We start from the raw sequence: 72089 nt of genomic DNA, 5'->3' as shown, positions 1-72089 counted from the left end.
TTGGCGAAATTCACTGGGCCAATTCGCTTAAAACTGAGTTGTAATCAGTTTTCTCATAAGCGACTGTGTTAAAATGACTGAGCTTTGAAATTGAATATCTCGAAAACAAAACAGACGAATCTTTTAAAATTTGGACTGGTTTATTGCAACAACAACAAGAACGTCTGATCAAAATTTCAGAAAAATTCACTGGAAAATTCTATCTCTACCGAACGTCCTTAAGTATTTGAAATATATTGCAGAAGGCAGATCTGCAATATCTTGTCTGAACAAGAAAAAATACATAACAACTTTATTGAGTTGAAATAACAGACAAATCTGTGGAATGATCCCTCATTGCGAGGGGTGCTGGAACAGTAACATTGTTCCGAGTATAGCGGGGGGCTACGAGGAGTGGTAAAGTGGTGGCAAGGGGCACTGAAAAATGACCTAGGGCGACGGGGGAGGGGGGGTCACAAAAAAATAACTGAGATTTCTAATGAGTTAAAATAAAGGTAAAGTTAACGTAATTTTTCCTTAGATTGTGGGGGCTTTGAAAAATGTGCGGGGCTAGGGTAGCTCTGATTATTTTATTGAGTTAAAGTAACATTGATAGCAATCGAATTTTCCTTTATTTTGTGGAGGGCGTTAGGAGGGTGGCGCAGAAAATGGTGGGGGGAACTAGTTTTAAAAGCCCCACCCTGAAACTATGTAATATGGGGGGATATATATATATATATATATATATATATATATATATATATATATATATATATATATATACATCCCTATATTATATAGTTGTATTGACGAAAGTGAGTCTCAGCCCCCCGCTCCCCCTCAGCTCCCCCTCAATTTACGTAGTTATTCGCTTGTTTTTACATCATTTTTGATCAAATTATATTTGAGTAAATTCACCTCCTCCTCACTCTTCCTTACTCCTCCACGCTTATTTTCCGCATCCTTCTCAGTTCCTCCTCAAAGAACATGCATTGTTATTCTGTAGTTTTTATGAGATCTTTAACCAACTAAAATTGGTTCATTTGCACTCCTCCTTAGCTTCTACCATCATCCTATAATTTTATATTTTACAGTTGGTTTGGTGAAAACGGTTATTCACTATGCGCCTATGTCAGGTGGCGCCGTCGTGTGAGAGAAATTGGCCCTCGCTAAGATCGCCAGAATACACGGAGCCTTATAGGGAAATTTTTTAATAAATTAAAAAAAAAAGGTTATTAAGAGTAAATTGACCAAATGAATCAGTGATTTGAGTGTGTATTATGTTAGTGTACAGTAATAAATTTTGTTTGGTGTTGTCATGTGTACTACAAGATTAGAAAAAATAAAAACATACATTGTGACTATGATAACATAGCATATAATATATACAAGTGCATTATACATGCTAACACTTGTGTAAAGCTCAAAGGATACAGGATACAGGGTATCCTTCAAGCTTTATACAAGTGTAAGCATGTATAATGCACTTATATATATATAAATATTATATGCTATGTTATCATAGTCGCAATGTATGTTTTTATTTTTTCCAATCTTGTAGTACACATGACAACACCAAACAAAATTTATTACTGTACACTAACATAATACACACTCAAATCACTGATTCATTTGGTCAATTTACTCTTAATAACCTTTTTTTTTTTAATTTATTAAAAAATTTCCCTATAAGGCTCCGTGTATTCTGGCGATCTTAGCGAGGGCCGATTTCTCTCACTCGACGGCGCCACCTGACATAGGCGCATAGCGAATACTCGCCCTTGAAAATTTTTTTTTTGTCCCAATTACTTCTACCCTAAAAATAAGGGAAAATTTTTGTGTTTTCTTCGTTATTTTTAAATATATAAGATATATTTCAACGAGCCTTACACTTCAAATATACAATATTTATTTTCCTTGTTCTATAAAAGAATTTGTAGAACTATAAAAGTTAGTTAAGAGGGTTTTGCCTCCTCATAAGTACCATGTCTTAGCTCCTAAAGGTAGATGACTTAATTAATATTTAACATATATACGCAAAGAAATACAGATGTAAGTATTTATAAAGTTTTTTATTTAGATTACAACGTTTAACGTGCTTAGCCAGGTTGTCAATTCGCAGGAAACCTTTACAACATGTACTGAAAATTTTCTTATCTTGATTAATTATGTGTTTTAACATGTATCTCGTTAAACTTTTAGATCTTTCAAACTGCTTATTACATGTGATACATTTAAAATGCTTAATGATTTTTTTTTTTTTTTTTTTTATTGTCAAATATAAAATTTTTGTTCCGAAATAATAACTTTACAGTTATGAAATGTATACAATAACTTTTCGTATATTTTTTCGTATGAATGGAGACTTTCAAAAATTGCAAATCTTAATTTACAACTCTTGCATGTATAAATTTTAATTGTGCAGAAAAAAAGTTTTCTAAGTAAATTATAATTTTTTTCAAGCAATTTTGTAAAGATAAATAAACGTACCCTGAGTCTATTTCATAATTATTTATAAAAATAAGATTAAAAATTAAAAATTATAATGGTAATAAACAGGGTTGTGCTATTTAATTTATTCTGTTTGTTCTGGTTGAATTATGTAATTAAAGTTATTATACTATTTGTTTATCCTTAATTTGATAATTCTAATGATAACTTTAAGTTTCATCATCTAATTTTTCAAAAAAAAAAAAGGCGAAGCCCAGGGTGGCAAATACGCGGAGGGTGATGTGCTATTTTCTTGCCGAGTGACGTATACGATTTTTCTTCACACCAGGCGGGAAGTTCGCGACCCAAAGAAAATTATTTGTTGCTCAATTTTATATAAAATCAAAACGCAGTAGATCCGTCGTTCATTGTGAGCGCTCATGCGTTTGTTGATTAAAGTAGGGACTCTAGGGAAATAAAAAGCAAGGGAATTAGATTATAGATTAGATAAAAAACAATATATAGCGACTCCGGTACTGTATGCAGCGCAGCCACGCTCCTAGAAGTCCTTCAATTATATATAAAACTCAATTACACACAAAATTTATGTTAAAATCTTTTATATTGGCACTATCAGAGAATATAGAATATATTAATATAGAATATATCTCTTTAAGTATAGAAGGCCAGGGCAGGCCTTTTTTTGTTTCCAACTTTTGAGGCACATAAATTTAGTTAGGTACCCCATAAGGCAGGTGGCGTTAGCGTTGGAGGTAGTGTACCGAAGCAGAAACTGTCGTTACCATGTGGGTCAGTGCTGTAGGAAACAGTTACCATGTGTTACAGATCAGCTGAATCTATTACCATATGCATCGACGTAGTAGGTAAACCAACTAAAATGTCAAAAAAAGCTCCTTTTGAACGTCTTCAATTTTTTATTACCACACTTGATTTGCCTAAATAATAATTATGATTATTCTACGTATGGATGCAAAATGTTACGTATTATATTTATGTGCATGTAAATTATAGTATGATATATAATTTATAGCGTTGCAGATCAAAACTGGTGTAAATTCGATCCCCATAAAAAAACTAACTTTGTTTTAAAGTAAAATGTTAGGCGAGTTTGATGTATTTTGTACATATAGAAAAAAGAATCATGACTCCAACAATAACGTGATATAGTGGTATGTAATACAGTATTTATTTTAATAGCAAACTATAATAATACCAAGTGCCTCTTTCAATACAAAACGAAAGATTGGAAAAGTAACGAGATCAACAAAAAATAGTTACATTGTTTGATACGTCAAAAAGTTATTAAAAAGAAATATTTTGATAATAAATAAATATCTTAATTAAATATCTGAGTAAATAAAGAATTTACAAAATGAAATTAAAGATTTACAAAGTAATAAGATCAAAATAAAATAGTCAAGTTATAAAACATCATTCTAAACCTATATACTTTTAATAACAGAAACTATGATAATACTAAGTACCTTGTTAAACATGTATAATATTTGTTATGTTACTTATACAAAAGTACTAAATGAAATGAAAGATTTTAAAAGTAATGAGATCATCAAAAAATAGTCCAATTTGTTGCTACATGAAAGATTTATTATTTACAAAAAATAATGGAATGATAACATATCTTAAAGCGTAAATAAAAGATTTTGCCAAACGAAAATAAAGATTTACAAAGTAATGAGTTCAACAAAAAATAGTCAATTTTTTAAAGATCATCCTGAATCTATATTACAATTGTTTACAATTGTTGAAATACTTAAATAAGGTAAATATTTTATTACAGAGCAAAACGTGTCAATATTTTGCAAAATTCTTAAACCTGTATAACTTGCCGGGCTGGCTTTATACTGTTTTTTGGCGAACAATTGCAAGTAAATTTGGAAAAAGAATATATATTATAATTGTTTACGTGAAATTAATCAGAAACCGATTTGCGTGCTTATTCATTCCCTTAGCTTTTTTAGTACACATAATTTCTACAGCCTTCAAATATTTTTTATGTCTGTCCGAAGACTTTATGCTTCAGGCAATGTACAGTAAATATTTTTTTATTCTAATGAAACAAGGTCATGATGTCATACGATTAGCACCACAAATTAAGAACCAGTTATTTTCAACTTTAACTCTTATAGTTCACATAGAATATTAAAATTTTTACATATGTTGTAGCTGATTTAATTTTTTTTTTCCGCAATGATTATTTCAAATATTGCAGCTTGCACAATTCAACAACGTATGAATTTTTTTCAGAAAGTATGTTATAACTGTTTAGGTGAAATTAATTAGAAACTGATTTGTTTGCTATTTTTATTCATTTACTTAGCTTTTTTGGTACGATGAATAATTTCTACAGCTTTTAATTATTTATTTTTTATGTCTGTCCAAAGCGTTTATGCATTAGGCAATGTACAGTAAATATTGTTTTAGTCTAACGGAACAAGTTGATAAACTTATACAATTAGCATCACAAGTTATGATCAAGTTATCTTAAACTTTTAGTCTTATAATTGACATAAAATATTGAAACTTATATTGTAGCCGATGTAACTATTACTTATATATTAACATATTATATTGTAGCCGATGTAACTATTATTTATTTTTTTCCGCAACAAATATTTCAAGTATTACAGCTTCCACAATTCACCAATTTATGAACTTCTTCAGAAAGTAAACGGGAATTTTTACAATTTGTATTGTAGCCCGGCAAGTTATACAGGTTTAAGAATTTTGAAAAATATTGCCATGTTTTTCTCTGTAATAAAATATTTACCTTATTTAAGTATTTCAACAATTGTAAACAACTGTAATATAGATTGAGGATGATCTTTAAAAAATTGACTATTTTTTGTTGATCACATTACTTTGTAAATCTTTATTTTCGTTTGGCGAAATTTTTTATTTACTTAGATATTTTACAAAGATATGTTATCATTCCATTATTTTTTGTAAATAATAAATCTTTTATGTAGCAACAAATTGGACTATTTTTTGATGATCTCATTACTTTTAAAATCTTTCATTTCGTTTAATACTTTTGTATAAGTAACATAACAAATATTATACATGTTTAACAAGGTACTTGGTATTATCATAGTTTCTGTTATTAAGAGACATATTCTATATTCTCTGGCACTATAGAAATTATATTAGTATATAAATATACAGGTATGCCACAAAATACATAGGCTTCTGAGCTTCATTCATTTAGTCACAGAATCGCTTTCAGTACTCAGACGTACAGAGACTGAGTACTTAATTATTTTCAATTGTTGAGTATAACACTACTCATTGGCTAAAATCAATTATTTTACACTCTGCAATCTACATATTCGCACGGCATAAGTATTGAGGTTATGATCCGAGTGTTTTGGTTTTTGTCAGCTGAGTATAGTACATTGTGACTATAGCTATATACTTTTTTTTTTATTCATCATCGCCCGTAGGCTCAGACATGGCATTCTTTTACACAAGCATAGTGTTAATTAGCCATCGGTGCACCTGAATTATGAGCAGATGTTTGTATATATATATATTAACATCTGGACCAACTCAGTCACACCTATGATCACGTAGACGAAGCGTCAGAGAAACAGTTAATCGACCTTCGAGAACAAAGAGCAGAGGCGAAAGGGTGAGACTTGAACCGTTGCGCCACCGCGACCGTTATATATAGCTATATACACATGAGTAGCTGATGACTGACATGAGAAAGTAACTAGGAGAGAGCTGCGCAGTAAGTAAGGTTTGTAACCTGTGAAATTTTGCATCCAGCGTTTTTAAACGAATAAACTATGGGCCAGAAATCATAGTTAAATTGTAAAATATCTTTTTCATACAGAGAAACGCAGTCGATCGTTATAAGTTTATTCCATTGATTTTCAAGATTTCCGAGATTTTTCTCATTAATGAAAGTTTCAAGAAGTGGCAGTTAAGAAATTGTAACTTTTGATAAAAGTGTATATTGTCAGGTAGTCTTTGAGAAGTCTTGATTAAGAGACTTAATAAAAAGTAATGGTCTGTTCTTTATGTCCATAGTTTATTAGCGGTGGTATTATTAAAAGTGTTTAATAATTTCGTATACTCAATACGAAAATAATATTGAGATACGGTAAAGTATGCTAAATCATTGCCAAAGTTTATGAAAACCTTCTTCAGTCTATTTATTATTATTAATAAAACTTTGTTTTATACATTTTTTTGAAAAAAATATAACTAACGACTTGACATTATCATAAGCTGATCCTAATTAACGTTGGTAAAAAAAATCAACTGATTTGTAAGCTAATAAATAAGCCAATTTCTGAGACCAAATCATCAGTGAATAATTTTTTGCACTAAGAAATTTTTTCTTCTTTTTTATAAAAATTTTGAACACGCATCAAGTTACTCTTGCGAAAAAATAACTCACTGGTGTTACTGCGTAACATGAAATAATAATGAAATTAAATAAAATTTGAACAAATAAAATAATAAATTAAAAAATAATGAAATGAAATATGAAAAAAAAATGAAATAAAGGAAATACAAAAGAATGAATATAAATAGAAAAATATAAAAAAAAGAAATAAAGGAAATACAAAAGAATGAAAAAAAAAGTAATGAAATTAAATATGAAAAAAAAGAATGATATGTGAAAAAAAAGGGAATGAAAAAAAAAGATTAAATATGAAAATAAGAAAGAAATTAAATAAAGGAAATACAAAAAAATGAAAAAAATGTAATAAAATGAAATATGAAAAAAAATAAAACAAGAAATGAGAAAAAAATTAATAAAACAAGAAATAAAGAAAAAAAAAAAAAAACAACAAACCAGGGGGGATGAATGGGTCATGGGACCCACGGTAAGAACGAAGTTCTTTAAACATGACATGAGTGTAAAGCACAATTTCTCAGGTAACAAGGGGGTCGCCAGACCCGTAGAAAGAACGAAGCTCTATAAACGTTAGTACTGCATTCATGTAGTTCACTGAACAAAAACTTGAAAAACGGATAAAAAATAAAAAATAAAAAAATAGTTCAGTACTCACGATGGTTGAACTTCGTGAGAACGTCGTGCATAAATACAGTACTCACGAAGTTCAACCATCGTGAGTACTGAACTATTTTTTTTATTTTTTTTTTATTCGTTTTTCAAGTTTTTGTTTAGTGAACTACATGAATGCAGTACTAACGTTTATAGAGCTTCGTTCTTTCTACGGGTCTGGCGACCCCCTTGTTACCTGGGAAATTGTGCTTTACACTCATGTCATGTTTAAAGAACTTCGTTCTTACCGTGGGTCCCATGACCCATTCATCCCCCCTGGTTTGTTGTTTTTTTTTTTTTTTTTCTTTATTTCTTGTTTTATCTATTTTTTTTCATTTCTTGTTTTATTTTTTTTCATATTTCATTTTGTTACATTGTTTTCATTTTTTTGTATTTCCTCAATTTAATTTCTTTCTTATTTTCATATTTAATCTTTTTTTTTCATTTCCTTTTCTTTCATATATCATTCTTTTTTTTCAGATTTAATTTCATTACTTTTTTTTTCATTATTTTGTATTTCCTTTATTTCTTTTTTTTATATTTTTCTATTTATATTCATTCTTTTGTATTTCCTTTATTTCATTTCTTTTTTCATATTTCATTTCATTATTTTTTAATATATCATTTTATTTGTTCAAATTTCATTTAATTTTATTATTATTATTTTTCATATTTCATTTTTTCATATTTCGTTTCTTTTTTTTTCATATTTAATTTCATTACTTTTTTTTATTTATAACAGTAATTATTAGCATTACTGTAATTCCAAAAAAACCTCAGGTTTAATGAAAATCGGTCGGTATTTATATACAAATATTTAATGCGTAATAACGCGCCTTATTATATTTAATCTACATAACCATATTTATGCTAATTAATTTTTTTTTTTTTTTTTTTTTTTTTTTTTTTTTTTTCTTCAGATGTATCATTTAGAAAACAAATACATAATTTATCGTGAATTAAATGTAGTATTAGTGAATGCATATAAAAATGGAATATTATAGTTACGAACCACAAGATAAGTATAAAAAACCGGGTTACTATAGCCGGCAGCGCTCGTAGCAGAGTGGGTAAGGTAAAGGACTCACATGCAGGAGGTCGAGGGATCAAATCTCTATAATGGAAAATGTTTTTTTTTTTTTTTTTTTTTTTTTTTCAGAATTGTAAAAAAAAAAATTGAAAGTGAAAGAAACATTACTGTGGGAAAATAAAATTAAAATTTGTTAAAAAATTAATTGCTTGGGAGTGTGATGGGGAATGGTGGGTAAAGGTGTGCAGAAGAGTAACACGGCACGGTTGACAGATATACATATATAGTGAGGAGAAGGGAAGTGTGTAGAGAACAGTTGGTGAGGGGGACGGGGTAAGGGGGGAAACTGGAGAGGAAGAGATTTCTGATTCAAAAAAAAAAATCTGTCGGTTTTAAAATTCCAGCCCCCCGGAGTAACGGGACATAAAGAACTTCGTTCTAAAAAACTTAAGCTACTCAATAAACTAAGTTGTGTAAGCCTAAACAAAATATAAGTTTAAAAGTGTTAAAAATTATAATTTTTATAATAAAAAATATGTGTATTAAGACATTTACAGTTAGACAAAATAACAGAAAAACATGATTACATAAGTACATAAAATAATAACTTCCGTAAGTTCCGTTTTTGTGGTACAGTAAAACTTATGAGTTTTTGCGGTGACGAATACAACGACGGTTGGGTAAAAGACAGAGCCAACTCAGATAATTGGTGAAAAAGGAGCCAACTCGAAATTTGGGTTGAAAAAGCAGTCAACTCAGATTTGGCTTGAAAAAGGAGCCAACTCAGGTTCGGGTTGAAGAAGAAGTCAACTCGGGAGTAATTTTTTTTCATCAAGTTTTGTCGTGGTAGCACTGACATTCACAATATAGGTACACCTAGATGAACAAAACAAAGATCTTTGAATAAATAATCCAATGTTTCAGAAAAATAATGAATGATATTGTAGTAGAGTGTACTGTACTTATTAAATTATGTACTTTACAAGTCTGCTGCGATCAGACGTAATTTTTTGATCAGACTGTGGACGTAATTCATTTTGAATGTTGTTTAAAACATTTTAAGCTAATTTTTTTTGTTTTGAAACATCGTCTTGAAAAAACAACTTATTTCAACTACAAATGTTTTTTTTTTTTTTAACTTTAGTACCCTACTGATTGATATTTTGTAATCACATATGTAATTCCATCTGTATTTACACTTGTAAAGTCACTTGGAATTCTACTTGGAATTCCACATGGGATTTTGGATTGGAAATTCCAAGTGTCATTCCAAGTGGCATTCCAAGTGGAATTACAAATGACCACTAAAGGTACATTTTTTCCTTTTTTAAAATAATTAAAATTGAAATTTCAAGCGGTTTAATAGCCTTGTTAGATGTCATCATCCACATAGTAACACCAAAGCAGAGGGGTTCAAGTCATTTCAAGAAAATTTGAACAAAAAATAAAAAAATCTATTTTTTTCGAAATCTGAGAACAAATACTTGAACCCCTCTGATTTGGTGTTACTATATGAATGATAACATCTACCAGGACCATGGTACTGCTTGTAATTTCAATTTTAACTATTTTAAAAAAGGAAAAAATGTATCTTTAGTGGTCATTTGTAATTCCACTTGGAATGCCACTTGGAATGACTCTTGGAGTTTCCAATCCAAAATCCCATGTGAAATTCCAAGTGGAATTCCAAGTAGAATTCCAAGTGACTTTACAAGTGTAAATACAGATGAAACTACATAATATGTGATTACAAAATATCAATCAGTAGGGACAGTTGTTATGTTTTTTAATTTCTTCCTAATTATAAAATTCATGAATTCTATGTCAACGTGGCGTACTATTTCATAATGTTTTTATAAAAACTGTGATTTTCATATACAAAAGTGATAACGTATCATACATAACAATTCCGTGGTTTTTTAAAGTATATTTATGTACATGTACGTTCCCACACAACATTATAGTCATATTTATTTAACATTTTTTCTCCCTCCTATGATCACAGCGGAATAGTAAACAACAGAATTAAATAAATATAGTACGCTCTACTACAATAACATAAATTATTTTTATGAAACACTGGATTATTGAAAAATCTTTGTTCGTTTATATAGGTGTACCTTTATTGTGACTGTCAGTGCTGACACGACAAAACTTGATGAAAATAAATTACTCTCAAATTGACTTCATCTTCAACCCGAACCTGAGTTGGCTCCTTTTTCAAGCCAAATCTGAGTTGACTGCTTTTTCAACCCAAATTTCAAGTTCGCTCCTTTTTTACCAATTAATATCTGAGTTGGCTGTGTCTTTTACCCAACCGTTGATATGCAGGTCTCATAAGCACATAAAAGTAGAAGTCTCGATAAAAAAAAGTTCAAATTTTTTTTATGAACCACTTGAGTCTTAGGCCATTGCAAATCGATTATCTCTACTAAAAAAATTAATTTTATGGGATTTCGTAACTGTTGAATTTTCAAGTTCCGATTTTGTAAAAAAATACAAGTTTTCCCAATCTGGAATTATTTCAACGAATAAAAAATAATAACTAATAATGAGAGAACTATTTAAATCCAAGTTTGAGACAAGTAATACAATTCATTAGGAAATACTATTTTTTATAATCAGTTATTATTTTTTTCCGTTAATAATGTCATTCTAGAAAATAGAAAAAAAGTGAATAGAAAGAACTTTTATTGTTTATTATTACTATCCGATACTTGAATTTTGAAATTCATAAAAAAACGAATAGTTGTTAATAATTATTATCAACAGATTATTTTTATTGCACTATATTGTTACGTACGATACCATATGTAGTTATGCATCCGTGCTTCCTTCCTAATTTGGGCTCAACAGGATAGAAGAGCAGGGAAGACAAGAGGATTTGGTTGAGAGAGTTAAAAGACGAGTCGGTCGATAATACACTCTTCCCTTACCGATACAAGTATAACAAAGGATTGTCGAATATAAAACATTCTCACTATCTTGCGTGCACCCGAAGCCACCATTTTCCCACGTAACAATGCCAAAATTATTTTTTTTTTAAGTTTTTATCGTAATCTAATTTATTTTTAAGATACTCGTCATTCAAGATTTATAATTTGTTAAAATGATTATTTTATTTACTGCAATACTTATCATTTTAATTTATTTTTATCAAACTTATACAATAATCAAAAATTTTCTGTTAAAATGAGTTTTTAATATGGTTTGCTTTTTGAGATTAAACAATTTTTAAGCTTCTAAGGTATTGATCAAAACATACTTCATTTAGTTTTAATTTAGTTACGAAACATCATTATTCATGTTCAAAAAATCAAATTTTTATCGAGTTTACTTCAAGAATTTTCAATAATAAAATTATTCTATAATTATGTTACTAAGTAGAAATTTGATCCTTTACTTTTTATAATCAATTCCTTGTTGAATACTAAAAACTTAAGAAGAAAAAAAACTCAACGTGCCACAACAGTGCCTCATAGGTGGTGTGGAAATCAGCAAAAATATATTTTTCGCCTTCTAACCTCAAAATAGCACCTTCGCCGCTTGATTTTGGGTTCTCAGGCGGAAAAATAGTATACGAAACTCGTTCGAAAAGGCTTCTTTACGAACCTCGTTACGGTCCTCGCCTTCGGCTCGTAAAACCTCTCAGTTCGTAAATCGAAGCCTTTGCAAACTCGTACGTAATATACTATTTCATCATACTCTGACGGGAAGTTCGCATTCTCGTTCTGATTTCAGGCTGGGAAGTTATGCATTCCTGACCAGGATGGGAATTTTTTTTGTTGCACACTAACGTACTTAAGGTAGTTTATCCCACCAGTGGAGCTCATCCATAACTACTTTTGCTATACGAATGAGTACACATAGATAGTAAAGAAAAAGTTGGTCACCACTGGCATACACACATTGAATTCTACATATCTATGTACACTCACACACTCATACACTCATGGTTAGAAAAATCTGGCTACGTCGCAGCAATACTTTACGTAAACTTTAAGTGAAATTTTTGCTAGTCTACAAGTTTTAATCTATAAAAATGTTGTTTGATTTTTGTTTAGTTTATTAAAAAAAAAAAAAAAGAAAAAAAAAATTTCATTAACCTAACCCCTTTTCCTCACACTCGGTGTAACAACTAATTACAAAACACAATTTCACAAAAAACAACTTCTAAAAGTACACATAAATCAATCACGTGTATAAATTTCTAAAAATTATTTCGTTAATTCAATTAATATTTTGTTAATTTGCATCAATTCAAACAGCTGTTCTGCTAAATCGATAGAGTACGTATATCTATATATATTGCCAGCGACTCATCTCCATGCGACTGCAATACGCTTTGTTGCCACATATGAGCCTAGGACAATGAGCCGAATCGGACGATGAGCCGAATCGGACGTTCAGCCGAAAACTCGGACATTGAGCCGAACAAACAAAAGCATACGCAATGCAGCCAACTGAAGCGGGCCAAACTCAAATCGTATTAAAAATAGGTAATGTCAGCCTGCGCGCACAAACTGCAGATGGCGCGGCTGCATCTAAAAAGCTTGCCCGACAAAGTTAGCGTTTTTTTCACATCGGGGCTATCGAGTGCGACGTCTAGGTATGTGGACTCGCCGCAGACGGTGTCTAGGAGGTGCTCCCCAGGAAGTGAAGCTTTTTTCACGTCTGGGCTATCTAGTGCGACGTCTAGGTATGTGGACTCGCCGTAGACGGTGTCTAGGTGGTGCTCCCCAGAAAGTGAAGCTTTTTTCACGTCTGAGCTATCGAGTGGGACGTCCAGGTATGTGGACCCACCGCAGACGTTGTCTAGGAGGTGCTCCCCAGGAAGTGAAGCTTTTTTCACGTCTGGGCTATCGAGTGGGACGTCTAGGTATGTGGACTCTCCGCAGACCGTGTCTAGCCGGTGCTCCCCAGGAAGTGAAGCTTTTTTCACGTCTGGGCTATCGAGTGGGACGTCTGGGTATGTGGACCCGCCGCAGACGTTGTCTAGGTGGTGCTTCCCAGGAAGTGAAGCTTTTGTCACGTCTGGGCTATCTAGTGCGACGTCTAGGTATGTGGACTCGTCGTAGACGGTGTCTAGGTGGTGCTTCCCAGGAAGTGAAGCTTTTTTCACGTCTGGGCTATCGACTGGGACGTCTAGGTATGTGGACCCGCCGCAGACGTTGTCTAGGAGGTGCTGCCCAGGAAGTGAAGCTTTTTTTACGTCTGGGCTATCGAGTGGGACGTCTAGGTATGTGGACTCTCCGCAGACGGTGTCTAGGAGGTGCTCCCCAGGAAGTGAAGCTTTTTTCACGTCTGGGCTATCGAGTGGGACGTCTAGGTATGTGGACCTTCCGCGGATGGTGTCTAGGCAGTGCTCCCCAGGAAGTGAAGCTTTTTTCACGTCTGGGCTATCGAATGGGAAGTCTAGGTATGTGGACCCACCGCAGATGTTGTCTAGGAGTTACTCCCCAGGAAGTAGGAAAACTTCTATTGATGCACTGTTTTTAGTGCAGTAAGTTCACTTTTCCGCACTGTATGTGAGAAGTATTTGCTAACAACAGTGTAGGAAATATTTTCCGTACAGAAAACAGTGCAGGAAATATTTTCCACGCACTATTACGCAGAGTCCTTGTCGCAACTTATGTGGGAAGATTCCCACACTCGTGTCGGCAACTCTGGCCACTATTACGAGTTTGTCACTACTTAGATGGGAAAAAGTTTTGTCCGCACTTTTTAGGTAATAGACTATTGTTTGGTATATATATATATATTCACGAGGCAAAATATTGAAAAATGAATGTTTGAAAACATATTTTATACCTCTTGAATCACTATAATGCTCTAACTGTCATTAATGATAAATTCTTAATGAAAATTTTCCTAGAAATTATTGCATCCTGTTATTATTAAAATAAGTATTCCTTTGGGGCTCCTTAAATAATACGATTCTGTGCGCTCTACTTCTTTAAAGTCATTAATTAAGGTAGTAAATATCATTATATATACTACTATTTTTTAATATAATAATTAATTTTAGAAGTTTAAATATAATGATACTACTTAACATTTAATTGCTATTTAATATTGGTGATTATATTCTGTAATGCTATTGTTATTAATAATTATTTTTATTTGTTTTTGGTATAGCCACTGCTCCATTAACTCTGAAAAAAAGAGTAGAAATCTATCATACAAAGTAATTACAGTTGATACTGTGCAACATTTGATTTTGTATGATAGCGATTTTGTTAAGGCTGTACGTGACACAAAAAAATGGTTTATGGATGCCACGTTCAGTATTGTTTCTAGAATTGATAATATATATCAGTTTCTAACAATTATGGTGGAAAAGTATGGTAATGTAATGGAAAAATAAAGTACTTATGGTTGTATTAGAAGATTATAAATGCGTCTATCTTTTAATTTTCATGAAAAAAATTCTTTGAGAATGATAAATTATCGATGAAGTTTTGATTAATTCTATTAACAATGAAGTTTAGAGGTGCCAATCGGCAGAAATATATTAAAATATATTGAATGATAATTATTTTTATTATTTTAACCAATAAAAAGTCCTTACTTCTAAAAGATTATTTGAAAATTCATGTACACGACAAATAAAAAATTTCCGTTGTTGGCATGAACAAAGAAAAAAAACTATAAAATAATCTTACATTTTTCAAAACATTTTATTATGTTCAAAATTAAAACCATAAAATAAAGCTTACACGAGCATTTTCATGAATTCAGATAAATGATTATCCTTAATTATCTGTTCCCCTGTTAGAAATCATAACCGGAAAGATTCTCAGGAAAGCATTTTATGAACAGAATTTCTGGCCTGTATGTTTTGGCCAGATTTTAGTCTATGTATGTTCATAATTTCTGGCCAAAATTTATTCCCCTAATTTATGGCCAAAATATGCCCAAATTATGAAAATTAAATCGACTGAATGATTACATTTATGTTCTATATTTGGCCAAAAATTGGCCAAAATTTGATTTGTGCTTACATATGTGTTTTAGTTCTCTCGACTCTTTGGAGGCTCGTCGGTTCGGTATTATACTTTTCAGTATTCAAAAAGATTTAAGTTTAGTAATTTTTACTTCGTTGATATTTGTTAAAAACATAATAAATAGATATATGTTGTGAAGAAAGGAAAAAAAAATTTTTATTTAAAAAATGAATAAAAAATAACCTGTAGAGGTTATGTATGCATGCATGTGTTTGTTTATATCTATAACTTTTTTATTTGTACTTATTAATATTGATTCAAGAAAACGAGTAAAAAAATTTCGTAAAAAAAAAAATTTTCATGAAAAACGTTTAAAATTATTGAATAGTTTCCATATTAGGTTCCTTAATTTATTCATAAATAATGGCCAACGTATGATGATATTATGTACATTTTTTCTGGGCAGAAATAATGTTAGATTAATGCCGGAAAAAATGTTACATTTATATCCAGTTTCTAGCCAAGATTTATGCACACATTTTGGCCATAAATGATGGTTTCTGGCCAATTTTCAGCCAAATTATCGTCATGATTTCCACCAAGGTTATAGCACAATATTAAGAACCAACTAAAAATTTATTTAATATAGAAATTAGAAAATTTACAGATGATCCATAAAAAGTCTTACATAAACTTGTATTGATTCATTTTTAATATAGGGATTACCGGTGTTTTACTCTCTCATGGGACGAAGAAGAACCGTTGACTATGAGGCTGTATTTTTATTTATTAAAAACGAGGTTGGCTATTTAATACCACAGTACGTCATGTCTGATTACGAAAAGGGCATGCGAAAAGCAATGAAAATAGTTTTTCCTCAAATCCGGATGAGTGGATGTCTATTCCACTTATGCCAAGTACGTACACTAACTTAAATAAGAATTAGGATAATTATATGAAAAGTGATTCGTTTAAGTCCATTGCCCGGATACAAAAAAAAGGACGATTTAATCTTATGTTTTCCAGTAGAGAAAAAGTTGGTCAATTCCCTACAGAATTTCCCCAGGTACATGGGATAAACAGTTTTGTCCAAATCAGAAGTTGGCTTCATTAATTTATTTATTTAACAATTGATAAATAAATGCAAATTTTGTATTTAGTTTTTTTCTTATATCTCCGCTTCTATTGCTCTTAGAGAAACTTCACGACTGAAAATCTCTTCATCTTAAAAGTTCCTACGAAATAGACACTTTTGTGAATCCATTAATTATTGTTAATAACACGTTGATGGCAAGAAAGTACGAAAAAAAATTTTTATACCGAAAAACTTTCGACCGACGTAGAAAAAAAATTTTATGTCAATTTAATAAACGCAACAGTGAGAAAATATAGATATGAAGTTGTACAACAAAAAGCTATTTGTAAAATTGCAAAATAATTATTAGTTTTTTGTTAATTAATTTTTCAATGTAAAACTTTGAAATGTTATTACAAACTTCATGGTTGGTTTATCGACATTTCACTTTAGTAAAAATATTGTATTTGATATAAATAATGATAACAAATAAAGAAAATTGATTTTTGTACATTTTGACGTTTTGCCACAAAAAATTTTATTTTGCAACTTGATCAATTGCAAATATCTCAGACAATTTTACATACTTTTTTTCAAGAAATGGTATTATATTGATCATAAGAAAACATGAATATAAAAAAAAATGCTCTAGCGGCTCTAGTTTACTCTGAAGCCGAGGTACAAGAAATAGACGTTTTCTGCAATAACGGGCTAACTAAATTTTTTATTGCAAAAAAAATTGTATATCATCTTCATGTGTTTCTGCATCACACTGCCAGAGCACTTTTTTAATTTCATTGAAAATAAAGCTGTGCGCATGGAGCAACACACGGGCTGTGGCGCCTGTGGCTGGCGTTTGAGTTTAAATAAGTTTTATACGCAATTGTACAGTTACATACATACTATTTTACATTGGACATGCTTAATTACCAAATTAAATACAAAAACTAATAACAAAAAAAATATCGTTATTTAAATTTTCCTGTACTTTAATTTTAGCTTTTTTTTGATACATTAATATTAACCTTTTTTTGATGATCTACTTTTACAATAACTATCGTCTATCTCACTATATGTTGCACCATCTATCATAGCACACATACAGTCGTTATCATCTACAAACTCTTGCGTGAAATCGGTATCAGTTTCGTCGTCTATTCTGGGTGGTATTTTGTCCCAGACTTGAAAAAAGCTTTAATTCCTGGGGAGTAACTCCTAGACACCGTCTGCGGAAGGTCCACATACCTAGACTTCCCACTCGATAGCCCAGACGTGAAAAAAGCTTCACTTCCTGGGGAGCACCTCCTAGACAACGTCTGCGGCGGGTCCACATACCTAGACGTCCCACTCGATAGCCCAGACTTGAAAAAAGCTTCACTTCCTGGGGAGCATCTTCTAGACAACATCTGCGGCGGGTCCACATACCTAGACGTCTCACTCGATAGCCCAGACGTGAAAAAAGCTTCACTTCCTGGGGAGCACCTCCTAGACAACGTCTGCGGCGGGTCCACATACCTAGACGTCCCACTCGATAGCCCAGACTTGAAAAAAGCTTCACTTCCTGGGGAGCATCTCCTAGACAACATCTGCGGCGGGTCCACATACCTAGACGTCCCACTCGATAGCCCAGACGTGAAAAAAGCTTCACTTCCTGGGGAGCACCACCTAGACACCGTCTGTGGCGAGTCCACATACCTAGACGTCGCACTTGATAGCCCTGATGTGAAAAAAGCTTCACTTCCTGGGAAGCACCTCCTAGACACCGTCTGCGGCGAGTCCACATACCTAGACGTCGCACTCGATAGCCCCGATGTGAAAAAAACGCTAACTTTGTCGGGCAAGCTTTTTAGATGCAGCCGCGCCATCTGCAGTTTGTGCGCGCAGGCTGACATTACCTATTTTTAATACGATTTGAGTTTGGCCCGCTTCAGTTGGCTGCATTGCGTATGCTTTTGTTTGTTCGGCTCAATGTCCGAGTTTTCGGCTGAACGTCCGATTCGGCTCATCGTCCGATTCGGCTCATTGTCCTAGGCTCCCACATATCAGATAACCCGCAATTTATTGTCTGCTTCATTTGGAAAATTGCTAACTTTTAATTTGATTTTTTTAAAAACTGTACGGATGGCATCTCTGTGTGAAATATAGTAGATTCGTCATATATTTTACTTCATGCTCATAATTTTTCATAAGAATTGTAAATATACTTTTTGTTTAATTAATCAAAACGTTCGTTTTTCGCGCAGCTCGCCTATGCTTACCGTGTTAAAGAGTCCAACTTTGCAGCTTCATATCTCGAAAACGGTACGGACAGTCATAATAAAATTTTGAACATTTATGCATTACACTCTAATGAAGTGATATGCAAAGTTTGAAGAAGATTGTAAATAAAGTGATTTTGTGGAGGAACTGTTTTTGTCACAAAATAGTGGGGTGGGATTTTCTTCGTCGCAGTACAAAGCACTGGGATTTTCTTCGTCACAACGTTGAGCAGAGGAAGTATGGTGGGATCCTCTTTGTCGTATTACAGAGCACTGGAATTTTCTTCGTCGCAGCATAGCGTAGAGGGATTCTCTTCATAGAGATATAAGGATAGAGTGCGCTAACTATACTAATGTACGTAAGGGGGAGCGATACGGTAAAAGAAAGAGATGGTCGCCGAGTGTCCTCTCCATCTCTTTCTAATGAGCGCTGTGATTGGCTAAATGGCTGCTGCTCAAGGGGGTATTCTGGCCGTCAGCGGCAGTTACTGACATAGGTTATTGCCTCTTGAGCATCAGCCAATCACAGTGCTCGGGTAGAAAGAGACAGAGAGGACACTCGGCAACCATCTCTTTCTTTTACCGTATCGCTGTATTCAGCCTCTAGCGCACTCTATCCTTATATCTCTATGATTCTCTTCGTCGCAACGTAGCGCGGAGGGATTATTTTCGTCGCAGTGTAGTGTGATGGAATTCTATTCATTAAAGCAGTTAAAGTAGTTGGGCTCATTTTGCTTGGAGTAGGTACCGCTTTCTTGAATAGAGTATATAGTACAAGTGTGGCGACTTACATCTCTCGCGCTTCAGGCTCTACTCGCCAGGTGGCCAAGCCCCTAATAGTTACCTCCCGTCAAGCGGCGAAATTCCCGCACGATTACTATGTAAGCGCGATCGAGTCAGTGTAAGCCCACAGTGCCCACACCTCTTCTCTGTCTAAGGCAGGGAGCACATCATCAGCCTTACTGATGAGTCCTGGCGTGCTCTCGGGACGAAACACCTTTTTCTCTCTCCTATAGACGACCTCTCGATCTCTATACATGTCCCTTCAAGACGTTCATCACACATAGGTTTTTTTCAGAAGTACTTAAACATTCAACGTATATTCGAAATAGCATAAAAAACACCCACAAAAAATTAAAGCTCGTTTAACTGTATCTTTTTTTAATGTATGTTTCCTTTTAAAAAATCTCAATTTTAAATGCAGTAGCGTTATAAAAGAATCACGCAAACATTGCATTTATATGATCTGTAGAAATCACCTAATTTTTTGGTATGAAAGATTACTTTTAGATAAACCTGTTTTATTTTCAAATAGATCTATAATTTTTTTTTTTTTTTTTTATTAATAACACATAAAAAAAAGGGTTCAACAAGTATGCATAAAATCGTGTGTAAGTACATCCACATAAGAAAAACTATTGCCAGTTTTGCTGCACATATTTGCACTCTTCTTACTTCTCTGAACTTTTCCCCCGCTATAACAATGTGATGAAGTCGTTAAGTCAAAAAATAAAAGATGAAAAAATTGTATTAATAATTATTTATTGTAAAAGTAACAAATAAATGATAAATAAATATTTATTGATACATAGGAAAGCTGCTCTGCCAAAATATACTAATTTCTAAGTTAAAAAAAATGATTAAACAAAAAAAATTAGATTATTTAATGAATAATTTATTTAATGTAATTTGTCAGGACTTCGGCTAAAGTGCAAGAGATCATGGATTCAAATCTCTTGGAATATTTAATTTCTTTTTCTTTTTTTTTTTTAAGAATTGGAAATAAAATCAACAAAATTCAAAATGTGTGCTGTAGTGGCGTGGCGTCGTATGGGTGTGGTGTGGTGTGGAGGGGAAAAGGCGCGGGACGGTATGGCGAGAGTGATGGAGCGAAAGGGGAGTAGGATGTAACATGCAAAATCTACTTCCGTCACACATTTTCTCAATGTCACAATTCTGAAATTGTTAATTTACTCTCGCGTATAACACGCCTATGGAACTATAACGTCAAAAAACAGATTTTCACGGCTCATTTGTTAATAACGAATGAAACACCATACCTCTAACGACAGGTATCATTGATTCATGAAATTTATAAATTTAGTAATATTCGTTGTTCTCATCCTTGGATACTTGGATATGAAAGATATCAGTACAAGCATGGAATTGGGGAGTATTAATTAGTTATATTAATTAAATACAAAAATTATAGACTATGCACATGATATATTTTTTTTCTCAATTGCAATAATGTACACTCATATTATTCAATCAACACATCTCGTGATTATAGACAATTAATCGTCATAGTTTAATTTTCTGAACAACATTTCAATACAATTTCCATAGGTGCTTAGCGACGATGGTGTACCCTCGAGCTGATTAAATAGAGCTATAGCATGCGGAATGTTGCTCTGTTCGACTAAATTGTTTATCAGCAATTTGACGTTCTCCTCGATTTCGGGTAAGGTTCTGTTTAAAAATACTTCTTCCAGTATTCGGTAGTATAGGTCATGACTTACGTCGAACGATGAGGTGAGGTTGTTGAAAAAAATTTTTTCTAGTATGGCTGAATTCAATTTCAATGTCTGAAATACGCAAGTCAATTACAATAATGAAAGTAGTTAGGTTTAAAAGTACTTAAAATTAAGAAACGAATTACATAACCTTATAATTTTCTTTTATACTATCAACAGCTTTTTGATGAAGCGATAAATTTGTAGAGCACAATTGCAAATATATAAACTGTTCCACTGTAAAAAAATATTTCTTCTCTTGAAGGAATTCCGTTAACACCTGTTGACAGAGCATTAGGCTACGTTTAAATGGAGTCTGGGAGTCTGCCAGAATGGCATTGAAGCTCATTAGAGTGAGAGAGAGATTCATCACGTGACCACATCTAACCTCTCTCTCACTCTTATAAGCTTTAATGTCAGTCTTGTTGTCCAGAGATGATACTCATCTCTGGGCAGACTCCCAAACTCCATCTAAACGCAGCCTTAGTATTAAAAACTTTTGCATTTAAAAATTTAACAACACAAACTAATTTTAATTACGATTTGAGGAACCATGCATCTGTCGAAGAAAGCTGCGATTTCTTCAAAAACTTCATCATTGTAGCTATTATTGTTGGTCGCATTTATACTTGTTATTTTGACAATCATTTCCAGCGCTGGGTTGTTATCATTGAATTTAAGCATTGACCAGTTCGGCTGGTCTAGTAACATTAGTTTTACTTTTTTATAATCATCAAAGGTTTTAATTTTTGAAAATTCAGTTATAATGTTCTCGTAATTTTTCTCGTTCAATAAATCATTTTTTAATTCACGAGAAGAACTAACTGACTGAGGAGTGACAGTGCTTGGAATTTTGTTTGAATTATCACTTATAGAACCTGGCTCATCAGCCCAGTCATTGTTCCAATTACCCCAAGCATCTGTTTCTTTTGAGAATGCAGTGCAATTGGATGATGATTGTATATCAACTTCTAATTTATTATTGCTATAATTTTTTTTGTTTAAGATTTTATTTTTATTTTCATCACTCTTAAAATTAAATTTAACTGTTTCACTCCAATTGTTCCATTCACCTAATTTTTCTAATGATTTGTTACAGTCAGAATAACTTTTTAATTTGAATTTATCACCAAGGCTTTCACATTTTTCCAAAAATACTGCATTAATTTTATTTTCATCGTCAACTTCAATTTCAGAATTTTCTTTATCATTCCAATCATTCCATGCATCTAGTTCTTCTGTTACTGGAGAATAATCGAGCGTACACTTTCGTTTTACTTCTAATTTATTATCACTATTATATTTCTCTTGCAGCATAGGTTCACCACAAGCATTTGTCTTATGAGAATTAGAACCAAACTCAGCGTTTTCCTCATCACCCCAATCACCCCAGTCACCCAATTCTTCTGATAAAGAAACATTACTCGACACATGCTTCTTGTTGACGTTAAACTTATCATCCACACTATGCATATCTGACTGCATATTATCAACCTTGTAATTTTTTATCTCAACTTTAGTTATGGTATTCTTTTTCTCCATGTTACTTTCTTTTCCTTCTTTTTTTTCATCGTTCTGTTGTTGCAAAATAAAATTTATTTTCCTCTTCAATTTAATTTGATAATCATCTTCATTCGAAATTTCAGCATTTGACATGTGTATAATAAGTTTCTTAGGACTGTATAAAAATACTTTATTACTATCTGGATAAAGTTGGGAATACAGTTTCAATGAATAGAAATAAGCATTGAGTTGACAATATAGTTTGGTTCGAGGTAAAATTTCAAAGGTGTCTTCGATGCTCGTTGAATGCTTATCGGATAGATTCAATAAATAACTCATGCCCGCAATGCAATCTTCCGTGACGGTTCGCTCAGCGCACTCAAGTAACACTAGAAAAAGAAAAAAAAAAAAATTAGATACGAGATACGACAATTCATGTTTTTAATAACTAAAATATGTAAAAAAAAATCGTACAAGACTTACAATGATTGATATCACTGACTTCAGCACCGTAAGAGGCAGTTTCGTTCAGCAAATATATTCTCAACAAAGTTTGCACCAATTTCAACTTAACATCGTAATCTTCCATTGAAAATTTCGAGTACTTTGTGTCAATATGACTTATTCCGCAGTCTTCATGCAGAGTTTTATAAAAACAGGCAAACTTAAGCGATTCTTCTGGCTTCTTTAGAGGTAGGATTTCGTCCTCATCAGTCACTTTGAGTTGATTACTATTATCTAAGAAGCTGAAACTCAACTTTGACGCCCAAAAATGTTTGTTCCTTGCATTTCTGATCAAATTCAACGTCGACTTCGTTGCGATTTGAGCCGAGCTCTTAACCAGCTCAGTAGATGTTTGCACGATTTTCGGAACGAATTCTTTATTTTCGACCAAAGGCTGCAATAAGCAAGTAAATATATTAAAGAAAAAAAAACCTAATGAACAAACTAACCTAATGCGACAAGAAAATATTTTTAAAAAACTCCCTCACCATACTTAGTAAATCTGCACTATCACCATCGACGTTCTCTTGATCCTCTCGTTGTTCGCCTTCGACTGACATTATCTTCACCAAGTGAAAATTTAAAATTTGAACCTCAAGTAAATTGGCTCGTTTTATCAAACCCTCGATAACGTCACTCGGACCATAGTGAATGGCAAACCAAATGCAGCTCTTGCGAAACTGTAAGTCATCAAACTCATCACAGCAGGCCAAATCCTTGGCAATGCCCCAGGCTATCTGGTAATTATTCTTGATCATGTCTTTCAAGACAGATGCGCAAAAGTTATAGTCACTGACTCCATATGCCTTCTTCGCTATTAAGTTCAGTACTTTTCCTTCTCGCGAGCGGTTGTTCTTTTGCTCAATTCTCAAGTACTTGGATAAATTCAGCAGCTTTTGTTTGCTCTTGTACGCGTCTTTATGACTATTTAAGCAGTCCTCGATGAGTTTCAGTCGCTCCTGCAGCATCCTCACTTGAAGCGGCAGAATGTTTATGTGAAACTCGTTTAATAATTGTAACGACTCAATTAGATCATACTCCTCTCTTACCCTGTCATTATTCTCATTTATTAAATGAAGGCACTCTCTGAAAACAAGAAATTCCATCAGTTGAGGAAGCTATTTGACGTTTATAGTTAAATTTCATTTGATGAGTGTTACTTAGCCAAATCCATGCCTGGATCTATCAGGCTTTTGGAATTATTAAAGTAGTAGTTACTGGCTTCTAAAACGAAATCAATGGCTCGTTCATGAGAAACTTTAAGTCGGGATCGTCCACTTGCTTTTGTTTCCATTAAATTGGTGCAACCTCTGATTGCATTTATAGATTGTGATTTTAATCTTGCTAGCATAGATATTTCAAAACAGATCTCTATGTCTAGACAACTAAATACTTGTTCCTGAATATCTAGCATGTCATTCAACATTTGTAACCAGTTTTTCTCATTGGCATGTGGATATCTAGAAGGTATGAACACAACTTGGAAATTTAGGCAAATGTAAGTTGGATCCAATAAATAAAAAACTTACATTTTTGTTAAATTTTGGCTCATTTGTGTTAAAAGCTCTTTAGCACCTGAAGAATTTTGCTTGCTATCTCTAACTTGATGAAACGGTATCAGAACCTCGTACTTACTCAATAATTGTAAACATTTCAACTCTTTTTCAAGTTCCTTGAACTTGATGCTACTATCTTCCCTTCCTCTGGCTAAGCTCACCATTGCATCATAAATAGCTTTGGCTTTCTCATACATGTCTGTATGGGTGCATACATAAATACAATCTACTGCTAAAGCAGTAACACTTTTTATTGCATCAAAAATTTCGGGATCACAAGATAATTGCAAAGACTTGAAGAATGTCACTGGAAGCTCTAAGTCTGATTTACTTAGCAGTACTAAATAATCATACAATAAATTTCTTTCCAATTTATCATCCTGAATGGAATAAAAATTTTATTAAAAGAAATGTAACAATTTAAAGGCTTGTTAAAAATTTTTGATCACACTGACATTATATCTTTTTTTCCTTCTTGAATAAGGCAACAACAAAGTTTTAATGTTGTTGACAAAATTTTTTTCATTAGATTTCGACATTAACAATTTTATTTTGTTCAAGTCATCTAATTTTTCGATTTCTGTCAAAGATAATTCTTCAAGACCAACTTTGTAAACAAGATCATCCAGAGATTCTAATAGAAACAGTAAATTTTCTAAATTTTTAATATTATGCGATTTTCCAATGTTTATTAGAGCCAAAGCGTTGTCCACTAAACGGCTCTCGCGTTCAATTTCATAAGCTCTGTCACTATACCATTTTTGTAACAAATCCATTGTAAGCTCTTTACTTCTGCCAAAAAAAAAAGTTGATAAGATATTCTTGTTCTCATTGATGTGGTGTAGGTATTCAGATTAACTTTCATTTGATAAAAAATTAGTTACCGGTACACTGAAAGCGATTTTTTAACCTCATAAATAAATTCTAAATCTTCATTTCTATCCAAATTAGGGATATTATCAAACATAGCTCTTTCGACCCAATCTTTTGGTCTCAATTCTTGTTGGTACAATAAAAATAAACGACTTTCTAAATCACATTCTGGCAGAAGTTTTTGATACTTTTCTGGATTCAAGGTTTCAGGAAAGAAGCTAATTATTGTCAGCCAGTGGGGCATTAATTGCAAACTGTAATAGGTGAACATGACTTCCACTCCTCGACAGTTAGAACTTTTAGCAAACCTGAAACAACCATTTATTTACCTGGGATAAATAAATATATGTAATGAATAAAACTTTCTTCAAATACATTAAAATTGCGTAAGTTTACTTGACAGCATTTTCAACTGGTGACAGTTGTCTGAATTCCTCATAGAATTTCTTGTCAAATTTGTTAGGTGACTCCAAAAGTATTTCATATATTTGTAGCTTATCTAAATGACTCAGAAGCTTTTTCCTGTATCTAATCAACTCTTTTTGAGACTCACTTAAGTGATCTCTGTTGATGGTATCCAAGGTCTGATTGGTTTTCTGTATCTGAAACAAATAAATTAATATGATTAAAATGCAATTGAATATAAAAAAAAAAAAAAAAAAAAAAAAAACAGTGGGCAGTGGGTGCTTATAATATATACCCAAGTATGAAGAGTTATACTTCTATGATATTATATAGCAGACAATATAATTATGAATATAAATATACCTTCTATAAAACGAAATTGAGTACATAGGTGGTGCAATTATAGTTGGAATGAGTATACCTACGTTAATTGGATGTGGTTTCAATCAATATTTTGATATTTAAGAAATAAGAGATTATAAACAGTATATTACGGCACAATACAATATAAACGATATATAGGCTGTCCAGTACAAGACTATGAAGTTTCATCGAGTACCGCTTTCTTGAATAGAGTATACAGTATTACATGTCCCTTTAAGACGTTCATCACACATAGGTTTTTTTCAGAAGTACTTAAACATTCAACGTATATTCGAAATAGCATAAAAAATACCTACAAAAAATTAAAGCTCGTTTAACTGTATCTTTTTTTAATGTATGTTTCCTTTTAAAAAATCTCAATTTTAAATGCAGTAGCGTTATAAAAGAATCACGCAAACATTGCATTTATATGATCTGTAGAAATCACCTAATTTTTTGGTATGAAAGATTACTTTTAGATAAACCTGTTTTATTTTCAAATAGATCTATAATTTTTTTTTTTTTTTTCATTAATAACACATAAAAAAAAAGAGTTCAACAAGTATGCATAAAATCGTGTGTAAGTACATCCACGTGAGAAAAACTATTGCCAGTTTTGCTGCACATATTTGCACTCTTCTTACTTCTCTGAACTTTTCCCCCGCTACAACAATGTGATGAAAGTCCTTAAGTCAAAAAATCACCTCAATCACCAATGTCAAGATTATGAAAGAATAAAACGCAATAAAAATCAATTACTATATTTATGGAGTACAAAACATTTTTTATTTTTTAAATTTTTGAAAAATTATGAAAATATTTCATCAACAATAAATATTTATTAATACATAGGAAAGCTGTTCTGCTAAAACATACTAATTTTTAAGTTTTCGAAAAAAGCATTTAATTAAAAAAATTAGTTTATAGTAAATAAAAACTTACATAAAAAATAAGTTACGAATTAACCATAAAGTGCAGTAATCGTACGAATAATACACCAATAACCAATAACCCTAATAAATAATAAAATGTTAATTGAACACAAGCAGCACCCTGGGTTATTGGTTAATAGAGTGGCCAGTAAGCGCCCCGAGTCATCGAGTGATAGGAGCTTGTATTATTGCTTAACATTTTATGATTTAATAGAGAGGCAAGTAAGCGCCCCGGGTCATGGGGTGATAGGCGATTGTGCTATTAATTAATAATATATATCGTTTAATAAAGCGACCAGTAAGCGCCTCGGGTCATTGGGTGATAGGCACTTGTGTTAATAATTAATATTTTATTATTTAATAGAGTGGCCAGTAAGCACCCCGGGTCATTGGGTGATAGGCGCTTGTGTTATTGATGTTACAATTTTTAATTTTCGAACGTTGTGTTGGTAACTTAGAGCATATACATATGGAGGAAGCATGTAATGGGATAACGTGTAGGCAACTCAAGAGAGAGAAAGCAATAGGTTTGGGGTACCCCACTTTTTAACCCTTTTCTCCTTGTTCGCTCGCGATTGGCTATCCGTTGACTCTATGTATAGATATGAGGCTCTTTTACAGTCAAGCTTGAATCAGATGGCGCCAGAGCACGTCGCGGCTGTCATGGCCGTCGCACTTACACACCGTCAAATTTACAGTTGTGTATTGTGTCCGTGAGCCTATCTGTGTGATGAGCAAAGCAGAAGACATAACCTTTGTAAATGATTGCTGTTGTTTGCAGACAATTTTTGTTTGCATTTACGTTTAAAGATAGTAGGAAAAATGAAGTGCAGTGTAATATCCTGCGATAAGAAAGTGAAATTTAAATTTCCTTCTGATAGTGTGATAAAAAAAAAGTGGCTCGAAGCAATTGGGAGACCAATCATTAGTAAACAAATACATAAATAGCCTTGTAAATTTAACCTAAAATGTACACTTACCTGTCCACGAGTTCTGCTTTTCTTCCACTGACTCTTGCTCCTTTCCCTTTTAAAAGCTTTTTCAATTCTGAAACTTTTAAGCTCCCATAATATTCTTTCTTGTCTTCCTTATTCATTTCAAAATTTCAAATATTGCGCTTTACCACTACACTTTAATTTCCTGTATACATACAATACTGAAAAGTAATGTTGTGTGAGTGAGACGGCCATGACAGCCGCGACGTACCCTGGCGCCATCTGATTCAAGCTTGACTGTAAAAGAGCCTCATACTTAGTAGTATCTCACTCTGAGTAAGTGGTGTCTGCTCATAATTTTTACATCAGTCGAGTCAAAATCTTAATTATTGTAAGTATCACAGTGAATAGCTAATATTAGCGTGATTTTTAATGATATTAGTCTAACATTTTTGCGAAGCCCACAAGTATAAAAGCATATTGGTTCAAAATGATGACTGCAAATAAAAGAGTTGTTCGTCATTTTTATTTGACAACGAATAGCTAGACTATTTGCCCACTGTTCTCTTCTTTTTTCATCTTTGCCAGCACTAAAATATTATACATATAATAACATAAATTTCATATGCAACTCTATTTTTCTATAAAGTATAATACTAAAACTTCTGAAGAAAGTGTACATAAGTATTTACCTGTAAAAGGTTATATTTTTAGCTGCTAAGTCGTAACTTTTGAGTTGACACGTTGGCACGCAACACGTTTTCATGTTATTTTTTTTTAACCAAAACTTTTGCAAACTCACGCTTATATTAGCTATTCACTGTGATACTTACTTACACTAATTAAACTTTTGACTCAACTGATGTAAATATTCTGAGCAAACGGCACTTACTCAAAGTGAAATACTACTATACCTATAGGTACATAGAGTCTACGGATAGCCAATTGCGAACGAACAAGAAGAAAAGGGTTAAAAAGTGGGGTACCCCAAACCTACTGCTTTCTCTCTCTTCAGTTGCCTACACGTTATCCCATTTAGTCCGGGTCGTAATCTGGAATTCGTGGGAGAAATTATTTGGATAGGATTTTTTTGCATGATCTTACGCAAAATGATCACCTAAAAACGAATTTGCATGTTGCCAGGCTTCAAAGTTGTAGGAAAAATGTTTAAACAAATTAAAAATATTGTTTACTTTGCCCTGGAAAAATTTTTTTTAGCTTTTTTGGACAATTCTAAAAAAAAAAGATGTCTTGCAAATTTTCTCTAAAATCAATACTTTTCGAGATATTAATTGTACAAAGTTTAAAAAACCGTGAAAATCGTCACTTTCAAGTATGAAAAACAACAATAAAAATTAAAAATTTTGATGTTGCCAAAGTTCTCAAATATTCTTCAAACATCCCTTGACAAAATCCTAAGGCGTTTCCGGATGTTATTTTATTGCAAACCCTTCATTTTTAATTTACAATCAAGCGTGTGCATCGTTACGGTCGGCCGCTGCTGGCCGCGGCTCTCATGCTCCGTCTCTTTCCCACTCACGAGGAGTACACGGAATTTACTGGCGCTCATATTTGATTTTAATGGTAAGTATATTATTCTTCTATACTAATTGTGGGAATAAAAATAATTATACAATCTTTCATATTGATGAAAAATGAGGTTAACCTAACTGTTACTATATAAACATACATGTATTTAAATTAAAAAAAATTATTTTAAGTTAAGCCTGCACACGCTTAATTGTAAATTAAAAATGAAGGGTTTGCAATAAAATAACATCCGGAAACGCCTTAGGATTTTGTGAAAGGATGTTTGAAGAATATTTGAGAACTTTAGCAACATCAAAATTTTTAATTTTTATAGTTGTTTTTCATACTTGAAAGTGGCGATTTTTACGGTTTTTTAAACTTTATACAATTAATATCTCGAAAAGTATTGATTTTAGAGAAAATTTGCAAGACATCTTTTTTTTTAGAACTGTCCAAAAAAGCTAAAAAAAATTTTTCCAGGGCAAAGTAAACAATATTTTTAATTTGTTTAAAAAATTTTGTTTAAACATTTTTCCTACAACTTTGAAGCCTGGCAACATGCAAATTCGTTTTTAGTGATCATTTTGCGTAAGATCATGCAAAAAAATCCTATCCAAATAATTTCTCCCACGAATTCCAGATTACGACCCGGACTAATTACCGTGCTTCCTCCATATGTATATGCTCTAAGGTTGGTAATGCCCCTTCGCTGCTGTCTGCTCGGTGGAACATTCTCCCTAGATCGTATAGCTATACATACGATCTAGGGAAAAAGTTTCGATATTAAATCTGCCTCACCCAACGCTGGATTGGTTCCAAACTCTGCCGCCTGCAGCGCTGCTGCAGAAGAGCCATCTTGGCGCAGCGTTGGGTTAAGAGGATTCCCGCAGTGAAAATTACGGTCAGTAACATAAAAGTTACTGTCACTAACATACCAATCTATAGAGTGTTGGAGAAGCGAATAGGCAGAGAAGGAGGGGGCATTCCAGAGATTCTCACCGGTGCTCCCAAATGTGACTGGCAAATATGTGAGAAATAACACAAGCGCCAATCACCACATAACCCGGAGCGCTTACAGGCCGCTTCAATTATTTATAATAAATATAATAATAAGACAAGCGCCAATCCCCACACAACCCGGAGCGTTTACTGGCCGCTTCAATTATTTATAATAAATATAATAATACGACAAGCGCCAATCCCCACACAACCCGGAGCGTTTACTGGCCGCTTCAAATATTTTACAATAAATAAAATAATAAGATAAGCGCCAATCCCCACACAACCTGGAGCGTTTACTGGCCGCTTCAATTATTTTACAATAAATAAAGTAATAAGACAAGCGCCAATCCCCACACAACCTGGAGCACTTACTGGCCGCTTCAATTATTTATAATAAATATAATAATAAGACAAGCGTCAATCCCCACACAACCCGGAGCGTTTACTGGCCGCTTCAATTATTTTACAATAAATAAAGTAAAAAGACAAGCGCCAATACCCACACAACCTGGAGCACCTGGCCGCTTCAATTGTTTATAATAAATATAATAATAAGACAAGCGCCAATCCCCACACAACTTGGAACGCTTACTGGTCGCTGACAGGGTGTGTGGGGATTGGCGCTTGTCTTATTACTTTATTTATTGTAAAATAATTGAAGTGGCCAGCAAACGCTCCGGGTTGTGTGGGGATTGGCGCTTGTCTTATTATTATATTTAGAATAAATAATTGAAGCGGCCAGTAAGCGCTGCGGGTTATGTAGTGATTGGCGCTAGCGTTATTTCTCACATTTTTGCCAGTCACATTTGGGAGCACCGGTGAGAACCTCTGGAATGCCCCCTCCTTCTCTGCCTATTCGCTTCTCCAACACTCTATAGATTGGTATGTTACTGACCGTAATTTTCACTGCGGGAATCCTCTTAACCAAAGGCTGTCATGGCGTCTCAAATGTGTATATATATGTACACAAATACATATACATATCTACTATGCTTGTATGTATTGAAAATGTATGTGTAAAGATAAAGTCATAAGCCTTATGACTGTGTGCTGAGCAGCATCGACTGAGTCGAGTCGACTTATGTACGTGTAAATAATGACGTGACGGTCAACACAATACCTGGGGTCTGATCGGGGCATTCGATATCTCGCTTAAGTAAGTATTTCTTTCGATAATCCATATTAAATAACCAAAAATAACGGTAATGCGCATGCGTAGTTTAGGGATTTTCAAAAAAACTGCTTACTTAAGCGAGATATTGAATGCCCCGATCAGACCCCTGTACATATTTTCGACGTCATGGTGGCTCTTCTGCAGCAGCACTGCAGGCGGCAGAGCTTGAGGCCAAAAATTCTCATAGAAGTAAGTAAGTATAACTTCAAAAACTAAGTATTAAATCAGAGCTGTATTGGTTCAGTCGTAAGCATGCTTGGTATTGAAACAATACCGTTCAGAAGATGGATGGTTCGACTCCCGGTGAATACAAACTTTTTCAAAAAGCTGTTTTTCACGGGCAAGCGTTCTCTATGAACCTCGGCCGTTTCGGGGTGGCTTTTTCCTTCGGTATGGTTCCAGGTTTTTTCTTTGCCTCACACATCTTTAGGCCTGGGTGAATACGAAACAGTATCAGGGCTTCAGGTAGAGGGATTAAGGGGGCTCCAGCGAGCACTGGTACCAACCCGAAAACTATTCGGTTAGTTGGTATCACTTCTGTGAGTATATATCTATATATACGTGTATATATAAGCGAGCACCATCATCTATATATATGATGTGTCCGTACCTATGGTAAACAAACAGCAGCTTCTGTCACGTACAGAGCGTTTTATTTAGAATTAGTTTTTTTGTGTTATAAAAAATGAAAGAAATCACACATCACTGTAAGAGTCATCAAGACTTGCAGGATGCTGAAATGATTTTGCAACAGCAAAAAAGAAATAAAAAAGTAATTGATGATAACAAACAAAAATTAATTGTATTAAAATGTATTATTAATGATAAGATAATTTATAAAATGGCCAAAGAATCGATATCAATAGAAGTATTAGTAGATGCATATAAAAAAGATCCTACAAATGGCATCACCTCATTATTATCTATGAGTGTAAATAATAAAGTAAGAGTTATTTCAAATAAAAAAATTATTGACGCAATTTTGGATAAAATAAAAAATAATTGCAGTTAAAATTTTTCAATGTTCTATTTTATTTAAAAAAAAAAAATATGTGTAAAAAATCCATAGAAGAACACGATTAAAAAAGAGTTACAAATGACATGAAACTTATGTAAGTACTTGCAGTGTAATTCTGAAATATTCAAAAGCGCGCGCCTTACAAACAACAAGATGGCATCCCGTCATGACCCTGCTAATTCGATGACTTGATCAATACTTTACAAAATATCTCAAGTATTTCCAGGGTTACCTATATTTTTGAAGGTACCATCTGAAAGCTGAGATGTTTTTCTATAAAACAGTTACAGTCCTGACATGTAACTCCTCAATTATTGTTGGAAAATACCGATGTTTTCACGTTGCTCTATGAGAGGCTATGTATAATGTACGAACTTTGAGAGCAAATATCTCAAAATTTTCCAGGGTTAGAGGGGTAAATCAGGACACCGTTGGAATCAGCGTGTTTTTATCTATCAATTAAGCTACCTGTGACCTCCTAACTCCTCCCGCTGGAGCCCCCTTAAGGCAGCAAGCGCCGTACTTGCCAGTGAGGAATAGTCCTTGAAACATGGGATTTCTCTAGGAATGCTAATTAGCCTAGATCAGATGCTTTGACACTAAGAGCGCCGGATTAATTGACAAGGAGTGCCTACACGGTAACACGTCTTACCGGAGAAACTTCCACTGCTCCAAAGGTGTAATAAGTATGGTATCAATTAAGTTGATCGGTAATGGGTGCAGTAATGAAGAATGTACGGTGAAAGCTTAGCTCAGAGATGACTAGAAAGATTGCTAACGCCAATGCTACGACGTGAGACGACTTTTTTGTACTGATCGGGACGACCTGCCGCGGCCAGCCGTCGAACCGGGCGCACATTTTCTGAGAGTGCGAGGGGAGTTCCGCGAGGGCCGGCAAAACGCATGTACGTATTGCCCGTGCACTGTCATTTTTTTTTTGTGCATCGGCTAAAAAAGCATCGTAAATCAAAAAGTGTTATAATAGATAGGCGAATTGTTGCTTTACTAATTTGAGAATTTGCTCGGCTCGCGTAGTGGGTTATTACAGGGCAGTGAGGTGAAACGTAAAGTAACCTCACTTGCAGATAACACGTGTGTGGCACCCCCGCTTAGCGGGAGGTGTAAGGACATGTTGCAGAATCAAGGTGTCGACGAAGGGAAAAATTCCCTTCAGTCTACCAAAGACTAGGAATCTGAAATGGAGATAAGCAACGATGAAGCACTGCAGCACTCGCACGTAGATACGAGGTCCACTGCATCTCCTAACGTCAGGAAAAAGAAAAGAAAAGTTGGTGATTAAATTCCAGTGGATGATTCAAGTAAACAACAAAATGCAGAACACTTCCTGCCCTCAAAAAGTGGCCCGTATAACGTCTCGCTCAAATATGACCAAGGTCACCAACGTAAAAAAGACTTGAACGAGTTCTTAGTTGCAAGCTTATTGGTATCTAACTATAAGTTTAACGACATAGTCAGTGATACCAGGGCACAAGTAATAGTGACTTTTAAAGACAGAAATGAGGCTAACCGCTTTGTCCATGATAATCCACTCTCAGAACGTGGTATTGTTACATTTGTATCCTCTTATACCCAGGGAGGAAGGGGTCTGATAAAAGGCATATCCGTCGATCTCTCCGAGGAAGTAATAGTTGCGAAAATAAAAAGCCAGGTTAAAGTTTTGAAGGTAGAGAGGCAATCAAGAAGAAACAGACAAACAAAAAGTGATAGTGATAAGTGGATCCCCAGTGAATCGATCTTGATTACTTTGAAGGCCAGGATCTGCCAAGTTCCATCTGTATTTTCAATATTTTTGCACGGGTAACTCCATTTGTGAGAAACCCCCAACAATATTTTAAATGTTTGAAATATGATCATATTGGCTCCAAATGCAATGATGAACCCAGATGTCCAGTGTGGCGATCTGAAATATGAGAGTACATGCAAGGGTATCTCTCCCTGGTGTTTCTATTGTCAAGCACCGCACAAAACATCCGATTACAACGTCTGTAAAGAATATAAGGGTCAAAACGCTATCCAGCTCATGGTGGCATATGATAACATATCCTACAACGAAGCTAGAAGGATTGTCAAAAAGAGATTTGAACGCAAGATTGATGATTTCCCAGTATTGAGAGAGAAGGAATTGGCTAGAATCTATGGTTCAGTTGGCTGTCAACCCTCCAGTAAAGCTGTCGAAAAGCCAACAAAAAAAAGATGATCTTAACAAGCCCGACACCTTCAGCAGCCCGATCCTTCCACGAAAGGACGATCATCTGAAATATCATACTCAGGTTCAAACTTACCTTCCAACCCAGTAGAGGCTGATGCCTTTTTCAACAAAAATATGGCCAAAATGCTTACTGGTAAAGAAGTAAAAGACCCCAAAGCTAGTAATCTCACCACTATTGATAAACCCAAGAAGACCAGTGAAATACAATCAATAAAAAAGGACTCGCAGAGGCCACCAGGCAAAAACAAGCGGGAATGAAGAAAATTTAAATAAACTTCCGAAATTAATTCGCTGCTTATTTTATTATTCATTCAAATTTCAAATAATTTAAATTTTCTTAAATTTTAACTACCTTTTCAAATAATTTCTATAATCTTTTAATTTTTACATAACCTATCTCTTTACAAACTGAACTCAAATTTAAAAATCCTGCAATGGAATAGCAGAGCAATCAGAAACAAACTTGAATTCCTTAAGTATGTTAACAATTTTCAAGTGATTGCATTGTCGGAAACCTTTCTGGGACCAGACATCAACTATAAAATCAATGGCTACAACTGCATCAGAAAAGACAGACCTGATGAGGAAGGAGGTGGGGTTGCTCTCTTCATTCAAGAAAATCTTGTATTCGATGATGCCGCATGAAATAGTGTGCCGTCCAACCTGGAATATTGTTGTGTGTCACTGACGACCTCATTGGGTAATATTTACAGACTCCCTCACTACCGCCTTAATTTCAAATCTGAGAAGTGGGAAACGTTCTTAGACGAACTAGGTAATTTACCCTATCACTTACTAGTAGGTGATTTTAATTGGGGCAGTGACCATAGTTGTATTAATGGCAGATTAATTGTTAATAATTTTAACCCAGATATCTTACACCTTTTAAATAATGGACCACTGACTTATTTTACCCTTACTAACGATAAGTTTTCGGAGTCAAGTGTTGATTTATCCTTTGTTTCACCTAATCTAGCCATTATCTCATAAGGTCTGTTGGAAATTATGGTTGGTCTAGCAACCACTACCCATTAACGATTGATATTATTATTAGTCCCCTCTTTATTCCAGGATCAGATTTTAGATACAACCTGAAACAATTAATTTGGCCTTTATTCTACCCAAAATTAGAAAACTTATAAAACTCTTTTGACAACATCGAATTCATCAATTCTTCAGCTTTAGACAGGTGTCACACGTTTGTAGGACTTATTACCACCTGCATTAAAGAATCTTTAGCATCTAAAAGACCTACTTAAAGACCTCATGTCTCTGACTCAATGCTATCTGGTGGAATGAAAAATGTGATAGAGCTGTTGGACTACACAAAGCTAAATTTAAGTCACTTAAATATAGAATCTCGATGGAATCATTCATCGAATATAAAAGGATTTTTGCTATAGCTAGGAAAACTCTAAAGGAAGAAAAACGATCTAATTTTCGACTTTATTGTGAGTCATTAAACAATTTCTCCAGCGTCTCTGATATTTGAAATAAAATTAAGTCTTTTAGAAACGGTTTTGACAGACTTATCTCTTCCACATCCAACGCCAAAACTCTCGACACCTCGCTTAAATGTTTAAACAGTTTATGTTTACCCATTGAAGACAAATTCACGTCTGTCAATTCCAAGGCTTTTGACCTGCTTGACACATACGTCTCAGTTGACTCCTACCTTTTATATCCCTTTTCGTATGATGAACTGCTTTGTGCCCTTAGTACAGTTAAAGTAAAATCATCTCCAGGGATTGACAGGATAAATTATGAAATAATCATTCAACTACCTGAACACTCGTTAAGAGTTTTACTTTACATATATATGACATATATTTCAGTAGCCAATTTCCGCCTGATTGGCATACTTACTTAATCGCTTTTATTCTAAAAGCCAACAAAAAACATTAACAGGTGAGGGACAGATACAGTCGCTATGTAACTTCGATCACCACCCTGCAGCTTCACGCATCGACATGGCTTGCACTCTTTTCTTTTCGGTTTTTCTGGCTGAGGCATTTTGTATGGATTACCAAGAACACAATAGATACAATCAAGTTCTCGTGGATAGCGATAGCACGACAGACTTTTGCAAATAATCTCGGCGGGTCTTGTTTTCACCCAAACGTATTGATGAATTCTCATAGTGCCAGGAAAACACTTAAATTCAGGAATAATGAGTGCTGTGTCAGCCTCATCAATGTTACTCTTAGATATGACTTGAATATAAGTCTTGATATCTTTTTGATGTAAGATTTCAACAAATTCAGTTAAAATCTGAGCATCTGCCCCATAGGCTACTGCGCTGTTTACAATTCGCTTGACAGTGCCCCCGACACCATCATGAATGTCTTTCCCATGACAAGCTTCACTAGAATTTCAAACAATTACCTTTAGTTGAGGAAATCGTCTAGATGTGTACTGGCTAAAAATGTAAAAAACTTTCTTGCTCCAAAATTGAGTTGTTGACCCATCACTTTTAACATGGAGGAACTTCGTCTCTGAAGTGATGTGCCTCTGCAATATTGGCAAAAGATGAGCATGTGTGGCATGCGGGTCATGGCGAGTAACATCTGATACCGTACAAAAAGTCTCCTTCTTCTTAGTAGTTTGCACAAATCCTGTATGCAGAGAAAATTGTTGGCACAACCCTCCAAAGTGCATCGACTGTACCTCAGCAGAACAGTTTGATACCCAATTTTCCGACCAATCGCAAGCGATCAAGAGGTCTTTGTTGCTTATAGAACCTTGAAGAAATTAATACTCTTGATTTTCCCTTCTTCCTTCGCTTTCCTCTTTCTTTCTTTATCCTTGGCTCTAGTTTCCTCAAGTTTACCAGGATCGCTCTTTAGCTTCTCTCTGTATCTTTGTAAGCGCATCCTCGCACTTTCATTTTTCTTAGTGCTGGTACTTTCCTTAAGTTTACTTTGCTGTTTACTCCTTGTAGGTAGGAAGAGAAGATCACCCTGAGATATAGAGGCAATTACGTTTGTTGGAAACTTCAGTCAAGAAAGAGTTTACTTAAGAAGCTCACCCATCTTTTTCAGGGTCATCGGACGTCGAATTACCTTACCAACATGTATATTACAACCTCATAAAGTTGAAAAAAGTAGCCTTGAAGGCTCACAAAAGACGTAACTATGCCAAAAGTTGGAAGAAGTCGAATTGGAAGGAAGACTTTAAATGCATCTAATGAATACAATTTTAGGCGTGAAGAAAATGATGCTGAACATTCATCGAGATTAAAGCAGCATCAAAATTAATAAACAAAGAATTTACTAAGTGAGAGATCAGCTTTTTACTATAACCCTCACAGGAATCTCTTGAATCTTTCAGATTTTTTAATAGGTAGAATATGTATTTGTATTTTTATGGCGATAAAAAATGTAGAGTTCAAGCTCCAGGACTCTGTTGCTGTGGTAATGAAGTTGTGAGATAAGAGAAAAAAAAATTTTTTTTATTATATATTTTTTGGGAGTTTTAAATCTTAACAGCTTTAAAAAATAGTCATGTTCATAGATTATACGGGAGCAACTGCAACTCAAAGGCCTTTTAGGGCCAACGATCATTTTATGACAAGGAATGCACGGTTCTTTTCAGTATAATTATATTTTTTTCACTTTTTACAGCTTTTTACTTGATAAAATAAACTGTATGGATTCCGAACAAATATGTTTTTAATAAGAAGATTTTTGTTCTGAGAAGTATCAGAAATAAATGTAAAATTTTTGACTAAAAACGTTTTACATTTTATGTTAACACACTACGATGTTCTATTTAGTAAGTCTCGGGCGAAGCCGAGACGGGGTAAGATCGCTAGTATATTAATGTAGGAATGTACGAATGTACGTGTATAGGTGTTTACATGTATGCATGCATAAAGAGTGTATGTTTATATGTACATGTCAAAGTTTGTGATATTATCTTAACCATATTGTATACACGTAATTGTATGTATGCAAACTTGTAAAGTCATTGTATTGTAATGACCAAATGTACTCTATATAAAAAGGTCTATAAAATAATATTCAATTCAATTTGAAAGTGCGAGACTCTTATCGAACAGCGTGTGCCTACGAGAAGAGGAGTGGATTCACGTGGAAATGAACATAATATAAGCGCACATTTTGAAGACACGTGGAAGGGGTATACCGAATGTATGCCTACTAGGAGAAGAGGGGAAATGTCGAATATAGCTGAGCACACAGCCAAAGAAAGCGACGACGCGAGTTTTTTTCTTTTGACTGAAACCAAGTACATGCTATATATATTTAACTGACTCTTGCTCTCGCTCTTACTTGAATGTTATCTATCAATCTTATTTAACTAAATCTTGGAACTAAATGCTCATAATTATATGCACAGGCATTTGATTTCAAAACTTTTTTTTCCCATACGTTAATACTTATTTTGAAATCCAGTATTGCTTTGAAAAAATATTTAGCTATTTTTTTTAAGAATGGCAGTTCAGCTATAACCACTAATTTATCATTTTTCCTCATCCTAATTGTTAAGAACTGTAGGACAAGCTCCGGAGGTTATCAATAAACATACGCAACTTCAAGATGTATCTCACTCGAACTTCCGATAGCTAAGATAGTTAAGGTTTATGTCACTGCACGTATTGTTTTGATATGCAAGGACTGATTTCAAGTGTCAGATTTTTGTTTTGTTTAATGCAATTCGTCATTCTGGTTTAATTTCTTTTTACTTACGTTTCATTTAAATTTATAAATTATGTTACAAACACTTTTTCCTACACGTCAAAAATATAAATGTATTTTCAACATCAGTTACATTAAATAATTTGGTAAGTTGATACTTCTCGCTGGCAAGGCCATTTCATAATTTCATCATAATAAAAAAAATTTCTTAGGATACGAGTGATTCTTACATTTAAAACTCCCAAAAATTATAAACAACCAACGTAAGAGAGAGAAAATCCGAAGGCCCAAGAAAACTTATCTGCATTACAATAACATCAAATATGATTACTACCAGCAAAGTAGATCATACATCCAATTATACAAGAATATTTGTCTGCATACTTATATTATATTTTCTGGCTTGTAGTTACGTTCCTTATAATTTATACCTTGTGGTTAGAACCACTTGTAACTCCCAGTATGCGCTATGTGAACCCACCTGTAGCGCCGCCCTCTTGACAATCAATGAAACTGACGAGAGACAGGCAAACAAACCGAAATAACATGTCTGAGATAGGAGCCGTTGGAGAAAAAGTTGAATCTCTAATGAAAAAACAGCCTACGCATTGGTGCAGTGTTCCCCAGTGTAAATTACAGGTGGGTTAACATCGCAGATGAATTTCAAAAATATAAAAGTTTTGGGTTTATACATAATTTTTATCAATTTATATTTTTTTTTCTAAGAAATGATGAAGCTGTTCTGATCAATATTTTTATTCATCCATACAATATACATAATCTTTGGATTGTAAACTCACCCTTGAGTTATCCATTAAAATCATTTAAAATACGAATTAACAAAAAACCTTGCTCACAACGCTTTAATTTCAAAAATAAAATCTTCATTATTCTGCATCACCCTCATAAGTTATAGTTTAATTTTTTTTTTTTTTTTTTTTTTAACAAACTAATAAGATATTTTGAAAAAATCCTTATGCCTTAGAAACTTGCCAAATTATTTCATTTAATTATTGATCGAAATGCTGTTTTATTATTCTTTTTGCAGTCTGAAATTAGAACTAAGTTACATACCTGATTAGGGATTTGAAACAATTTTAAAATTTTACAAAAAGGTTTTCTATTGTTTATTAAATTTTTTTAATAATAATAATTTGAACATGCAGTAATTCGAGATAGATGAACGCTGATGATTTGCCTTGATAATTTAGACCAATAATTAAGTTTAGCTGATTAGCTCTTATTCATTATAGTACGCAAGAAAAAAGCTTCAACTGCTTAACGAAGAATCAATCTCGATCTATAAGATATGTTTGTCATTACTGTTCAGACTTTTGTTGCAAAATTTTCAAAGGTATTAAGTTTTGATATCTACATACGCTAATTAAAACTTTGGTCTAGAACCAATATTTTATAATTAAAATTAAAATTATGTATTTAATCAATACAACAATAGTCTTACTCGTCTTCTATACATCCTATATGTATCCTTCAAAGCATAAATTGTTGGTTTTTGTGTGCTTTATCTGTGGTTAAATAAACAAATTATGAACACTTTTTGAGAAAATCGATAAAGTAAAACAGGTGCTTGGGAAAAATGCTTGCCAATCGGCGAAAACCGGCCGTACGATAAATATACGGGTACGTATGTGTTAAGGAAGACTTACTCTACAAATTTATTGCTAAATCGTTTGAAAAATCATCCAATAAAGTCCTTAACAAAGCGGGTGAAATATTGTTAATTTGGCATCCGCGGCAGTTCGACGAGCAAGCGTCGGGAAAGGGCGATGTGGTGGGGGATAGCACAAGACTGCTGTGCTCTCTCGTCACTGCTCTCTGCTCCTCTCTTGTCTGTGCTCTGTGCTCTCGCTCGTTAAGCTGCCGCAGACGCCAAGTTTATGATATTTCAGATGCTTTGTTAAGGAGTTTATTGGATGATTTTGCAAACGATTTAGCAATAAATTTGTTGAGTAAGTCTTCCTTGACACATACAAACCCGTATATTTATCGTACGGCCGGTTTTCGCCGATTGGCAAGCATTTTTCCGAAGCACCTGTTTTACTTGATCGATTTTCTCAAAAAGTGTTCATGATTTGTTTATTTAATATAAACCATAGATAAAGGACACAAAAACCAACAATTTATGCTTTGGAGTATACATCTAGGACGTATAGGAGACGAGTAATTAATTATTGAAAAATCGCAATTTTTCGCTGTTTTTAATTTTTTACGTAAAAAGTTGTTTAATTATGATTGATAAAAACTCATTTTTTTTGTCTTTTTAAAATCTACATGACAATATTTTTTGTTTTTGGTTTATATATTTTTTTAAGCCCTTTTAGTGCAAAAAAGTGGTTTTTGGCACCTTTCCCATCGAATTTCAACAAGTTCCTATATTCACCGATTTTCTCCAAATTATGTTTCCCGAAATCCCACTATTTTTTTCCTATTTTTCACGGTGAGAAACCTCTCTGAAACGAGATTTTAAAAAAACTCCTGGCCCTGTACTACAAGTATAGCTGCTATACCTCAAATTTTTAATAACAAAAGACGGAAAATAAATGTTTAGGAGGTTTTATTTAATCGGATTAAGTTTTCTTGTGCCTTCGGATTGTTCTCCCTCTTACATTGGATATTTATAACTTCTTGGGAGTTTTAAAATGTAACAATTATACTCATATCCTAAGAAATTTTTTTATTATAATGAAATTACGAAATGGCCTTGCCAACGAGAAGTATCACCTTGCCAAATTATTTCATAGAATTAGTATTAAAAATATATTTATTTTGACATGTAGGAAAAAATGTTTGTAACATTATTTATAAACTTAAATAAAACATAAATAAAAAGAAATTAAACCAGAATGATGAATCGCATTAAACAAAAAAAAATAAAATAAAATAAAAAAAAAAAACAACAAACCAGGGGAGATAAATGGGTCATGGGACCCACGGTAAGAACGAAGTTCTTTAAACATGACATGAGTGTAAAGCACAATTTCTCAGGTAACAAGGGGGTCGCCGGACCCGTAGAAAGAACGAAGCTATATGAACGTTAGTACTGCATTCATGTAGTTCACTAAACAAAAACTTGAAAAACGAATAAAAAATAAAAATAAAAAAAATAGTTCAGTACTCACGATGGTTGAACTTCGTGAGAACGTCGTGCATAAATACAGTACTCACGAAGTTCAACCATCGTGAGTACTGAACTATTTTTTTTATTTTTTTTTTTTATTCGTTTTTCAAGTTTTTGTTTAGTGAACTACATGAATGCAGTACTAACGTTTATAGAGCTTCGTTCTTTCTACGGGTCCGGCGACCCCCTTGTTACCTGAGAAATTGTGCTTTACACTCATGTCATGTTTAAAGAACTTCGTTCTTACCGTGGGTCCCATGACCCATTTATCTCCCCTGGTTTGTTGTTTTTTTTTTTATTTTATTTTGTTTTTTTTTCTTTATTTATTGTTTTATTTTTTTTCTTTTCATTTCTTGTTTTTTTTTCATATTTTATTTTGTTACATTTTTTTTCATTTTTTTCTTTATTTCTTGTTTTCTTGTTTTATTTTTCTTCATATTTCATTTTATGACATTTTTTTTCATTTTTTTGTATTTCCTTTATTTAATTTCTTTCTTATTTTCAAATTTAATCTTTTTTTTTCATTTCCTTTCTTTTTTTTTTTTTAATTTATATAATTATGTGACATAGTAACATAATTAGTTAGTCGAATTCATAATCTCAAAAACCATTGATACGTTGTGCAACTCTATCGTATATGTTTATTTTAATAATCTATTTATAAAATAATTTAATTATAACAGTAATTATTAGCATTACTGTAATGCCAAAAAAAACCTCAGGTTTAATAAAAATCGGTCGGTATTTTATGCATCAAATGCATAAAATACAAATATTTAATGCGTAATAACGCGTCTTATTATGTTTAATCTAAATTACCATATTTATGCTAATGAAATTTTTTTTTTTTTTTTTTTTTTTTTTTTTTTTTCAACACAAATACACAATTTATCATTAATTAAATGTAGCATTAGTGAATGCATATAAAGATGGAATATTATAGTTACGAACCGCACGATAAGTACAAGAAACCGACTTTCTCTAATCGGCAGCGCTCGTAGCAGAGTGGGTAAGGTGCTGGACTCATGTGCAGGAGGTCATGAATTCAAATCCCTTTAGTGGAAAATGTTTTTTTTTTTTTTTTTTTTTTTTTGAATTGTAAAAGAAAAAAAATTCAAAGTGAAAGAAAAATTACTGTGGGAAAATAAAATTAAATGCTTGGGAGTGTGAGGGGGAATGGTGGGTAGAGGTGTGGAGAAGAGTAACACGGCACGGTTGGCAGATATACATATATAGTGGGGAGAGGGAAAGTGTGTAGAGAACAGTAGATGAGGGGGACGGGGTAAGGGGGGGAAACTTGAAAGGCAGAGACTTTGGGTGAAACCACTTTCGTTTCCAAAAAAAAAAAAATCTGTCGGTTTTAAAATTCCAGCCCCCTGAGTAACGCGACATAAAAAACGATGTTCTAAAAAAAACAAAAACTGCCGACAGTTGGAATCGATCCTTGGACAGCGAAACAATACGTGCTGCGGTATAAACCTTAACTATCTTAGCTATCGGAAGTTTGGGTGAGATACATATTAAAGTCGCATTTGTTCATTGACAACCTTCGAAGCTTGTCCTACAGTTCATAACAATTATGATGAGGAAAAATTATAAATAAGTGGTTATAGCTGAACCGCCATTCTTAAAAAAAATATCTAAATATTTTTTCAAAGTAATACTGGATTTCAAAATAAGTATTAACGTATGGAAAAAAAAAGTTTTGAAATCAAAAGCCTGTGCATATAATTATGAGCAATTATTTCCACGGTTTAGTTAAATAAGATTAGAAGATAACATTCAAATAAGAGAGAGAGCAAAAGTCGGGCATTTGCCCGAAAAAGTCGCACTGGCCGGGAATCGAACCACGATCTCCCGCGTGTCGACCCACGACCTAGCCGACTGGGCCACCGCGCACTCTCAGCTATACAGCTTTAGTCGACATTTCCGCTCCTCTCCTCGTAGGCACACATTCGGTATACCCCTTCCACCAGTCTCCAAAATGTGCGCCTATATGCTTATTTCTACGCGAATCCACTCTTACTCTTGTAGTCGCACTGTTCGATATAAGTCTCACACTCTCGAAAAATGTGCGCCCGGTTCGACAGCTGGCCGCGGCGGGTCGCCCCGATCAGTGTCAAAGTCGTCTTGCGTCGTAGCATCCCGAGTAGAAATTGAAAGTGGGCAGCCCAGCTTAAACGCATGGTCCAAATCAAGCAACCAAGCCTGGCCGCAGATGGGTGCAGGGTGGGCGGCGTGGCAGCCAAGCTTGGGCCCAGTTCTTGCCTACTTTCAATTTCTACTTGGGATTGGCGTTAGCAATCTCTCTACTCATCTCTGCTTAGCTCAGAGGGTGCCAGGGCCACTCGGTCCTGATGTATGGACGTATTGGTGAATCCGTATGAGTATCTCATACTATACATATTGTTCCGGGGCACTTACTGGACACTTTATTAACTAAGAAAATATGAATTATTAACACAAGCAACTACAACCCGATGACCCAGGGCATTTACTGGCCACTTTATTAATAAAATGTTAATTATTAACACAAGCGCCTATCACCAGATGACTCCGGGCTCTGACTGGCCACTTTATTAATTAATATACTATTAATTACTAACACAAGCGACTACAACCTGATGACCCGGGGCGTTTACTAGCCACTTTGTTAATTAATAAATTGTTAGTTATGAACATAAGCGCCTATCACTAGATGACCCGGGGCACTTACTGGCCACTTTCTTACTTAATAAAAAGGTTATTAATAACATAAGTGCCTGTCATTAGATGACTCGGGGCGCTTACAAGCCACTTTATAATTTAATAAAATATTAATTATTAATACAAGCGCCTATCACCAGATGACCTGGGGTGCTTACTGGCGACTTTATTAATTGACAAAATATCAATTATTAACACAAACAACTACAACCCGATGACACGGGGTGCTAAGTGTTAACTTTATTAATTAACAAAGCAATCGTTAATAACACGCATGCCATTTATTACATAACCTGGACCGCTTTAACTGTCCTTAATACTTTTACTGACTTATAAAGTGTCGAGTAAGCGCCCCGAATCATGTGGTGATTGGCGAGTGTTTTTTCATTTAATAATGTATTTATTAATAAAGCGACAAGTCAGTACTCCCCGTTATCTGGTAATAGGCGCTTGTGTCAATAATTATCATTTTATTAATTAATAAAGTGGCCAGTAAGCGCCCCGAGTTATGTGGTTAAAGATGCTTATGTTGTTTATCAAGAAAGAACACAAGAAAAAGTGCAGGGTTATTTGGTTAAAGGCACTTCCATTGCTAGACCCAATTTGAATGGCGCGCGCTATGTTGGTTGCTGCGTTTGAGATCGTTGGACACACAGTAACAACACTCACACGAATACACCAGTAAGGCTACGCTTATGGCACATGGAACCGCGTAAAGCGTAAAGCGTATCGCGTAAAACTAAGGGAGGTTAGGTATACGCCACTTTGTGGTCACATAGAAAAGGCGTACAAGCCTCGCGTATCGCGTAAGTGTAAAGTAGAGGGGAATTGACCAATCTGCTGTCTTGTCAACAAAAAAAGCTTTCGAAGTTCTCAACGCAAGTGAATTCTAACCTGCGTACATATAAAAAAAAAAAATTTTCAAGTACATACTTTTTTTTTTGAGAGCCGTTAATACATTTCATACAGCTTAATCATTACACTTCTCACTTTTTCTTTGCGATATTGGGTCATTGCATAGGTCGTATGGACTTTCCATAATTTGCCCAAAGTTCTTACGATTTATTTTTCATCCATGTCAGGAATTCGATTAATTATACAATTGATACTGTAATTGTTGTTGTTTACATTAGCTGCTGACTGTATTTACAGGTTGCATACTTTATTTACGCTATACGCGAAAAAATTTGTCATCGCGCACATGGGTACAAAAATACGGGCGTAACTTTATTTTTGCCATGAGTGCGAGCGAGACAGCATGTGCAAAGCCAACGAAATACTCGCTGTGATTGGTTTCAAAACACTTACGCGCGTATTTTTTGCTCCCATGTGCGCGATGACAAATTTTTTTGCGTAAAGCGTACTTTACCTAACTTTCCCTGATCCTATAATTTTACGCGATACGCTTTACGCTTTACGCGGTTCCATGTGCCCGAGCCTTATATGCAATCTTATTTACTTAAGATTGGAAGACCCCGGCAAAGTTTAAATTTACTTTGGTTTTAAAAATCTCTAAATAATATGTTAAACTGAGAAAAAAAATTATTCACCGACATTTTAGTAAGAAAACATTGTTACAATATACTGTGTTCTTAATATAATTTGTAAAATAATAATTTACAACTTTTATACATCTAAGACGATGGTCAGTAAGCTGGGTCACTCACATAATCTTACGGATGTTCTTAATATAATTTGTAAAATAATAATTTACAACTTTTATACATCTAAGACGATGGTCAGTAAGCTGGGTCACTCACATAATCTTACGGATGTCAACATTTAATGCCGACAAAAGTTTTATCTTGCCTATTTTTTCTTTAATAATAGCAAATGCAATAATTCTATTACAATAAAATAATTTTTTTCACAGATTACACGATTATCTTGAAAAATTAATATTTTAACATAATTCAAACTTTGTCGGGTCCTTCTAATCTTAAGTAAATAAGATTGCATGTAAGCGCAGCCTAATGGATCTATATCCATAAATCAGGACCAAATGGCCCTGGCGCCCTCTGAGCTAAGCTTTTATCATACATTCATCATTTATTCCCACATAAATGTGGTAAGTGAGGGGCCCTGGCGTTCAGGCCAGTAGACTGCCGAGATTATCCAGGATAGAAAAAAAAGCATCAAATAAAATGTATCTGACAGACGAATTGAGTAAAGTCAGTGTCTTCTGACACTCGCTCCTTTATTATTTTTAATTTTATGATGTTAATGTTATGCTTACCAGTTCAAATTCTTTAACATTATCATCAATGTAATCATAATCATCATCATCGTCTACTTCGACAGAAGTAAATTTACCATTGTCGTGTATACCAATAGCTATGAGTGTTTCTAAATTTGCACTGCGTAGACCAAAATTGATCAATTCTTTTGTAGCTTCTAAAGTTTCAGGTACTCGAGATATGCACTCATTGAGGACCCATGATCTTTTACTGATTTTACTTAAGTGCTCTTGTATTGCATCAATTGAAAATTCAGATTTTCTCCATTCTGTTTGATATACCAAATCATGATCCAAATTGTACTTTTTGGCTAAAGCTAGTGCTTCTTCATATTCCTAAAATACACTTATACAAATTTAATAGAAGGTTCACATTAAAAATAATAAAGTGCCTGGTTGCGCATGTTGACAGTGCAAGCACCGGACCTTTTGTGCTTGCCCTATCCGGACAAAAATATATAGATGTAAATATAGCCATTACAAACAGCTGTTTGACAGCTGTACATACAGCTATGAGGCTCTTTTACAGTCAAGCTTACTGTATATAGGAAATTAAAGTGTAGTGGTAAAGCGCAATATTTGAAATTTTGAAATGAATAAGGAAGACAAGAAAGAATATTATGGGAGCTTAAAAGTTTCAGGATTGAAAAAGCTTTTAAAAGGGAAAGGAGCAAGAGTCAGTGGAAGAAAAGCAGAACTCGTGGAGGCAAAGTGGTCGAGGCATAAGCCATGACTTGGGAGCGGCAAAAATGTTGGTCTCCCAATTGCTTCGAGCCACTTTTTTTTTATCACACTATCAGAAGGAAATTTAAATTTCACTTTCTTATCGCAGGATATTACACTGCACTTCATTTTTCCTACTATCTTTAAACGTAAATGCAAACAAAAATTGTCTGCAAACAACAGCAATCATTCACAAAGGTTGTGTCTTCTGCTTTGCTCATCACACAGATAGGCTCACGGACACAATACATAACTGTAAATTTGACGGTGTGTAAGTGCGACGGCCATGACAGACGCGACGTGCCCTGGCGCCATCTGATTCAAGCTTGACTGTAAAAGAGCCTCATAACTACCTATATTACAGCTATAATCGGGTGTATGAATAAGGTGTACATAAACGTTTATTTACAGGTATAATAATAGATATCAATTATAGCTATAAATTTTGCTCAGATTTTACATAAAAGTAGGTTTAAAATCTAATTTTTTGAAGGTTTACCTGACATTACCGGTGCTATCATCCATATAATAACATAAAAACTGGGGGCCTGAAGTATTTTTGAATCAGTAGAAAAAAAACAAAAATCTTATGCAATATCTTGAGTTTCTTATAGCTATAATTATAGTTGTAATTTGTAGGTGTAATGATATATAGCTACACGTTTTTGACTGAGTATCGTACATCTATTTTATACCTGTAAACAAACGTTTACGTACACCTTGTTCATACACCCGATTGTAGCTATAATATAGGTACTTATAGCTATATGTACAGCTATAAAAACAGCTGTTTGTAATAGCTATACTTACAGCAGCTATATATTTTTGTCCGGGTAGTCCGATACGCACCAGGTGAGAACGCTATTTTACCTACTTAGGGCGCACTAAACATGCAAAGGAAATAAAAATGGGGGAGGGGTTCGAAATAACGACGGTTCACTTCAATTTTGTCGTAAAACTATGAATGTTTATTCTAGTGGCGTGTATTTCGACGACAGCGATAGCTCAATGCAACGACTGTTCATTACTTCAACAGCCAATCACTGAGCAGTATGAGTAGAAAGTCAGAGCGAACTGCCTTGTGATTGGCGGTCGAAATAACAAACAGTCATTGCACTGAGCTATCGCTGTCGTTGAAATACACGTCACTGGAATAAACATTGATATTTTTACTACAAAATTGAAGTGAACTGTAGTTATTTCGGACCCCTCCCGAGAAAAGTTTTTTTTTTCATGATATGTTGTTACCTCTATTTCAATTTTTCTAGAGTAAAGTTCTTCTGGTGTTGTGCTTTTGATACCAACAAGTCTGTAAGTTCTATGAAATACTTTCGATTTTTTTCTTTTGGGCTGGAATCTTTCAATATCTGTAATAGAATACAAAGCACTCTTGACCACATGAGTTGTATAATTCAGGATCGTAGCTGGCTTTGATTCATCTTCCTCTTTCTCATCATCTGATGACAACTCTACGATGAATATTTTATTATAGGCAAATACAGTTAAAATTAGTATTAATGGAATGTAATTGATGGTATATTACCATCTGCATTTGTTTTTCTGTTCCTTTTTGTACTTGTAACAATAACTTCACAGTCCAAGCATAAAAATCCTTTAGATTCATTAAGCTCAGCAATTTGTGGACAGTTGTACAAAAATTCTGGACTAGTTCCTAAAAGGTTTTGTAAATTCTTGATTGAGCAAACTGAAACTGAACCTGAATATCTTGTTACTATCACAGCCTAAAAAAATTTAAAACACGTCATACATACATTGCCAACAATACTTTAAAGTGTTCATACAGTTTATAAATGCTCACATTGTCTGACCACCATCCAGTATCTAGGGGTTGATACTCTGATATGTTAGCAAGTACTTTCTTGAGTTTCATGGATTTCAATGGATTCTTTGTATTATATTGTGGTTGATCAGAAAGTGTCCATTGATTTAGTAGTTTGAGATTTGGCAAACTCCAAACTGAAATCGTACCATCCACATGAAGACATAATATAAGTTGATCATTCGGTGAGACACTGGTTTTAAATATTATTGGTGTTTTGTTTTTAATAACAGGAATATAATTCCATATTGAAAAATTATATTTATGCGTTTCAATATCCTGTGAAGCAACTGATAATTTGTAGTATGGATGGTCATTCAAGGTTCTCCAGCATGTTAAACCGATTTGTGAAGCTGCACACTGAGAAAAATATTAAAGTGTACCCAAGAAAATAAATAAATTAATTAATTAATCAAACATGAATTATTATGTAGAGTAAATAAGTTAATTACTCACAGATAAATTTTGATTAACACTATTTCCGGCAACAAAAAATAAGTTGTGTTTTTCGCTGTAAGAAACAGAATTAATTCCATTTCTGTAACAGCCACTAAATGAAAATTCATGGTTTTCACTGCAACTACTGTTAGAAATACAGTACGACTTAAGCAAGCCACTGTAAGTTACTCTAATAAACTCATAGTCCCAGTTAACACTCTTAACTCTTGGCTTCTTAAATATTATAGATGCTACAGCATCGCCAGCTTCTAAGACATCTGGGTTCTGAGAGACTGACTTAGGACTAATATTAAATATATTATTTCCAAAAGAGTTATAAAAAGAAATATAACCATTGCTAGAGACTAATGCTAAAATTGAGCCATCTGGGCTCCAAGCAAGTTTACGCCACTGTGGAAAGGCATCCTTTGGAGCTAAATGACGTTTCCATGAAAGTTATATTTTTCACAACAAAATAAACTGCAACAAAGAAGACTTACCTGAAGCTTTTCCAATGACAGATGAATATTCATCTTTTGACTTTCTAATTTCTATAATATTTTCTTGTAAAATAGCAAGAATGCGCCCTTTGTCTCCTATAGCAAATTTCCACGGTAAAGTATAACTAATCTGTTGAGAAATTATTTCAGGTAGGGAATGTCTGTTATTAAGGTATCGCAATGCATTTTTTATGGTCCCTGAAGTTGGTAAAACTGCTAAATCATTTTTATACTTCTGAAAATATTGTATATAACATGTAATAATAACATATAATATATAATATAACCTTCAGAAAAATGCACTAAGAACTTCTAATAATAAAAATACACTTAAACGTGCAAAACTAACAGTTAGTTCAGGCTCTTGTTTCCGAGCAAAGTACTCCAGGACTTCGTACAAAATCGACTCATTAGCTGAACTTTCAGATGTTTCACTCATTTTAATGCAGCAAACGTATGACGCTCACAGTCTAACTATCATGCTTCCTACTGTCAAAGAGACTAATCGTTCACCTTACAATCCAGGGACGGTCACCAATGCAACCCCAGCCAGCAGAAAATTAAAAATTAAATAAACAAATGTATCTAATCGACTTATTAAAAACTGCTCCTTTCAAAAATGCAAGTAACAAAAACTGCTCCCTTTTATTTATTTAGTTAACGCAAATTAAAGTGCCCTGTGAGAGGCGACATTTCGCAAGTCAATATCTCAGCTAATGAACAATATTTCGTAATGATTCTTGTTGTAAAAAAACTGCTCTCTTCATCAAAAAAATTGCTCTATCATTAAATCGTTACCATGATCTATTTACCATTGAGAAAAATCGATTTGTTGATATTGCTGTAAACCACACAGTTTCTAGGGGATTTTTGCGTTTCATCAGTTGGCTGCATCTACTTATGGGATACTTTCGGGAGAGGAATCAGTGTCGGGTGAAAAATACACACTCGCTTAAACTTGTTTACTAATTATTAAAACAAATAAGAAAATAAATCAATTACAAAATACTTGATTGACAAAGAAAACTCAGATTACAAAAGAAAGTCTTTTCCCGCACGTGCTTTAGTATAGAGCACCGTGCGCGCGGCTTCGAGCAGCTGGAAGGCTGGACGCTGAATTAATGAAGGAGACGGCGGGCTAGCTTCCGTCGCCTCAGCTCTAGTTGTCCGCAGGTGATATGCGAGCGAGAGAGACAGCAGCTGAACCCCGTTGATCAGGCGCGGCTCTGCTTGCTGTCTGCTGGCTTGCGCGGGCGACAAGGAGCTTGACTCGGCTAGTCAAACTCTTCTCTCTGCTCCAGCTTCTGCTTGCGTGCTCGGCGCGAAGATTGTGCGCCAGGTTGTGGCGCTACATACTGGCATATTAATATGCGTATACTCGACTGCTGCGCGCGTGCGTGCGCGTGCTGCTGTAGCAGACCAGCAGATGACATGAGAATAACAAAAGCCAATTTGTTTATATCTTAAGATATATACAGTATAATATGTCAAGTATCGGTATAATTTTGTTGTTTTAATTAATTTTTTTACCTGTAAGAACTCATTTACATTGAATATACTTGATGTGTACTTGTAAAGCAAATAGTAATTGTTTAATTAGAATAAGTTTGCATGCACACGTACTTTAAAAAACGAGGATTAAGTAAGAGAGGGTGTATATAGCGTTGTTTGTTTTTTCTGCTCTGCTCTTAAGAGTTAGGGTTAGTGAACCCCAGTCAGACCCAGACTCATCTTCTTGACAATACTGTCCAGGTCTTGGCAGCTAAGATCCACCTGCACTAGGTGTAAAAAGCTGACTTGTTGTTCCTGTTTCTGCGTCCAGTACCACCAGCAGTCATTTCCAGTACCACAATTAAAATTAATGGTATGATTGGACTTTAAGTAGATGAAGTGATCAAAACCATTAAATTTTCTGTGAAAGTTCGTGCCATCAGATAAGTAAAATGTTTAATAATTATCTTGTAAAAAATGCATTTCTACATTTTTAAGATAGTTTAACTTTGTGAAAAATTCATTTTCTAGGTGCAGATGGTTCATGCCTTCTTTAAGTATAAAGTATCCTGTTATATAAAATTTCAAAATCTCAAAATGTCTCAAACTGATGCCGAAAGTACGAAAAAAAGACCGCCTGCTACAGCAGCACGCGCGCGCGCGCGCGCAGCAGTCGAGTATACGTCACAATGGGTGTATTCCGCAAATGCTGCCAGCAGTTAAGTTACGTGGGTCATGGTGTGGTAACGTCGCATGGTCGGGCGGCGCTAGCGTCAACCTGTACTAACTGTCGGTGGGTTCCGCATGTCAACAAACTTTGATATTTTTTACTGTTTTCGCTCCCATGCCATCTGATATTTCGGATCTTGTTGACATGCGGAACCCACCGACAGTTAGTACAGGTTGACGCTAGCGCCGCCCGACCATGCGGCGTTACCACGACCTACGTAACTTAACTGCTGGCAGCATTTGCGGAATACACCCATATTAATATGCCAGTAGATGCAGCCAACTGATGAAACGCAAAAATCCCCTAGAAACTGTATGGTTTACAGCAATATCAAAAAATCGATTTTTCTCAATGGTAAATAGATCATGGTAACGATTTAATGATAGAGCAATTTTTTTGATGAAGAGAGCAGTTTTTTTACAACAAGAATCATTACGAAATATTGTTCATTAGCTGAGATATTGACTTGCGAAATGTCGCCTCTCACAGGGCACTTTAATTTGCGTTAACTAAATAAATAAAAGGGAGCAGTTTTTGTTACTTGCATTTTTGAAAGGAGCAGTTTTTAATAAGTCGATTAGATACATTTGTTTATTTAATTTTTAATTTTCTGCTGGCTGGGGTGGCGTTGGTGGGACGGTCGGGGACAGTGTGGGCGAGTCGGAGACGAAAGTGAACAAGTGCTCTTCTCCGATCGTCCGCGATCGTCCCTGACCGTACGCGATGCGCAGTTGTACACGTTAGGTTAGGTTAATGCTGTATGTAAACAATAGTTTGTAAATAAAGAAGTGCAAATACAAACAAGTTTGTTTACTTTTTGCATTAACCTAAACTAACGTGTACAATTGCGTATCGCGTACGGTCAGGGGTCAGGGACGATCAGGGACCGTACCATGTAACTATTTTTCTGTACATTGGCCTATGTTATAACATAGGCCCGCGAAGCTAAAAAAAGTTATATGGTATGGCTCCAGTCAACAATGTTGCGACCATAGGCTTTGTTGCCTGATGGAAAAAGAGGTATAGGTCTGTTCAGTCTGTTATCTCACTTTGAATTTAGCGGAACAGTGGAGCCCCCTTTTCAATATGAACAATCACAATGAAATAAGCAAAAAATGTCTATGTGAATAGCTCCCAGATTACGGGTCCCATGCATAGAGATATTATAGATATTTCTATAATATCTCTATGGTCCCATGAGATGGTATACGGTCCGCTTACGAAATCCGTAAGCATATATGGCCCGAAAACATGCTGTTACCAGGATCGTGTACGGGCTGTATTCAGGAGCCGTACCATATAACTTTTTTTAGCTTCGCGGGCCTATGTTATAACATAGGCCGATGTACAGAAAAATAGTTATATGGTACGGTCCCAGGTCCCAGGAACCATGATGTAAGGGTGCCTGTACATAGGCGTCTTACAGTCTTAAGGTGGCTCCTCACTATAAATCCCACAAGAAGAGTGAGCATACTGCAACACAGCTTTTCATTGGCTGTGGAGGTTCTTGACTAAAAATGGATAGGTACCTATAGTCCCTTCAAAAAAAGTTTAGTCACATCTACACCGTTGACCTATATCGTACAATACAGTGACCCGAGCAGACGTATGTATACAAAAAGTACATAAGTCAGCCCCGCATTAAATTATTTTCTTAGTTCAGCGTCTCATTTATTTTTATTATAATTACGATTCCCCACAACTCCTATTCATTTTACGTACAACTTTCTGACCAATTTAAACTACGCGGGCTACCGCTCTTTGGTGTAGCAGACGCCCCACACTTTTCATCTGTTCCGTGTCTTGCACAGTTATCTACTATTTTCACAAAATATCTTATAAAACCCATGGTAATGTCCAAGTACCTGAATGTCGTTGGAAAGATTCTGATTTCTTCTATCTGCTACATAGTTTTCTATTAGGAACTACAGTATCTTTGCTGAGATATCATACAACCTGCGCCACCAATTTAACGACCCTCCATAAGAGGCTATGTTACAGAGTATATTTTCCAGTTAGTTTTTTTCAACAATTTTGGTGTCGACGAGGTCTAAAATTTTGGGAAAAGACTCCTTGCACCTTCAAGAACCATCCTTTAAAATATCATATAATACTCCAGTGTTTTGATTTAGTGAGGAGCCACCTTAAGCCTGTAAGCCACACCTATGGCGGTTGATTTAATTCAAACTGATGTTAACTGAATACCGATTTAATTTGTTTTAAACAAGGAAATAGACACTTTATTCATAATAAAACTATGTAACGTGATGACATTATAAGGTTAGAACGTCTTTAAGGCATCCAATGAAAAATTTCTACAATTCATGTTAATACAATAATTTTGTCAACATAACCTCTCTTTTCAACGACTCAGCGTTAGAAAAATATTTTTAAGTTTTGGTGGCTAAATATCTTTCCAATATTATAATGCAATCACGTAACATAGTTTTGTTACGAACAGGACGCCTATTATCTTGTTTAAAACAATTTATATCAATATTCAGTTAACGTCAGTTTGAATTGAATCACCCGCCATAGGTTTGGCTTACAGTCTTAAGACATTCAGACACCCATGGACAGGCTCCCTTAGAATATAAGGTAGCGTTGCGCATCTATTTTGATTGACCAATCAGGAACGCTTCCATCGCGCCGCTATTTCTGTCTGTGAATTTCAAAAGCTTTTTAAATATAAAGCATATTAACATCAAGAAACTCGTGAAACAATATATATTTTTTATTTCAATATTTTCATTCGAGTTGTTTCAGTGACCAAACGTACAATTCGTGAATATTCACACAGAAAAACTGACTAAATAGGTAATCATTCACCAATAGACGAACATGCATATTCATACGTATGTCACAGTTTATACAGTTGCGACACTCCATAGAGAAAAAGAGCGTCCGGAATTTCCAGTCGCTCGGCGCTCTACAGAACATGGCGGCCGCCTCTCTGCACACAAACAGTTGTCTGCTATGTTTGTTTACGTTTAATCTTTTGAATAAATTTGACAGATACTTTTTAAAAAGCACCAGAAGCAGCTTTTTCTTATCAAACTATTGGACTTGGATACAGGAACAAAATCTAATGGAATGATATTTTTTATACAACATGCACTTTGCTAATTTTTACAAGAATCTTTTTTATCGAGTATCGATCGTTCATTTTACTAACATTAATTCACTTTATTATTTTTTACATTTTGCTTTTTTTAGAAATATTTTTATATGATTATTTGATTTTTACAAAGTTTTTTTAAAGTTATTTTTTAAGCACGTAGGCTATTTACTATCTACGTAAGTACAACTTTTATGATATTATTATAAAATTTATACATGATTCTAACACACTTTAAAATATTCCTCATTTTTTCATGATCGATGAAATTATTATAAAATATATATAGAATGTATACACTTGTATATAAGAATACAATCAATAAATATTTTACTACATTTATAAATTGAAACTCATTTACACGATCCGTCGATCCCAGATATTTTTTCATTCAAATTTCTGCGGGTGGCGCTCCAGAGAATATGGCGACCAACGCCACATTGGCGGACATAATGAGCTATTGGCATTATGCCTCTACCACGTGACCTCAGTATATGTATATGTGACTAATGTAGAGGGAAAATAACACAGGTCTTATGGGAGGAATCTTGTTTTTATTTTTTTTCGCACTTAAAAAGATATTGAGCTTAAAAAGGTTGTTAATTCCATGTTACTGACATCATGAGAGTTATGTTGTTATTTTTTTCCGTTGATGAATTCGTTCATGAAGGTTGAAACAGCTTTTTGAACGTATACGGAGTGCCATTAACCCTACTTTGAGCTGTTTGTTTATCTCTGGGCATCAGCAGCAGTAGGGTTAAACGGCACTCCGTATTCGCTCCGTGCATCAGGTTGGAGGGGATAAAAAAAACGACTGCAGCGCTGTAGGTGAGCAAAGTTGGCGAACCCGTACCCCCATGAATCTTACAGTAAGCGTTGTCTTATATGAGAAAAGATATTATTTCGTTTAAAGTAATTAGTTGAGAAATCGAAGGCGGAAAAAAAATGTTATTTAGCCAAACCGGGTCTATAATACGGATAAATAATTTTGCTAGGCACTTCAAATCGCCCGAAATTTTAAATAATGGGTTATTAAATATCATTCGTCACATAGTACACAACACACATACTTATATGTAATGTTGTATACGTGAGAGCAAGAACTCCAAGCAGTCGACATAGGCTGCCGCTAGCTGTATAATCTGAATCAGTGTTTACGTTTACAAAGTTACGAAATGCGTACGAGACAGTGCTGCGTTGTTAATTGCAACAAGAAAGAAAAGCAGGGGGTGGTGCTGTATAAATTCCCAAGTAGACCCCATGAAACAAAACAGAAGGAGCTATGGATTAGGGCGGATAGGAGACAAAAGTTCGTACCTAACCTACGGAATTTTTTTTATTATTATTATTGATATAACGTTGATTTTACATTCCCCAAGGTGACTTACCGTTGGAGAGAAAATATCGTTATTATTCTCTCTCGTACGTCTCTGCTCGACAACACTCTCCCTTTTCGCCCCTTCACTGGACCTGTCTCAAAAGGGGATTCGCGTCTGGGCAAACGAACACAAAGGCGATGTTGACTTTATTTCACAGATTTATTAAAATAAATACCATCGCTATCTACAATCACTTCACGTAACTCCTCTCGGTCCCGATGCTATGGCGCAGGCTCTCGATCGCCACCACAACGCCAGTGGTGCGCTCGGAGAGCCACGCTAGTCCGCTTACACGCACACACACTCACGCCCCTTTACACCCACTTCTTCTCTCACACTACTCTCGGTCTGGGATCGGGTCCCCTCGGCGTGATTGCCTGTCCGTACCTACACACCCCCACACTCACACTCGGCGTAACCTATAGGTCCCGGGCGTGGATTGTCGTTGCGACCGGAGACGGTCACAAACACGCCTTACAACTCACAGCGTCCCGACGCCGGCTCTCGATCCGTCCCGCCCTTACACCACGACTACGCGACTACTCACTCGCTCTCGGTCAGACTTGTGAAGTTGGCGCCCGTAAATATTAAATATCAATATTTTGCACCCATTCAGGGCTTAAACGATTCCTCCTTACTTGCGGATTTATCCTCCACTTGAATTTTTATTTGCGGATCAATAGTTTGCGAGATATTTGCAAAATAAAAAGTCGAAAATGGGCGCGGCGCTGAAGTATAAAAAACTTTGTTGTAAGTGCTAAATTGGGTTAAAATCCAATTCTACCTGTACGATTCGATTCCTCCTCATTTGCGGATTACGTAGGTATATAAATTAATGTAATTAAATGTCACAAAGTTTGTAAATAATGAATTTAATTATAGAGTGAGAGAATCTAGTAACTTTTGTCTAGTGACTTTTGGTCCAGTGCTCCGTTCCTGTTGTTCGGTACATGTCATTTACTCCGTACCGCGGGTTCTACAAAATATTTATCAGAATAGAAAACTTTAGTAGGTATTAATCTATTAATTATTAGCTATAAGTTATTCAGCTTTTGGGTCAATCCGCACACATATACATTGCATACTTCAAACTAAAGGAAAAATTTATTTGTCAATAGGTACAGATTTTTCATCTTAAGAATCTAATATCTGGAATCTATTGTGGCAAACACTGTGGACTGATATTTATTCATTACGCGCAAAATTTTAATATTTGTTGTTATTCAAGAAACAAATAACAACACAACTAAAAAGTAGCAGTACAGCTATAATCATCACAAGACAAGCCACAGCTAAGCACACGAGTAATAATTTTGTTTGGGCAAGTTTTAGAAAACAGCTCAAGCATTCAAATTTCGCGCTTAAATGATTAATCAGGCGAATTGAAGATCAAGTTACCGACCAGTGGAAACGGATAAAAGTGACACAGGCTGTGTTCGCCTAAGGCTCTGTTATTAAGTCTGTTAAGGTCACGTGATCATTTATCATAAGTGCGAGGGAGACAGCATGATGTCACCGTCTCACTCGCACTTATCATAAATGATCACGGGACCTTAACAGACTACAAATGGAGCCTATGTAAACACAGCCCCAGTAATAAATTTTCAAGTACTTAATTTAAAAAAATGTTTATTAAATGGGCTTACACTAGATTGCATAGTCATCGAAAAATGTGTGTGTGTGTGTGTGTGTATTGATCCAAAAGCTGAATAACTTATAACTAATAATTAATAGATTAATACCTACTAAAGTTTTCTATTCTGGGGCCGTACCATATAACTATTTTTCTGTACATCGGCCTATGTTATAACATAGGCCCGCGAAGCTAAAAAAAGTTGTATGGTACGGCTCCAGATAAATATTTTGTAGAACCCGCGGTACGGAGTAAACGACATGTACCGAACAACAGGAACGGAGCACTGGACCAAAAGTCACTAGACAAAAGTTACTAGATTCTCTCACTCTATAATTAAATTCATTATTTACAAACTTTGTGACATTTAATTACATTAATTTATATACCTACGTAATCCGCAAATGAGGAGGAATCGAATCGTACAGGTAGAATTGGATTTTAACCCAATTTAGCACTTACAACAAAGTTTTTTATACTTCAGCGCCGCGCCCATTTTCGACTTTTTATTTTGCAAATATCTCGCAAACTATTGATCCGCAAATAAAAATTCAAGTGGAGGATAAATCCGCAAGTAAGGAGGAATCGTTTAAGCCCTGAATGGGTGCAAAATATTGATATTTAATATTTACGGGCGCCAACTTCACAAGTCTCTCTCGGTCTCACGCGCCCTTTTCTTCCTCTCTCTCTCTCTCTCTCTCTCTCGTCTATCGCTACAGCCGACGATCTCACCCGCGTCCCCACGTAACCCACACACTGTACCTTGGCGAATCCCGTGCTTCCTTACAGTAAGACCAGTTTACCGTGAGCGTCGAGGGTCGCAATCCAGGAAGTCGACGCTGTGTGATACCTGGGCCTCTCTCGCCTGCTGTCCGGTACACCTCTCACCTCGGGCTCAGCTCGGGTCGTCACGGGAGGGCGCTTCGTCTCAAGATGGCCGCCGTTCAGGGTCGGATGGGTCGGGATCAGGCTTATTTTTCCGGGTCCTTCTTCCCGCTCACTCTCTCACTCGCTCTCTCTCTCTCTCGCACTTAATACTCGCTGTACACTCGGCTCTCTTGCTCCACGTACTCTCTCCTACCTTCGCACTCGGTGATCTCACACCCACTGAACTCATCAGTCGCGTCCGTCCCCAACTCGTCGCTCGGTAGGTCAACTAACTATCTTTTGACCTACCTACCCAGTCTCTACCTTATCCACCGATCTCTCTCATTCGTGTCGCCGCTGCGGCACTCACAAAAATCTCCATACGCACTCTTGATACTACCTTGACCCATTGGCCCTTCGCGCCTCGTTCTTTCTTCTCCTTATGGAAAATTCGCTACAACAGAGCACACGGAAAAGGCTGTATACATCAGCATGGTTATCTAGCTTCAGAGCAGGGGCGTCAACTGTGGCGTGGCAAACAAAATTGCGAAGCAAATTTTGCCACGTCACAAACTCTCCCCCCCTAGGCTAGACATCCTCTGGATGTTCTAACGCCTACATAGTATCATTGACGCCCCTGCTTTCTTAGCACATAGTTTCCAATTAAACATAAATAGATAAGATCATACCTTGTCACCCGTTACTTACGTAAGGCCTTAACCTCTGACTGCAGCGGTCACTCTGGGGTCTTCCTCTATCTTCTGAACCTCGGGTCGTTGCTGGAGGTACGAATGGTCCTGTACCTACTAAACCTACTTCCCCCTGTCGTCCGGATTCCTGCCCATCGTCTGGTCCCAACTTCTTCCGCTCTCTTTTCGCCTGTGTCCCTCTCTCCCCCCCTAGATTCCACTAGTTTCCCTGTTCCCTCAGCTCTTCGAATAGGTTTCCGTTTATACTTAATAGATAGTCTGGAGTCTCAGGTCTTGGGAGCTGTTCACATAGACATTTTTTGCTTAATTCAATGTGAACGTTCATATTGAAAAGGGGGTTCCACTGTTCCGCTAAACTCAAATTGAGTGAACAGACTGAACAGACCTATTCTGTGTTCTCTGTCAGTCAACGTAGTTGCAACCATATAAATATATATAGGCTTTGTTGCCTGATGGAAAAAGAGGTGTAGGTCTGTTCAGTCTGTTCACTCAATTTGAGTTTAGCGGAACAGTGGAACACCCTTTTCAATATGAACGTTCACATTGAATTAAGCAAAAAATGTCTATGTGAACAGCTCCTTGATTTCACAACCCCTCTTGCTGGTGAGATAGTTCCTCTTCTGGCACACTTCTTATTCTTTCCCCCAGACGTAAATTATCGGAAGGTGGTTGGGTCTTCATCTCGCATCCCTCGCCAATTCGTTTCTCAATGCCTCTCGTATCTGTTTGCACCTGGGGCAATTAGCGATCGTCACCCCCACCGTCCCACAGGATATACAAGAACGACCAGTGGAGTTCTGTCTACTGGTACTGGGGCATTCCCGTGCTATATGTCCCTTTTGACCGCAGGCAAAGCATAGTGCATCAGGACACTCGGACATCCGATGCCCTACGGTTTGGCACATTGATTATAAGTAAAATTATCATGAAAATTTTACAGTTCTGATGGCAGTTTGTGTATATGTTATCATGTATATATATAACCTGCATTTGTCAAGCATAGGCAATAATGTACTTACAGATAATTCTACTTTGTATGGATTTAAGCTGATAGATGTTTGTCTCACAACACAGCAATGGATCAGATGACCGACTCCTTTATTTACATATTCCTGTGCGTAGGAAACGTGCCCACTCTCTACTAATTTTTTAGCTTTTTTCAGCGTTTCATTATTAAAAACTATGTTGCAACTTATACTTTTAAAGCCTGTTTGGATAGTCATATCCATTTTTTAGGGTGCTGATGTTTACGCGATAGCAGTATGTACGTCTTATTCAATAAATAATACTTTCTCCTATAAGCGACAGTGTTACGATTTAATCATACGGGGGTACGGTACTGCGCGATTCTGACACCAAGGGCGGCGCTGCGTATCATGCTCGGAGCGAATACGTTCAAAACCTATGTTATAACATAGGCCGATGTACATAAAAATAGTTATATGGTACGGCCCTTGGTGATGTGATCCGCAATCTTGCCAGCAGTAAAGCAGACAACGTCGGTCTACTTGCTCTTTTTCGTGACATTTTTGCTGTGATCCCGCGCAATCCCGCCAGCAGTAAGGCAGACTATATTTTCAAGTAGCTTAATTGTCAGGATTTTTTTAAAGTCATCGTGTTTTTCATTTTGGTAGATAATTTCACATTTTGCATCATGAACACCAAAAAAGGTGTGACAATTGTTGATGCCAGTACGGGAGAAAAGTTGAATGTGATGTTGTCTGAGGGATTAGTCGAGCGAGCAAAAAAACGGTAAGTATTTATAACGATACTGTAATATAATGGAAAATGTTTTTTTGTAACCTCAAAATATGTATTAACCGAAAATTTTCTTGGAATTCCTTTGCATTGAATCTGTAAACTACAGTTTCAATGAAATTCATCACTCTGGGCTTTACTCTTCTTTCATCATTTTCATCGTCACTGCTAAAAAACAATGAATTATCGTCTGAATCACTAGAACTGGAACTGCTGGAGTTAAACATAACAGCAAGTATCGGAGCTGTTATTTCCATTTTTCTTTTTGGCACTTAAAACTATTTTTTCTTGGTCTGCGTGTTTGTTTACGTCTAGCAAAATATGCTTTGCTTACAATCAGAAAATGTCACGAAAAAGAGCAAGTAGACTGACGTCGTCTGCTTTACTGCTGGCGGGATTGCGGATCACATCACCAGTAAATCGACAGTAGCGCCCCCAATCACACAACGTTGTCACGTCTTACATATGTAACTGCTGGCGGCGATTGCGGATTACACCCTCGGACTCTCGGGCCCTAATGCGCGGACACACACCTTTGGAGCATTCCAAAAGCTAAAATTGCGTACGCCTATCTAAACTGCTCCAACTTATCCACGGATCCACATTGTGAAGGTAGCTTTATAAAACCAATATATATATATATATATATGTATATATATATATCGTATATATTGTGTATGTATTAGGTGTTGTACATGCATAGGTTATTTAAATTAAATTAAAGTGTTTTGTAAGTGTTAGCAGTATGGGATTAGGCGAGTGACTTGGCGAATAAAACACAGTGCAAATATCGAATTAAACTTAAAAAAACGTTTATTAATACTATCTTGAGGTTTGACTATCTTTACACTTTACTATCTTGAGTACAATGAATAAACGAACAGAAAAGGTAAAAGAAAAGCGAAGACAGAGAATGCGTGTGTGTACAGACTGGCTGACTGCGCGAGAGTGAACGAAAACCGAAGTTACTAGACGCTGAAGTGCAGCGTCACAGCGTCTCGTCTTCTTGCTGTTGCGCATGCGTAATAATTCAGTTACGAGCGCCAACAATACATCTAACACTCCCTCCCGTTCGTATCTGAATTTATTAAAAAAAAAATGAAAGAAAGGGATATATTTTAACGTAAACACTAAATATATATGGGTTTTTGATCAGCCAATGATGCGGAGCACGTGGGCTTCTGGATCACTCATTGTGGTTGATTCCGACGAGCTAAAACATACACAGAAAATACATTAATCAGCATGTCTACCATCATTGTCTATCTATTATTAATTTACTAGTTTTACTATCTCAAATCAAAATTTAATTATCATGCATTTTATGCTAATTAACATTCAAAATTTCTTTCGTTAGTCTTTCATGCAGTTCAAATGGCAGGGGTTTTGTAAATATATCTGCTAGTTGTTCCTTGGATGTAATCCATTTAACAATTATTTTTCCTCTGGATACACATTCTTTAACGTAGTGAGCCTTTATCTCGGTCATGTGTCTCAGCCTTTTGCCACCATCTATCTTAGCACTTGCTCCGGCAGCTTTGTTGTCACACCACAAATCCGCGGGCAACAAGGTGCGAGACAATATAATACTTATAGAGTGTTCCAATCCAATCAATTCTTGACTTGCGTCGCACATTGCCACATATTCTGCTTCGCAGGTTGAAATAGCAACATAATTCTGCTTTCTTGTTTTCCAAGCAACTGTATCCCCATACAGCCTTAGGAGATATCCGCCTGTTGTTATTGAGTCTTTACAATCTGCCAAACTCGCATCTGAATAGGCTTCTAATCCATCTTTACGGCCTCTGTAAGTTAATCCTAGAGTCCTTGTGTGTTGTAAATATCTAAATACTCGTTTGACCATTTTCCAATCATCTTCAGTTGGGCTGATTTGATGTCTACTCAGTACATTCACCGAGTATGAAATGTCTGGTCTAATTGTGTTGGCTAAATACAGCAGACTACCGACTGCTTCTCTGTACGGCACATTTACTCTCGTTATCGTGCTTAACTCTCCAGCATCTTCAGAATCTTCTCTATCTTTTCTTTGTCGATTCAAAACTTGATTTGTCACCATTGGTGTTCTTTGGGGTTTTGACTCGTTGAATCCAAATTTCTCTAACATTTTATCTATGTACGATGTTTGTGTCAGTGAAATTGTGTTGAGTTTTCTATCTCTTTCCACTTTGATGCCTAGAAATGTGCCAACCTCGCCAAGATCTGACATCTCAAACTCAGATTGCAGACCCGTCTTAATTTCATTCATTTTGCCTGCACAATTGCTGGCTATCATCATATCATCCACGTATAGGATCAGGACTAGAAAGTTATCGGCTTCTCTCCATGTGTATAGACAGGGCTCGCTCGTATGTGACTGTAGTGCTAATTTAGATGCAGTCTCGTGAAACCGCTCATTCCATCTTTTTGAGCTGATCTTAAGTCCATAAAGTGCTTTCTCCAATTTACAAACCTGAGCTTTCTTGAGACTATCACCATCAAGCAGGCCTTCAGGAATTTCCATATATATCTCTTCTTTGATAGATCCATTTAAGAAAGCTGTCTTGACATCAAGTTGGCAAGTCTCCAGATTGTATCTATTTATTATTGATATTACTGATCTTACCAGGGCCAAACCAGACACCGGGGCATAAGTTTCTTGCAGATCGTACTTGTTCCTATCTTTGAAACCACGAATCACCAACCTCGCTTTGAACTTCGTGTTTCCATCTTTATCTATCTTTTTCTTCAAGACCCACCTAGAGTCGATGATGTTGGGCTTGCCACCTTCAGCGTTCACGGTTGGTCTTTCTACAAGTTTCCACACTTGGTTTTTCCGCATTGATTCCAGTTCTTCATCAATTGCTCTGAGCCATTTATCGCGATCCGGAGATGCGACAGCTTCTTTGTAGTTTGCGGGATCTTTGTTCAGTCCAGCAATCAGGGCATGTGACATTTCATCTTCGACTTCTGCGATTAAACAGTCAACATCGCCCTTCGATTGGAGCAATTTATTCAACTTGTTTGTGTCGATGGCTCCTGCAAAACTGGTATCATTTATTCTAGCGAGTTGCTTAGAGCTTTCTCGATCAAGATCTTCAACTTTCTTGGGCCGACCGCGCTTTCTCTTGACTATTGGTTCTCCCTCCGTTTCCAATGACTCTTCAGGGCTAACCTTATCAAACTTAACGAACCATTCATCTTGTTTAATATCTGTCTTGTGGTTTCCCCAGTTTGCTATTTTGTCCTTTCCCCAGATATCTCTGAACACCAGTCTTTCTTGGAATTTTACATCTCGACTCTCATAAATTTTTCCATCTTCAGGTCTTAAGAAAGAATAGCCAGTGGGAGTATAACCAATCAGCACGACTCGTATCCCTTGTGGACCGAATTTGGTTCCAGTATTCCTTTGTATCTTAATAAAAGCGACGCAGCCAAATCTTCTGATTTGGGTTATGTCTATCTTCAGATTGGGCGCAAACTTTCCTAAAGGGGCTATCATATCATTAGACCTGTGAGGTGTCCGATTGTAGGCATATACTGCACTACCCAGGGCTAAGTCCCACATGTTCTCCCTGAGCCCGGAGTCGTACATGTAGGCTCGCACCTTGTTTTGCAAGGTACGATTAACTCGTTCCGAAACTCCATTATGCTGAGGAGTGTCTGGACAGGCCAACTGAAGTTCTGCTCCCAACCTCTGAAGAACTTCTACCGTTTGGCCTCCTGTAAACTCCGTGCCTTGATCGGTTCGAAGATAGCATATCTTTGCATCAAAACCTAACAGGTTTCGTGCGCTTGTCACAAAATTGTCCAAACAACGTCCTGCTTCGCATTTTGTCTTCACTGGGTATGCCATAGTCAATCTTGAGTAGTCGTCTGTGTAGACGATTATAAATTTATATCCTTTAGGGTAAGTAGCTGGGCTAATCGGTCCCATTGTATCAGCATGAACTATCTCAAGTGGTTTGGTTGCCCTTTCTCTTTTATTATTGAAAGGCAATCTCTTGATTTTAGCAACTTGGCACACCTCGCATGTTGTAATGAAGCTGTCAAAGATGGCCTTACTCAAATCTTTATTGTCCGAATATTTTCTTTGTAGTGCCTTGAGATATTCTGCTGAGGCATGTCCGAATCTTACATGCCAGAGCATGGCTCTGTTATTTCTCTCAAATGTTCTGTATTTTTCTGTAAACGGGCTTTGAGCTTCTGGAATCTCACCAATCACAAGATCATCACAATTGTTGATTTTTCTATCTTTAATTGTTTTCTTAAACTCACTTTGATGAGAGCTGTGTGGACCAGCTCTTTCTGATTCATTACTTGAGATTCCAGGGCAGCTCCTATCATTAGTGCTGACTTGCTGAACCTTCTCAGTCTTTGCTTTTAGGCGATTTTCTACCATTAAGCAGTCTATAATTTCTTTGTACTTCTCATTATTATTTGTGTTCTGGTCATCTTGCAGTAGTTCTACTATCCAGTAAGGGCTCTTGTAGACACCAGAAATTATAGTTTCATTAGAACGCGGATCAAATATATCTATCTTTGTGTTATCAAGGTATATACTCATGCCCCTTTCAGCAAAACGGCGAAGCGACAGCAAGTTTCCAGCTAGTGCCTTAGCGCATACAACTCTATCTAGGATTATCTTATTTTGGTTATTTTTACCCGAAACGCACCCTTCTCCCTCTGCTCTCAAGTCCGCGGAGGAATCTTTGTTCACGCATTTAATCAATTTATTTTTACATCCATTAAAATTTTTAAAATAGAGTTTAGAATTAGCAAAATGTTCTGTGGCACCTGAATCTGCTACGAACTCAATTTTCTCGCAACCACTATCTCGTGTTTCCTCCGCGCGCGTAGAGAGCAAAGTTTCGGGGTTAACAGCAAACAAACCACTGCATGCATTAGACCTAAGTATTTCTACATTATTATTACCTTCTTCGCCTTGTTTCTTGTTATCGACCTTGGCTTTCTTGTTGTTGTGATTTGTGTGCTGTTTTTCATGCTTCCGTTTATTACTATCTTTAAAATTATTCTTATTGTTACCACCACCGGTATTGCGTTAAAAATCCCAATCGTTATTTTTATTAGTATTACCTCTGCACCTGCCTATGTGCTCTCGTAGGTTCTGTACAAACCGTTGGCAGGTGTAGCACCGCCTAAGGTTCTGCCCTTTTTTCGGGCAGTCCCTTGCGTAGTGCCCGTTGTCGTTGCACTCGTAGCACAGAGTGCTGGCGGTGGCCACGTTAGCAGCAGCTACGGTGGCTGGTCGAGAGCCTGCCCCACCTCGGCTTGGCCCAGCACCGGTCCCGGTCCCACCTCGACTCGGCCCTGCATTCGCCCCACCTCGGCTTGTTCCACCCATTGTTGGTCGTGGAAGTGATCCTTCTGATTCCTGTTTCAGGATATATTGTCTTAAGTACTTAAAGGACAAGCCATCCTCGCTTTCAAACAGCCTGTTAAAATCGGCTATTTTTACATCCGGTACTCCATCGATAATTGCATGATAGAAACTATCTCTTTTCTCATCTTCAGGGAAACTGTTAGTTTTACTAATTAATTCAAAATCTCTTACCAATCCATCAAAAAATTCACAAAATTTAGTAGCACTTTGCTTTTTGGGGTCGAATCTAATGGAATGTATTTTGTTACGTATTTGATATGCGCTCATCTTTATGTCACCCCTTTTCATATCTTTAATTTTTTGTATCATTGTTGATGGATCAGTAATGTGGTATACTTTGTTTTGGTAGTCTAGGGACAACCTACCTAGTATTACGTTTAGGGCCTGTTCTTTATCTTCTTCCATTTTTTCTTGAGTAATGTTCATGGTTGCTTCCATTTTTGAATCAATTGTGTGGAGCAATTTTTTACTTTTTAGTTCTGACTGCAATTGTTTTAAGAATAACTCTAGTTTTGTTGCATTAGTGAGGGAATAATTAAAACACCCTAGGCTATCTTTATTATAACTTCTATCTTTAGACTATCATTAGGTGCAGCGCGTTGAAACGTCAGCGAATTATCAATGGAGTCGGAGTTTAAATTAATTAATTGTTTACTTAATTTAGGTCCTGAAGTAGATGTAGTAAATTTATTTACCTCTTGTATTCGACTCCTGGCCAGTTCTCGCTCAAGAGCCTCCATCTTTCTTTGTTGAGTGGCTATACGCTGCTCAAACTCAGCTCGAATTGCCTCTTGAGCCCTCCTATTTTCCTCTCTTTCCTTTTCCAGGGCCTTTTTATGTTGTGAAGCAACAACCTCAAACCTCATCGACATCCGGGAGCTTTGCTGATGCCTCTCTTGTTGTATCAGTTTCTTAATCTCCTCGATGTCTTTCTTTGAGGCTTCTGTAATTTCTTTTCGTGAGTATATAATTTCCTTAGGTTTGATGTTTTGACCTGTTCTTTTCATTAGTTCTTTCTTAAGTTCATAATTTGCATGCGCCATTTCTTTATGTAAGCTATCTAGCTCTTTCTTTAGATAATCTTTCCTATTTTGCAGGTCTTTAAATTGGCTATCAATTGAATCTAAATTTTTGCTTTTCAAATCTTTAACCTCGTTGGGAGTTGAGTTATCAGTAAAATTTTTCTTTCTATCTCTCAAATCTTTATTCTTATCTTTTGATGAGGTATTACTCGAATTTATTTTTCTATCTTTAGGGCCTTTATTCTTATCTTTAGATGAGGTATCAATCAAATTTATTTTACTATCTTTCAAGTCTTTATTCTTATCTTTAGATGAGGTATCAATCAAATTTATTTTTCTATCTTTAGAACTTTTGCGTTGGATACGCTGTTTGTGGACGAGTCGAATTTGTCCAGCACATTTTTCTATCAAATTAAACAGGTCTAACATATCTTGATTGCGATGTGCATCTCCTCCCAGATATGCAACGGTTTCATTATTTACGGAAAATATGGCCTGGTTGTTTTTACGAGTTACTACCACCTCGTCTAGTTCCCCTAGATCGTCTTCAATCTTTTTATATGCGTCATTTAGCATATTGAGGGCATTTTGACCTAAAATTAACAGGGAGTAAATGGGTAAAAGTATTTTATATTTTGTTATCGTGTGCGTTAGGCTATTAGTTTTCTTGTGGAAGTGACACGGAGATCGGGCGTAAGCAAATGTGAGGGAAAATGGCGCTAGCATTATGTGTGACATGCATAGAGAAAGAATTAAAATGGCCGATCAACATCGTTTACTACGACGCGCGCCACCAGCCGCAGCATGAGAGGACGCGCACACTCAGTTCAGCCGAACGCAAGCCATAACCAAGACGCGCATCCCCTCCTCGCCTCGAGGCGTCCCCCTTGGCGGTGACTGGCAGGTTCATCAAGAAACGCGCTTCCTTTGTCACGATGCGGGCCTCTCCCTCACATAAACAAACGCGTGCCGGCTCTCTCGAGTTCTGCGAATCTCCGTAAAAACAAAGGAAAGCCTTCTAATCAAGGGAATCTCAATCTTGCAATCTTAAGTGAGCTGTCTTGCTCCATTTTAAGGCAAGACACCAATTTTTGTCTTTAGAGATTTTAAGCGAACGTGACCCAACGACAACAACACCTCACGCAATTACCGAGTCCTCAAAACAATATCTATTTCTAGTACTTACTACTGCTCACTCTCTTCTTAACTTCCTCTCTTCTTACAGCTCCGCCCGAAGCCTCGATGGTAGGAGCGACGTCCGTATCTCTAGGCGATTCGGCCGTTGTGCCTCCATCTCGATCCCGATCCGCTGCCTCCTGGGGCTGTTCTTCTGCCGCTTCGGTGGTGGTCGGGTGAGGGGACTGCCAAGCTCTTCCAGCTCGCAATGCTCGCTGCCCGATACAGAGCTCCCGGTTGCTTCCGCCATTACGTTTCCCGCGTAAAAAACAGGTGAAAAAGGAAGCACACAGAGAACGCGCGACAAGCTCAAGCGCGGAGCGGAAAAAAAAAAAAGAGAAGAAGAACACAAGACGCGATCGAACAGATTTCACACCCACACTACCAATTAGGGCCCATAACCTGTTAGCAGTATGGGATTAGGCGGGTGACTTGGCGAATAAAACACAGTGCAAATATCGAATTAAACTTAAAAACGTTTATCAATACTATCTTGAGGTTTGACTATCTTTACACTTTACTATCTTGAGTACAATGAATAAACGAACAGAAAAGGTAAAAGAAAAGCGAAGACAGAGAATGCGTGTGTGTACAGACTGGCTGACTGCGCGAGAGTGAACGAAAACCAAAGTTACTAGACGCTGAAGTGCAGCGTCACAGCGTCTCGTCTTCTTGCTGTTGCGCATGCGTAATAATTCAGTTACGAGCGCCAACAATACATCTAACAGTAAGGGATCCTTCACATTAATAATTTAAGACTCATAGACAGATAAGAAAAGTAGACTGCTAGTTCTTGTGTACGGCGCTGATGCACAAGTAGAAGGAGACACAACATTAAACGTAGATATCCGTCTCTCTTGCTCAGTGCCAAAAGTGGGAATGTGGGAGAGAGATAGATACCAACGTTCGATGTTGTGTCTTTTTCTACTTGTGCTTCAGCACCGTACATGAGGACGAGCAGTCTATTTTTTGTATGTCTATGACATTTACACTTAGGTGTTAGGTTTAGGTACCCAAACCCACAACGGTGCAAGATAAGACAGGTGGTATGAAGTACCACCAGTGTTCGTATTGTCAGTAGAATTCCATCGTAATATGTTTAAAGATAAAGTTGGCAACTTTTACAAAATGACCTTACAACGTGACTCTACTCACTCCACGCATTTTGTAAGAGTTGCCAACTTTATGTCCTACATAGAGATATAAGGATAGAGTGCGCTAGAGGCTGAATACAGCGATACG

General features: G+C 35.7%; 1 protein-coding gene across 2 annotated transcripts; it reads right to left on the bottom strand.

The window, feature by feature from the left end:
* Positions 1 to 20956: 20956 nt before the first annotated feature.
* LOC106637216 (NBAS subunit of NRZ tethering complex) lies at positions 20957 to 52054 on the bottom strand. Of its 2 annotated transcripts, XM_089595877.1 has the most exons (17): positions 51912 to 52054; positions 51563 to 51797; positions 51081 to 51496; positions 50604 to 50984; positions 50328 to 50526; positions 50033 to 50253; positions 48062 to 48397; positions 26130 to 26335; positions 25745 to 26041; positions 25316 to 25652; positions 24834 to 25240; positions 24465 to 24764; positions 23793 to 24390; positions 23284 to 23698; positions 21838 to 23189; positions 21449 to 21577; positions 20957 to 21369 (listed from the first exon to the last, which is right to left on the bottom strand). In XM_089595877.1, the coding sequence occupies exons 1-17, from the start codon at positions 51999 to 52001 to the stop codon at positions 21079 to 21081; spliced, it is 6210 nt and encodes a 2069-aa protein (XP_089452003.1). In that variant the 5' UTR covers positions 52002 to 52054; the 3' UTR covers positions 20957 to 21078. The 2 variants fall into 2 exon arrangements, with proteins under 2 accessions (XP_089452003.1, XP_089452004.1); XM_089595878.1 differs by lacking the exons at positions 20957 to 21369; positions 21449 to 21577 and adding an exon at positions 21585 to 21768.
* Positions 52055 to 72089: the final 20035 nt, after the last annotated feature.

This window comes from Copidosoma floridanum, unplaced genomic scaffold, assembly GCF_036245765.1.
Source record: "Copidosoma floridanum isolate Cflo_tuat_1 unplaced genomic scaffold, Cflo_Japanese_pri ptg000029l, whole genome shotgun sequence".
Taxonomy (NCBI): Eukaryota; Metazoa; Arthropoda; class Insecta; order Hymenoptera; family Encyrtidae; genus Copidosoma; species Copidosoma floridanum.
This window is presented reverse-complemented; position numbering and strand designations above follow the sequence as displayed.

Coding starts and splice junctions, on each gene's coding strand:
- LOC106637216 (XM_089595877.1), bottom strand. CDS start 52,001: ATGAGTGAAACATCTGAAAGTTCAGCTAATGAGTCGATTTTGTACGAA. Junction 26,042..26,129: donor CCAGTTGAAAATGCTGTCAA/GTAAACTTACGC, acceptor TGGTTGTTTCAG/GTTTGCTAAAAGTTCTAACT. Junction 23,699..23,792: donor GTGCAGATTTACTAAGTATG/GTGAGGGAGTTT, acceptor TGCTTATTGCAG/CCTTTGGTCGAAAATAAAGA.